General features: G+C 35.5%; 2 protein-coding genes and 1 long non-coding RNA gene across 3 annotated transcripts; 2 read left to right on the forward strand and 1 right to left on the reverse strand.

The window, feature by feature from the left end:
* Positions 1-19,049: 19,049 nt before the first annotated feature.
* On the forward strand, positions 19,050-24,685 carry LOC114269604 ((-)-germacrene D synthase). Its single transcript, XM_082875190.1, has 7 exons — positions 19,050-19,263; positions 20,454-20,733; positions 20,865-21,237; positions 21,485-21,703; positions 21,798-21,936; positions 22,048-22,296; positions 24,119-24,685. The coding sequence occupies exons 1-7, from the start codon at positions 19,129-19,131 to the stop codon at positions 24,425-24,427; spliced, it is 1,704 nt and encodes a 567-aa protein (XP_082731316.1). The 5' UTR covers positions 19,050-19,128; the 3' UTR covers positions 24,428-24,685.
* Positions 24,686-38,922: 14,237 nt separating this feature from the next.
* LOC114269575 (uncharacterized) lies at positions 38,923-39,728 on the forward strand. Its single transcript, XM_028210900.2, is given in 1 exon segment — positions 38,923-39,728. A coding segment is annotated over 1 exon segment (507 nt). The 5' UTR covers positions 38,923-39,023; the 3' UTR covers positions 39,531-39,728.
* A 237-nt stretch (positions 39,729-39,965) lies between these two features.
* Positions 39,966-42,680, reverse strand: LOC114269601 (uncharacterized). The gene is made up of 3 exons (XR_003631674.2): positions 42,328-42,680; positions 41,151-41,274; positions 39,966-40,256 (listed from the first exon to the last, which is right to left on the reverse strand). It is a non-coding gene; the product is annotated as an uncharacterized LOC114269601 (long non-coding RNA).
* Between the last annotated feature and the right edge of the window lie 29,409 nt (positions 42,681-72,089).

Here is a 72,089-nt window from a genome sequence, read left to right on the forward strand (position 1 = left end):
GCTGGCTGGGGATGATGACTCCATCATGCCTACAGAAAACTCCATGCCCTTTCCCATTGTAGCTTTTACTGAGTGCGGACTCCGGCTCCGACTTAACATCCTTTTTCGCAAGATTCTTCACTATTATAAGTTGAACCCCATGCAACTGGCAATCAACTCCTATCGAGTGGTCTTTGGTGCCATAGCCTTAGCTAAACAGGAAAACGCTAGGATCACCCTAGCCGATATCCAGTATTGCTATACCATGTGTGCCCTTAATTTGAAAGAAAAAGGCTACATTTATTACCTTAAGCCGAGGTCTACAAAATTCAAAATCGTAGCCGACTTCCCAGACTCCAACAAGGGGGCTGGAGATAATTATCTCATTACCTCGGGAAATTGGGAGTTTGCTCCAGACGAGGACATCCATCTCTACCCTCTTCCCCGATCAGTTTTAGAGGGCAAGGGTAAGAGCCCAGTATTCAGCTTTGCCTGTTTTCTATCAAAGTTTTAAATACTTTGTCTGTTTCTGACGTCTGTTCTTCTTGCAGCTGTTCGTCAGCCACCAAAAAAATTTCGCCAATCTTTTGTCCCTAGCAAGGACTTGAAGAAACTTCTGGACTTGCCAGTCCATAAAAGGAAAGCCCCTGTGCTTGTCAATTTTATTCCATCATACAAGTCAACTTTGCCCGACGTTCCCAAAAGGAAGAAGAAAAGCCTTTCTCCGCCATCTGCTACAACTCTGTTGACCGCATCCACATCACGAACAGATCAAGGATCAACATCTGATCCGGCTAATCAGCCATCAACTTCGGCTCCATACCTGGTCCCAATATTAGAACGAAAACGTCGGTGACGACTTGTCCTTTCTGCCAAGATGGGTCGCCCTAAGCCTGTTGCAAAAGATCTTCTGGCCAGTATTCCATCATCTGTTGATGAGCAACCAACACAAACCCTTCTTCCACCGAAGCCAAAAAGAATAAAAAAGGCTCAACCAAAAGCCAAGGTATCTCAGGTTGAGTCTGAAGACACTCTGTCTGTTTCAAAGTTGGCTGAGAGTGATAAATCTCAGCCTTCTGCTGGGAAGAGGCGCTCTGAGTCTCAACCACCAGAATTCCAATAACCAAAAAAGCCGAGGTCTTCTTCTGCAACAACTTCGGGATCAAAAAAGCCCGATGCCCCCTGGGCCCCCACAATTACTTTGGAAGACAAGCCTGTCATGGCAAGCGATAGTGCCAATGATATAAACGTCGGCGTTGCACTCAGTACCGCTCTGCTTCTTCCAGGCGATCTGGAGCGAAACGCCCAGTATAGTGAGTATGAGAACTATGCTCTAATGCTTCAGCACTTCGTTCAGGTAAATGTTTTCTATTTGGTATTTTTCTTATTTCCTTCCCTTTATTTTATACTTTGAGTATTCTCTAACAACTCTGTTTTCTTTCAGGCCATCCAGCATGCCCACTCTTTCTCAATGCAGTCTTTTGAGAATCGGGAAAGGCTTGTTGAGATGAAGAGGGAGTTCTCTTCCCTCCAAAAGACCAACAAAGGTCTTCAATCGAAGATGAAAAAACTAGAGGACCAAGCCGAGGCTACAATAAAAGCCCAGACCAATGCCGAAGAGAAGGCTGAGGCTGCTGAAGCCATCAGGAAAATGGCTGAGTCTCAGAAGAGAGAAGCAGAGGAAAAAATGGCCCAGGCCGAAAAGGAGCTTTAGGAGGCTCTGGCCACCAAGGACGCCGAAATCAAAGAGGCTGACAAAAAGGCGTACACTCAAGGTATGGCCAATGTCACTGAGGCCTATGAACTTCAAGTGAAGCAGGCATGCAACAAGGGTTTCACCCTTGGTTGGATGTCTCTTCTGAAAAAACTCAATATCCTTGATGATTCGCCTCTGAGGAATGCCGATGATATTCTTCTTCCATTCCCTTCACCTCATCCACCAACTCAGTTCGATGAAGACTCAGAATCTGGAGATGAGGAAGATGATGATGCCTTGGTGAGAAAAGCAAAGGAGGTTACTGCGTCCAAGTCCCTTCCTTCAACTAAGCAAGTCCTGGGCTTGACTCAAGATGAAGAGGACGATGTGGTTGTCAAGGAAACTACCCCTGAGTAGGCATCCTCCGACGTTCCTGTAGCTGACAAAAGTATTGATGAATCCCTTGCCTAGATTGATGCAGAACTTGCAATGGAAAAGGCGACCAAGATAGCTCTTCCAGGACCTTCCGAGGTCCAAACCCAAGTTGTTGTTGATACTGATGAACCTTAATTTTCATGTTTTTCCTGTCTTGTCTTTTGTACTGTTTTTTTTTTTTTTTTACACAATATAAGCTCTTGTATGGCCGATGTGCCCCTTTCTTGGTGAATGTTAATGCAACTTTTCTTTTCTAAGTGCTTGTACTCTTGTCTTCTCTTCATTCCTTCTGTATGATTATATACTTTAGAATATTTTGCATGTCTTATGTACTCTTCCTTCTTTGTGCAATCTCCTCGGGGTGACACATCTCGGTTATGCCACCTGATGATTTACTTCAGCAAGTACTTGTCCTCATTTGCCTCTGCTACCACTGCCAGCTTTAGTCCTGCAATCAATGCTTCGTACTCTGCCTCATTGTTCGAAGCCTTGAACCTTAATTGAATAGACTGTTCCAATATTTTCCCATCAGGAGATATTAACACTACTCCTGCCCCCGCTCCTTGCCGGTTTGAGCTCCCATCGACAAACAGGCGAAATGAGTCGCCGATGTAAATGCTGCAGGGTCTGAGTTTTTCCTTTCCTTGTTCTTTTGCCTTTGGCTGGGCTTCTCCTTGTTTGCTTGGACATCGTTCATCTTGGCTCAACGGAGCCCGATGTTCGATGGATTCTGGCGTGAATTCAGCCACGAAGTCGGCCAAAACTTGACCTTTAATTGCTGTTCTCGGCCTAAACTCCAGGTCATACTAGCCCAAGGCCACTGCCCATCTTGCTATTCTTCCAGTTAAGTCTCCTTGTTGTAACAAGGACTTCAGTGGGTGCTCTGTTAGTACTATAATCTTGTGCACTTGAAAGTAATGGTTCAGCTTCTTTGAAGCCATTATTAAGGCCAGCATTAATTTCTCTAGTGGTAGGTACCATGTTTCTGCATCGGCCAAGGTTTTGCTTACATAATAAACAGCCTTTTGCTTCCCCTTTTCCTCTCGGATTAGCACTGCACTTACTGCGTGTTCTGAAACTGCCAAATACGAAAACATTTCTTCTCCAGGTTTAGGTGTTGAGAGGACTGGAGCCGTGGTCAGATACTTTTTTAGGTCAGCCAAAGCGGCCTCACATTTCTCAGTCTATAGGAAGTCCGTAGCCTTCTTCACCAGGTTGAAAAAAGGTTTACATTTGTCTGAGCTTCTGCTGATGAATCTGTTTAGGGCTGCGGCCCTTCCAGTTAGCATCTGCACCTGTTTTGCCGACGTCGGGCTCTTCAACTCTAGGATGGTCTCAATTTGATCTAGGCTAGCTTCAATGCCCTTTCTTGTTACCAGGTACTCCAGAAACTTACCTGATCCAACTCCAAACGCGCACTTCGATGCGTTGAGTCGGAGCCGGTATGTTTTGAGTATATCAAAGACCTCTTTTAGGTCGACAAGATGACCCTGAGGTTCCTTGGTCTTCACGACCATGTCATCGATGTAGACCTCTACTGTTCGGCCAATCAGGTGTTTGAACATTTTGGTTACCAGCCTTTGGTAAGTTGCTCCTGCGTTTTTCAACCCGAAAGGCATTACTCTATAACAGTACAGGCCTTTTGGGGTGATGAATGCGGTTTTTTCTTCATCTGGGGGGTACATGGCGATCTGGTGGTACCTCCTGTAGGCGTCTAGAAAACTCATTCTTCTATGCTGTGAAGTGGCATCTACTAGCTGGTCAATTTTGGACAGGGGAAAGCTGTCTTTGGGACAGGATTTGTTGAGGCTGATAAAGTCTACACAAACCCTCCATTTACTGTTCTTCTTCTTTACCACCACTGTATTGGATAGCCATGTTGGGTAGTGTACTTCTCTAATGGCCCTGGCCTCCAAAAGTTTATCTACTTCTTCTTCTACTGCTTCGACGTGTATCAGCATCGGTCTTCTGGCTCGCTGAATTACGGGTTTGGCCGACCTGTCGACATTCAGTTTGTGGCAAGTGACCTCGGGTTCAATGCCAGGCATTTTATAAGGTGTCCAAGCGAATACCTCAATATTTGCTCTCAAAAAAGTTTCCAACTCTTTTTCTTCTTCTTTGGCCAAGCTCGAGCCGAGAAGAAAGAAGCGCTCTTCATCCCCATCCTGGACGAGGATTTTCTTTAGCGCCTCTTTGCTCTTCTCGGCTAGTTCTTTGCCGACGTCTTCTAGGACTTCCAAGTCCTCATCTTCAATTTCAGCCTTCTCTGGCTCTCGCACGCTGCAGGTAGATTTCATTGCTGCCATGGAGCAACTCTTCGCCTATAGCTGATCGTCTCTAACTTCCTCTATCTCATGCTCTGTTGGGAATCACAGTAGTTGATGCAATATTAAGGGAACTGCCCCTATTGTATGCAACCATGGCCTTCCCAAGATGATGTTGTATGGCGAAGGCGTGTCAATCACCATGAATTCTGTCTTGACCTTCTTAGTGCCGGCTTGTACTTCCAAGCTTATTGCGCCCAGTGGCCACGTCGACGTTCCATTAAAGCCGACCATCGGGCCATTGGATTGCTCCAAGTCATCAAGATGAAGGCCCAGCTCCTTGTAACATCTAACATACATGATGTCGCAAGAGCTACCTTGATCAATCAGGATACGTTTCACTTGGCACTCCCCAGCCTGGAGGGATACTACCAAGGCATCATTATGTGGATGCTGGACCATCTCTAGGTCGGCTTCAGTAAAGGCTATCGTCGGTCCCTGGTATTCTTCAGGCCGAGGTCTTTTATATCCGACCTGGTTTACGTGTTGTAAGTGTTTTACCTTCTGGGTCTCCCCTCGTATGTCGTTTTCGTTCACTTTTGAGTGAATTACATTAACCACCCGTGGTCCTCCTACCTGTGGTTGCTGTGCTAGGGGAGGCGGAGCTGCTGGTACTTGAGGTAATCTTGCTTGTTCTTTCCTTGTCCTGGCTTCATTGACAAGGTCCCTCAGATGGCCTTGCCTCACCAAGTCTTCTAGGTGTGCTTTTAGGGCTCTGCAACCCTGAGTTGAGTGCCCTTCTTCTTTGCGGTAAGCACAACGCCTACCGACGTTTCTTCCCATAAATTCCCCTGGTGTTCTTGTCGGTCCTCTGAAATAGGGTTGGTTTCGTATTTGATCTAGGACTTTGTGGATCGGGACTCAGAATACAGTCGTTACTGCCTGTTTAGCCCTCAATTCTGTTTCTTGTTTGATCGGTCCATTGTTACCTCGGCTTCGCTTCGGCAAGCCGTTTCCTTTCTCCTGCTTTGTCTCTTTGTTTCCCGACGTATCCTCTTCGGCTCTGGCGTACTTCTCGATTCTCGCCATGAGTTCTTCCATACTTTTTGGTAATGTCTTTGCCAAAGACTTCCGTAGTGGGCAGTCATCTTTCAGGCCGTTCTTGAAAGACACGACTGCGATCTCTTGGTTGCATTCGGGTATTCGATTGAATACCTCGTAGTACCTTTTTGCGTAGGCCCTAAGGCCTTCATCCTTAGTGATTTTTAAAGCCATCAGTGCGTCGACCCTCAAGGGCTGTAGTTTATTTGTCACAAACTTGGCCACAAACATCTCGGCCAGGCCTTCCCAAGTCTTTACACTTCCCTTCAGTAGTTTATGAAACCAATCTGATGTAATTTTCCCAAAAGATGAGGGGAATACTTTGCAGAGCAACGGCTCGTTCCCACTATATAATACCATTGAATTCAGGAATAGTCCAACATGAAAGTTGGGATCTGACTTACAATCATATATTTGGAACCTCAGCATATTGAATCTCTTTGGTGTTTCAAATTTGTCCAGTTCCACCGAGAATGGTGTCTTCGGTTTGACCGGGGAAGTTACCTCGGCTTCAGCCTTCTGTTGCTTCCTCTTGAGGTAATCTCTCAAGTCTTCTTTACTCCTTCCTGGAGCTCGGCTATCTTTGGACTTCAATCTTTTCGGCACACTACTTTCGGTCTCGTGGTGAGCCTGTTTTGATCTTTCTCCATAGGTTGTGTCAAAGTAGAGCGCCTGCCCTTGAACATGCCGATGTTCTTTGGGCTCTGGGTTCTTCGTGTGGTACGTCCTTCGGGACTCCTCTCGTCTCGGCTCCTCTCGCCCGACTTCCCTGGAAGGTCGGTGAGAGTGCCTTCCGCTTTTGGTGTGCTGAGGGGCTTCGGGGATTGTTTTCCTTCCTCCCTTCTGGGTATTAGTTGCTGGAATCGGCGTGTCGTGCAGCGGGTATGGTGGCTGCATGACATTGTTTTGCATCATGAAGTTGACGATCGACTGCAGGTCTGCCAACTTGTTTGCCAATTCTTTTACTTTCTCATCCTTCCGAAGGCACCTATCCCTCCATACCTGGAGGTTATCTTCGTTATAGTACTTGCTTTGGTCTGTCTTCTTCGAAGTGTCACCCTCCTGGCTGACGTCTTTCTCTCTGTGGCCCTGGTCATGAGTTTCTGCATTGTGGTTGTCTCCTTCAACGTCAAGGTCAATTGGTCTGCCACTCCCAGCAGGAGTGTCATCCACAATCTTTTCCTTCTATCCGTTACTGGCCATTTATTCTTCTAAGTTCCCACAGACGGCGCCAAATTGTGTGAGTAATTTTCTGACCACACTGCCCGTTTAGTAATCAACTAGAGAGCACTGGCAGAATAGATGGCTTCAGTTAACTTGTAACAGAAAGAAAAGGCTCCGGCGGTGGCTCTTCCACCCGGGGGCATTTCGACGATCAAGTCAGTACATCTCTCAAAGATAATCAAGTGCTAAACCCACTACTCAAAGCATAAATGCGTACCTTAGACCCACGGGGGTGCCTCTCTTTTATAGTTTACTTAATCCTAGTCCCACTAGAAGCCTCACTTCTATGGACTCCGATTCAGTACTTACTTTGGACTCCTCATGAGATAAAGATAAACTCTCCAAAAGCTTTATCCTTATCTTGGCTAAATCTCTTGTTTATTCTAGGACTCTTGTCCCTTATCCGTTTATCTCAGATTCCGATATCTTTGGAGATAACCTCGGCAACGCCGAGATCACCTCAGCATCACGACCAGGACACGTGACACCTCGGCTGACATGTCGGCGTCACCTTGCCATGTGTTGGTACTCAGAAAATATATCCCCACACTCTACTTTTGTTTCCTGTGACTAGGATGGGAGTATGCACAACAGTACAGTTTTGCATTACATTATAAGTAATGACGTGTATCGATTCCCATATCCTGAACTAGATAAAAGTTGATTGTTAATAAAATTGTATGCAATAATTATTTCATATATATGCACTAGTTTTTGTAAATTTCTTTACTTTATATAAATGTTACGTGATATATGATAATTGTTTATGTGCAGATAAATACTACTTGGTTGACGGTGGGTATAATAATTAGAAAGGGTTCTTGGCACCATTCAAGGGCTACCGATATCACCAACCGGCTTATCCCAACCGACGGCCATGGGATGACTACGAACGCTTTAATAGGGCACACTCGTTGTTACATAGTTGCATCAAGAGAACGTTTGGGGCATGGAAATCAAGGTGGCGCATCATGAGGAACATGATGAAATACGATTTTCAAACAGTACAAGTTTCCTTAGCTACAACATCAATGACCTTACATAATTTTATAAGATGAAATAGCCTCATTGATGAAGTAACGCAAAATATCCAAAATGCTAAGGAAGCATTGAACCTTCCTGACCACCTAACAATGACAATAATTGGAGAAATAATGATGCCAGGAAATGAAGACATTGAAATGGCCAATGTAAGGGCGGCTACTGCATGTGCGTTGGTAGCGTGAGCGCAAGCGTAGTAGCTTTGTTGGTGGGGGCAATGGGAAGTAGATTACAAGATTGTTTGTGTGTATACGAGAAATGTAAATTATGTTATTTAAAACACTCTGTTTTTGTCTGTCAAAGGAAAAAAAAAAATCATGTCATGAAACGTTGAGGGTAAAAAAAAGATTAAATTTTTTTTAACAAGTTATTTTTATTTACAGATTACTAAATAAAATCTACTTTCTTTTAGATCATCATGTTATATTTTCCTATTAAACTTGGCAGTTGTTAATTTTTATTATGCAAAATCGTGATGCCAACATAATAAAACGAAACGGTACAAATTCATGAGAAATAGATTTGTACAATTATTGACAAATGTGGTCAAATAGATTGGAGCAAGAGTGTTGTTTTGCAAATACATGAGTATTTCCACAACACATTTTTCTTTTTTAATCGAAACAAGAGTTTCGCAACAAATTGGCTGAAAAGAATTTCAATTTGACAAGTTTGGTTTGGGTTTGTCTTTTGAAAAACTTTGTGAAATTTTTTATTAGAATCGTCATGCAAAATGCAAAAAAATTAAATTAAAAAAATTAGCATATAAATTATGATTAAATTTTTTTTTTTTCAATTTGTATAAATTATTTGACAAAAACATATTTCAAACATTAAAAATATTCTTTTTTACAAAAATAAAGCATGCGTTTATAAAATTTTTGTTATCAACAATCCTAATCCCAAAATTAAAAAAAAAAAAAACATGGTACAAAAAAAATTGAAACAGTAAAACCAAAAAAAAAAATTAAATCCAAACGTACTATCTTTTGACACAGATTTGTAACCGCAAATGAACAAAAGTGTGACTATTACACCTCATTTCTTGTGTGTTGAACTTGTATGAAATAATGGCCATACAAGTTATCACTTGTCGGTGCAGGAGCAAGGACTAAAAAACAAAAATTTGTTTAGTTTTGATTTTTAAAAAATATTTTTTAGAATATTTTATTTTTTTATTTTTTGTTTTTAATGAATTTTTTTAATATTTTAAGTAATTTTTTTTTAATTTTTTGACACACCTAATATAAATACACTTAAAAAGTATAATATTTATAAAAAAAATTTAAAAAATTCAATAAATATCAAAAATAAAAATATATATATATATATATAAATTCAATATATTTTTCATATTTTTGTGTATTTATTGATTTTCTAAAAGCCTTTTTCACAAATATTTCGTTATTTAGATACATCTACGTAAGGTGCATCTAAAAAAGTTTAAAAATTTACTTAAAATTTTAAAAATATTCACTAAAAATAAAAAATAAAATAAAAAGCTCAATTTAAAAAAAAAAAACTAAATTTTAAAAATTGAAACCAAAATAAATCGACAATGCTACGTAGCTCAAATTTTGTGGCTCAAAAGTGGCTCAAATGGCCAAAACGACGTCGTTTTGAGTACAGAACAACATAAAAATGGCCAAAACGACGTCGTTTTGGCCATTTGAGCCACTTTTGAGCCACAAAACTTGAGCTACGAGACATTTTCCAAAATAAATTTCTTTACACGTCTCATCAAGCTGCATTTGTCACAGGAACAAGGACCAAAAAAAAAAAAAATTAGCTACCCTCCAGTTGTGATTGGATTGGAGAATGCTATTGGCCCGTGAGGGTCCACTACGGGTCTCGATTAGATAATCCGAACTGTTAAATGTGTAGAATTTACAGAGTACTATATGCCTATAAACAATTACGTTAATCGGATATCAATAACTACATGATCAAATTCGTTTTGTATAACAAAAAATGGATGGTGAAAAAATAAATGGTTGACAAAAATTTTATTTGATGAAATAGTTATCGATATTTGATCAATGTAATTTTTTATAGACATATAGTACTCAACAAATTCTACACATTGAATTATTCAAATTATCAAAACGGGACTTGTGGTAGACTCTCACGGGCACAACAGCATCTTCCAGTCTGTGATCGGACTAGAGGGAAGCCAAATCTAAAAAAAAATTTCTTTACGTCTCGTCAGGCCACATTTGTTGCATTTTGGGGGGGGTTTAAAAAAGGAGGGGTAAAATATAAATTTACATTACTAACTATTATTTTATATTACGTTTTTTTTTTTACAAAAAAAAAAAAAAAACACTCAAAAGTTATCTCATACATCTATTTTTTTTTACCTACTTTTCTAATAAAAAAATCAAAAAGTATATTTATTTAAGTTATGTCAAATAACTAATTTTTAAATTAAAGTGATAATTAATTAGAATTTTTAGGATAACTTTCTCTCTTGTATCTTCTTTAATTAGTAGTCAATCAACTTTCTTGCACATCATTTAATTTAGAAAGTGAGTTTAAAAAGAAAACTTGTATATCATCACTTTCCCTTTTTCTCAGTTGTTCGGTAAATAAAAACGTCGCATAGAAATCTTAAGTTTTTTGAAAAGAAATTTAGAATTGAAAAAGGAATTGAAGAAAAAAATTAGTTTATATTTTATTAACATATACCTAGGACTGAGCAAGGAATCCGTGAAATCCGTAATTCGATCCAGTCCAGTCCAATGCGATAGGTTTGGATTGGTTTTTTGAATCCGTGGTTCGGTTCTGGATTGAAAAATTAAAAATCCATAGTACACGGATTGGTTCCGGATTGAACCCCACGGTTCCGGATTGGAACCGATCCGGACCGTATACAAATAGTATATATTTTTTATTATACATCCTCCCTCATAGTATCTTCTCTTATTCTATATAAAATTTAAACTCAGACCTAAAACCGTATAATATCTTATTTTATTACTTTTGTTTGTTAGTTTTTAGTTTTAATTTGTAATGGTCTAAATACTTATGGTAAAACCAGTTTTCTTATGGTTATTTAAATTCTAGCACAGTATGTCGCTATTATAGAAATAGATGTTGCTATGTGGAACTAATATAGCGCTATGTTTATATTTTTATGAAATTAAAGTGTTATATATATTTTTTTGTTATTTAATTATGTGAATCTGTGGTCCTAAACCGATCCAATCCGTATTTAAATGGATTGGTTCGGATTGGTTCCATGATTTAAACGGATTGGATTGGTTCCAATTTTTCAGGAACCGTAGATAACGGATTGGTCCTGGTTTTACCCCAATCCGGTCTAATCCGAACCATGCTCACCCCTACATATACCTCGCTTTTTTTCTCTTCCCCTTGCAAATACTTAACTAAACAAGGTGTGCATCTGGGCATTTTTCATAGATTTACTTTTGTGTGTTTCTTGATTTCATCTTTTCTTTGCTTGGTGATAACTTGTGCGGCTATTATTGCAGTCTGTGACTTTGATTTATACTCTACTTTTGTTTCCGGTGACTAGGATGGGGGTATGCACAACAGTACATTTTTGCATTACATTATAAGTAATGACGTGTATCGATTCCCGTATCCTGAACTAGATAAAAGTTGATTGTTAATAAAATTGTATGCAATAATTATTTCATATATATGCACTAGTTTTTGTAAATTTCTTTACTTTATATAAATGCTACGTGATGTATGATAATTGTTTATGTGCAGATAAATACTACTTGGTTGACGGTGGCTATAATATTTAGAAAGGGTTCTTGGCACCATTCAAGGGCTACCGGTATCACCAACCAGCTTATCGCAACCAACGGCCATGGGATGACTACGAACGCTTTAATAGGGCACACTCGTTGTTACATAGTTGCATCAAGAGAACGTTTGGGGCGTGGAAACCAAGGTGGCGCATCATGAGGAACATGATGAAATACGATTTTCAAACAGTACAAGTTTCCTTAGCTGCAACATCAATGACCTTACATAATTTTATAAGGTGAAATAGCCTCATTGATGAAGTAACCCAAAATATCCAAAATGCTTAGGACTACGAAGCGTTGAACCTTCCTGACCACATAACAATGACAATAATTGGAGAAATAATGATGACAGGAAATGAAGACGTTGAAATGGCCAACGTGAGGGCGGCTATTGCATGCGCGTTGGTAGCGTGAGCGCAAGCGTAGTAGCTTTGTTGGTGGGGGCAATGGGAAGTAGATTACAAGATTGTTTGTGTGTACATGAGAAATGTAAATTATATTATTTAAAACATTCTGTTTTTGTCTGTTAAAGGGAAAAAAAAAAAAATCATGTTATGAAACGTTGAGGGTAAAAAAAGATTAATTTTTTTTAACAGGTTATTTTTTATTTACAGATTACTAAATAAAATCTTCTTTCTTTTAAATCATCCTGTTATATTTTCCTATTAAACTTGGCAATTGCTAATTTTTATTATGCAAAATAGTGATGCAACATAATAAAACGAAATGATACAAATTCACGATAAACAAATTTGTACAATTGTTAACAAATGTGGTCAAATAGATTGGAGCAATGGTGTTATTTTGCAAATACATGCGTATTTCCACAACACACTTTTGTTTTATATTAGTATTTTTCATCGAAATAAGAGTTTTGCAACAAATTGGGCGAAAAGAGTTTTAATTTGACAAGTTTAGTTTCATTATGACTTTCGAAAAACTTTGTGAAATTTTTAATCCGAATCGTTGTGCAAAACGCAAAAAAAAATTTAAACATACAAATTATGATCAAAAAAAATTGTTACAATTTGTATAAATTATTTCACAAAAACATATTTCAAACATTACGAATATCATTTTTTACAAAAATAAAGCTTGCGCTTATAAAAATTTTGTTATCAACAATCCTAATTCCAAAATAAAAAGAGTTATGTTAGGGATTCCAAATAAATTATCAAACTTCTCACATGGGTGTGGGACCCGTACAAATTACATGTGTGTGAGTCCTACACCCATGTAAGAGGTTTGATAATTTATTTGGTAATTTACTTGGGATCCATAGCATTTTTCAAATAAAAACATGGTAAAAAAAAAAATTGAAACAGTAAAATGAAAAAATATTTAGGACTGGTTTGGTATGTTGAGAAAAAGTCAAAAAGTCAAAAAATTTATCACTATTCACAAATTCAAAATATAAAAAAATTTAATTTCCACAATATTAGTACAATCCAAAAAGCTAAGTGATGAGAAATTTACGCAGTGATGGTACAAAAAATATATATATATATATATATATTCATTAAGTTGAAGGGTACTGTTGGGCCCGTGAGGCCCACCACGGATCCTATTTTGATAACCTAAAACATTCAATGTGTAGAATTTGTCAAGTATTATATGCCTGAAAAAAATCACATTGATCAGATATTGATAGCTATGTGATCAAATCAGATTTTTTTCAACCGTTTATTTTTCACCGTCCATTTTTTTCATACAAAACTGTTTTGATCACATAACTATCGATATCTAATCAAAGTGACTTTTTACAAACATACAGTACTCAACGAGTTCTACACATTCAACAGTTTGGATTATCAAAACGGGACCCGTGGTGGACCCCCACGGGTCCAACAGTACCCGTGAAGCCTCATGTTATATATGCATATGGTTCAAATTCTTCTCACCATCCTAACCATTCTGTACGGTTCTTTTGCAGCACTGTCACTGATAAGTCTAGAACGTAAGGGTAAAAACATAATTTTGCTATTTTATATAATATTTTAATACATATTTTTTTTCATAAAAAGACAAAAAATTATCCCAAACAATCTCTTTTTTTTCCCCTCTACTTCTTAGTCCAAAAAATCAAAACGTGCACTTATTTAGGACACTTCAAACAACTTCTTAATCAAAAGGTACTATATTTTGACGGAAATTTCTAAGTGCAAATGGACAAACAATCGCGATTGGTAGCTCGAAATCAACACGACTCGAATGGCCCGAGACCAAACGACGTCGTTTTCGAACTTTTTGAGGAGAGTAATAGAAAAGTATAAAGAAAAGAAAAGAGACATTCATATGGTGTTTATCGACAGAGTGCCCCGAGATATAATATGGTGGGTGTTAGAGAAGAAATGGGTGACAAAAGGCTACATTGACGTGATTAGGGACATATATGAAGGGGTGATGACCACTTTTAGATCGCCAGCTGGAGAGACAAATGAATTTCCTATCACTGTAGGGTTACACCAAGGATCTACCTTAAGTCCTTATCTTTTTGCTTTAGTTATAGATGAGTTGACGATAAATATTCAAGATGACGTGCCATGGTGTATGCTTTTTGCAGACGATATTGTGTTAGTGGATGAGACTAGAGAAGGAGTTAACACAAAGTTGGAGATTTGGAGAAAAGCTCTTGAATCTAAAGGATTTCGGATAAGCAGAACTAAGACAGAGTACATGGAGTGTAAATTTAGTAACAGTAACAATGAAAGCAGAGGAGAAGTGAAGATTGAGAATCAAGAACTGCCTAAGAGTGAACATTTTCGTTATTTAGAGTCGATTATCACAACAGCTAGACAGATTGATGCAGATGTGGCCCATAGGATTAAGGCGGGATGGTGTAAGTGGAGAAGTGCGTCTGGGGTATTGTGCGATAAACGAATACCCACTAGACTAATAGACAAGTTTTATAGAACGGCTATTAGACCAGCTATGTTGTATGGGACGGAGTGTTAGGCAACCAAGAAACAACATGTGGATAAGATGAGTGTGGTTGAGATGAGGATGGTAAGGTGGATGTATGGTAGGACTAGACAGGACATGATTAGGAATGAGTGTATTCGGAAATGGATAGGAGTAGCACTGATAGAAGATAAGTTGAGAGAGAATCGTTTGAAATGGTTTGGTCATATTCAACGGAGACCAACAGAAGCAGTAGTGATGAGATGCGATATTGTAATGGTAGATGGAAGTGTTAGGGGACGGGGTAGGCCTAGATTAACGTTGACTAGCGTTATAAATAGAGATATGAATCTACTTAATTTGACTAATGCAATGGCCTTTGATAGGGCCGCGTGAAGAAGAAGGATTCATGTAGCCGACCCCATTTGATGGGACTTAACGCTTGGTTTGGTTTGGTTTGGTTTGGAAGATAAAGAAAAAAGATGAAGAACAAAGAGAGAAAGAGGAAGCTGGGTTCATCTTTATCAACAACAACACAGAGAGAGGAAGCTGGGTTCATCTTCATCATCAACAACATAGAGATCTTCATCAATATCAACAGATCTTCATTATTTTCAGTTAATTTACGAGTTCGTCAAAGTAGAGGGGCTTGCGTTTTTCTGGTTTGGTTTTTTTGTAATGAACAATATTGGGTTTTTCTGGTTTGGGCTTGCGTGTTTCATTATTTTTCTGTAAAATCTTCAGACAAAATTAAAATTAGTAAACTCTTTATAAACACGCAAGCCCACAAATTAACGCTTTATTTTTTTTTTTCGTTGTTTTTCTGAAGACGAAGAAGAAGAAGGGAGAAGAAGAAGAAGGGTCTGTTGCGCTGGGTCTGCAGATCTTGTTCATCATCTTCATCAACATCAACATCATCTTCATCATCTTCAATATCATCATCATCTTCAACATCTTCAACATCATCATCATCTTCATCAACAAAAAAAAAAAAATTCCCATGGTCTTCAAATCCGGATCAACATTATCATCATCAATAATTTTTTTTTTTTTTTTTTTTTGAGATCCAGATTTACTTAGAAAAAAAAAAGTTTGAAAGAGGAGATCAGGCCGTCGATCGTCGCTCCCATCACTGACCGCCACCATCGGGCCGTCTTCTCTCCTCTCTTTTCTCTCTCTCTCTCTCTCTCTCTCTCTCTCTCTCTCTCCTCTTCTCTTCCCTCTCTGTCTGTGTTCGAAGGAATGAAAAGGGAAGAAAGAAAAAGAAAAAAAAAAAAAAAAACACTACTCAAAACGATATCATTTTGAACAATTCAAACCATTCAAGCCGGACAAAATTTGAGCCACGAGTCATTTTTCATAGACAAAAGTGTGAATTACATCACCTCATTTCTTGCTTGTTGAACATGTATGCAATAATGGCCACACAAGTTATCATTAGCCGCTGCAGGAGCCTGAACCAAAACAAAATTAGTTTGTTTGGTTTTGATTTTTAAAAATATTTTTAAAAATTTTACTTTTTTATTTTTTGATATTTTTTTATTTTCAATGATTTTTTTGATATTTTCAGTAATTTTTTTAAAAATTTTTAGACACACTTAATATAAATATATTTAAACAGTATAATATTTATAAAAAACAATCTTTAAGAAATTCACTAAATATCAAAATCACAAAAAATAAAAATTCAATATATTTTTCATATTTTTGTGTATTTATTAATTTTTTAAAATATTTTTTCACAAATATTTTGTTATTTAGATACATCTAAGTAAAGCATATCTAAAAAAATTTTAAAAAAAATTACTTAAAATTTGAAAAATATTTACTAAAATAAAAAAATATAAAAAATAAAAAATTCAATTTTTAAAAAACTAAATTCAAAAAACTGAAGCTAAACATATTTTACGTCTCAACAAGTTGCATTTGTTGCAGGAGCAAGGACCAAAAAAAATTCCTTACGTCTCATCAAGCTGCATTTTTTTTGAACTGTATTTTTTTTTTTTTTTTGTGTCAAAAGGGGGTAAAAATATAAATTTACATTACTAAGGGGGCATTTTGGAAAGCTGATAAAAAATCATCTTTTTGATTTTTTAGTTTTTTGAGTTATATCATGTCTTTACTGTTTTATATCAAAAAAAGTCAAAAAATTATAAAAAGTTAAAAAGATAATTTTTTTATCATCTTTCCAAAACACCACTAACTATTATTTTATATTACATTTTTTTTTGGGATAAAAGTCAAAAGTTATCTCATACATCTATCTTTTTTTAGGTACTTTTTTAATAAATAAAAAAAAGGTGGAAAAGTATATTTAAGTTATTCCAAATAACTAATTTTTAAATTTAAGTGATAATTGATTAGAATATTTTAAGACAACTTTCTCTCTTGTATCTTTTTTAATTAGTAGTCAATCAACTTTCTTACACATCATTTAATTTGGAAAATGAGTCTTAAAAAAAAATAAATAAACAAACAAACAAACAAACTTGTATATATCACTGTTCCTTTTTCTAAGTTGTTTGGTAAATAAAAATTTAGCGTCACACAGGAATCTTAAGCTTTTTTGAAAAGAAATTTAAATTTGAAAATGGAATTGAAGAAAAAAAAATTAATTTATATTTTATTAACATATACCTCGTTTTTTTTCTCTCTCTCTCTCTTCCCTTGCAAATACTAACCTAAATGAGTTTGCATCTAAGTATTTTCAAAGATTTACTTCCGTGTATTTCTTGATTTCATCTTTTCTTTGCTTAGTGTAAGTTTATCTGTTGGATGGATTCCCTTCATTAATGGAAATTTCTTTCTAATTAAAAAAAATACATTTTTAATATTGATCACATAGTTTGAGTTTTTTTAATTTTTTGATTTTATAATGTAAATGTAAGGTTATTTATAAAAGATTTTGAGGGTTTTATAAAATGATGGGTGATTTTACTTAGGCCGAAAAATTAGACTTACGTTTCAAATCAAATGATGTGGCATTGTCTTACAATATCAAAGGAATTACACATCAGTGGTAGTTAGAAAAAATATTTACAAAAAAATGATAAATATTATAAATATTAATAATTAAAATTATAAACTTTTTCACCTTTGTGTAATAATTTTTCAAAAGGAAAATGCGATAGATTCCAAATTTTCGACCAAACAAATGACCAAATGTTTTACATGAGTGTGGGGTGTACAAAATTGCGGACCTCACACCTATGTGAGACATTTAGTCATTTGTTTGGTAAAAAAATTGGTGTCTCTAGCATTACTCTTTTCAAAATTTACTCTAAATAGTAATTTCTTGTAGTATATCGAAGGCAACTTCATCTCTCATGTCTTTTCAAATTATCAACAAATCATTTTATTTACACATTATTGGGTCTAGTCTAAAAAATGGACTTGTAGGTGATGCCATTAAAAACATTAAACTCACATTTTAAACCCAATAATATGGCATTGCCTTAGAAAGGCAATTCTCTCTTATATTATTTATATTATTTTTAATTGTCAACCAATCATGTTAATTACATGAAAAATGATATACAAACTCCCTTTTCAAACCGTTCAATCAATTTTTTTTTTTTTTTGTTTTTTGGGTAATTATTCGGTAGTCTCGGAGTATGGCCACGTGATATTCTATAATAGTATGATTGATGAAGAAGTGGAGTATTGATTATTTGTATTGGATAATTAAGAAATATAAAAGAGTATAATGAATGATAATTGGTGAGAGAGCATAGTCACATAGTACTCTAGGACGATAGATATGCATATCCATACACAAATAAATATTATAGACCTTTTTATATGATTATGTTGTGTATGTATAAATAATGATACTATTATAAACCATTAGAGGGTGGGTGTGGTTTGCATGTGTAGAAAAAACTAGATTTGGGACCACGAATATAAATCGTGTTGGATCAAGATTTGAATAAGAATTTTTTAGAAGAAAGGAAAAATGAAAGAAAATTGACAACAATTTAATTGATATTTCATTCATGTCTTCATTTTTTCTTTTTATTTCCCATTACAAATTTCTTCTCAATTCTTTGAACCACAGACGACAACTCTCTTCTGGTAGGTATACATGAGTGGTGGAAATCAATATTTTATTTTATTTTTGTGGCCCTTGCATCATGTATTTTTTTGTCGGTGACACAATGTAGCATTATACTTGATATATGTTCATTCTCTTATGTTGTGTTTGGTTTATGAATTTGGAGAGAGATTTGAAAAGAGAAAAAGAAAAAGTGTGTAAAATTAAGTAAATATAAATATATTTTATTTGCATTTTACTTATTTATTTATTTATTTATTGTTTTTCAAATTTTTTCCAAATTTAAGAATCAAACACATCCTTAGGAGGCCAACAATTTTTGCATTGAATCGCTATTTTCCAACCTTTAGAGGCTGATCGCCATCCACCCCTTCACACACTGGGACCGTGCATTCACAACCTTAAATATACAAGAACTGTACTAGGATTCTTGAGATCCACATTTGTTTTTTGGTTTAGTAGAAATTGAAACATAACTTTCACATGCACGAACTCGGATTCTTCCTTAATGTTTTGCCTCCAAATACATGGGATTGCAGTATAAATAGCAAAGCACTAAGAGCTCCTCAGTCCATATCAGCCACAAGCAAGAAGTGAAAAAAAAAAGAGTAGCCACTCCCATTTTCTCGTCACACAACCAAAAATAAAAACATGGAATTATCTACTCATGCTTTACCTATTCCTGATTCAACCAAAAATATGCTACCTACGATCACTCGACGCTCAGCCAATTATCATCCTACCATTTGGGGAGATCATTTCCTCGCATACGCTTCTCATGCTGTGGTAAAATTAGATTTGCTGGCAATGCACATATTTAATGTTTGTCTTTAATTTTGTGCATGGTTTTAAATACACTACAAAAAATTAAGGATTTAGAGATCAAAATTTAGGAACAAAATTATTTTTTAGGAATCAAATATTTTTGTTGTGAAAAGTGTCGTTATTATATTTTTGGTAACAAAAATTAGACATTATTGATAAGTTATTATTTTTTTGAGACTAAATTTTTTGTCTCAAAAAATAAACTATTTTAAGACCAAATTATTTTGTCCTTAAAAGTCTATTTATTAGTGACATTTTCAAAATTTTGTTGCTAAAAGCCTTGTTTTTGACTTTTTGAGACGACCTATTAGCGATTATCCTTATGACGATAGAAATTGGTTCCTAAATGTCTTTTGTAACAAAATTTTCACTTTTAGAGACCAAAGCATTTGGTCTCTAAAACTCTTATATGTTATAATGATAATAGTATTAAAAGAGGTATTAGTAAGGATACGGTTATATATCAATCGATATCAAATAGTATTGACCAATATATCTATAAATATTAGTATCAAAAGTCTAAAATCTTATTACATATCAACTGATATTTAAAATTTGACAACATGGACACAAAAGAAGCTACATGGAATTTTGTTGAACTACCATGTTTATTATCATGGAATTTTGTTGGGCACATGAATTTATATATATATATATATATAAATTAAGAGTTCTAATTTTAGAACTCTAAAGAGAGTTCTAATGACGTGGCAAGGAGTAGTGCCCACATATGATATGATGTGTGTGCCTATGTTTTTGTTTTATTTTATTTTTATTTTATTTTTTTATTTTTTCTCTTGCCACATCACTAGAGCTCTCTTTAGAGTTTTAAAATTAGAGTTCTCTATCAATGTTGATATATGTATATGTTTTCATGTTGCCGGAAGTGGATGTTAACATGGAACAACAACTCTGTTTTCATATTTAATATCTTTGTTTCATATAGAAAGACTTGATAATAGCTAATTTGGTTATTATTTTTCAAATTCACAATATTCCATTTGAAAAATAACATTAATTATGAACAGTGAAGTTTGATTTCAATTACAAAAATAACATTATCAAATTATTCTTGCTTTATTTTATGTATAAATTTTGAGTTAGAATATAATTTTCTTTGTATATATCCTATATTCACATTGTTTATGTAGGAAGTGGATGTTAAAATGGGCCAACAACTTCAGCAGCAGAAAGAAGAAGTGAGAAAGATGCTAGTGGCAGCTAATGATCAGCCTTCACAGAAACTGAACTTCATCGATGCAATCCAACGCCTAGGCGTGTCTTACCATTTTGAAAGTGAGATTGAGACAGCTTTACAACACATACATGAAACCGATTATGATCATCATGATGACAAAGCCAACGATGATCTTTATACTGTTGCTCTCTTGTTTCGATTACTTAGACAACAAGGATATCCCATCTCTTGTGGTAAGTCTCATTTGCCATGCATTTGATGTTTTGGTATCTGAACAAGGCTAAAAGAAGTCAAACACAACCATACAAGTCCATATGTTATTTTGTGTCACACTAATATATCATGTGTCGGATGGGTTACGCAGATGTGTTCAACAAATTCAAGGACGACAATGGCAAATTTCGTGAATCCTTAATTGGTGATGTGAGAGGAATGTTAAGCTTGCATGAGGCTGCACATCTTAGGGTGCGAGGAGAAGATATACTGGATGAAGCACTGTCTTTTACCATCACTCACCTTGAGTCTGTGGTACCCAACTTGAGCAATCTTGTTCAAGAACAAGTAATTCATGCTCTGAATCAGCCCATACACAAGGGCTTGACAAGGCTAGAGGCAACCCATTACTTCTTCTTCTATGAGCAAGATGATTCTCACAATAAAGTTCTACTGAATTTTGCAAAATTAGATTTCAACCTATTGCAAAAAATGCACCAATGGGAGCTAAGCGAAATCACAAGGTGACTTACATAAATTTAGTGACTTACAAAAATTTAAGCCCAGAAAAAAAAAAAGGAAAATTCTCAGAATTTAAATGTATAGTATAAATTTAAATTGTGTACTTTTTTCATCCATCTATTTTAAATTTTAAGCTCTTTTTTCAATATTTTTTTATGGATATGTAAGGTTGTTAATTAAGTCAAACTTTTTCAGTCATATTGAGGTGGTTTAAAAATTGACTAACATAGATCCTATTACATATTTCAGGTGGTGGAAAGAATTGGACTTTGCAAAGAAAATGCCTTTTGCAAGAGACAGAATAGTGGAGTGCTATTTTTGGATATTGGGAGTTTATTTTGAGCCCCAATACCTACTTGCTAGAAGGATGCTAACCAAAGTGATTGCCTTGACTTCCATTATTGATGACATCTATGATGTCTATGGTACTTTAGAAGAACTTGTGCTCTTCACTGATGCAATTGAGAGGTTCAAACTGATTCATTCCCTTAATGAACTTTGCATTTGATCTCATGGAAGTATCAAAATCTCTTCAATTGTTCATTATCTATTTGTATTTCAGGTGGGAAATCAGTGCCATAGATCAACTTCCAGAGTACATGAAACCGTGTTATCAAGCACTTCTAGATGTTTACAACATGATTGATGAAGAGATGACCAGGAAAGGAAGATCATATCGCGTCCACTACGCAAAATTTGCAGTAAGCCTCGTACTGATTGGTTACAAACTAACAATTTGTGATTAGCAATAAGATTATATGTGAAATTTGATTAAAAAACAATAATACTGATCGATTTTGTTCAAATCTCAGATGAAAAATTTAGTTAGAGCATACTTTGAAGAAGCCAAATGGTTTCACCAAGGCTATGTTCCAAGTATCGAAGAGTATATGCGAGTTGCACTAGTAACCTGTGGTTACACAATGCTAACAACCACTTCCTTTGTTGGGATGGGAGAGGTGGTGTCCAAAGAGGCTTTTGATTGGGTGTCGAGTGATCCTTTAATTGTTCAAGCGTCATCAGTGGTTTGCAGACTCATGGATGACATAGTTAGCCACAAGGTAATTAATAAGATTAATCAGAAGTCTTGCAAAATTTTGTCTTATGATGTAATCCCGATAATCACGCGGTATTGTTAATGTGGTGAGCTTTGTTCATCTTTACTGAATTTTTATTAAAAAAAAAAAAAAAAAAAACATTTAAAGCAAAATTAATTTATTTTAGAAGAATTGAAGTAAGATTATATATATTCTGGGAATCAAAATATTAATTTAGTTTACAAAAACTCAAAATAACATTAAAGTAATGCAATTTTTCAAAGGTTTGAGGTGACTAAGATACTAATTTATTCTATAATTATTAAAAATTGCATGAAAATAATGAAATTTTTAATAATTTAGGATAGTAAAAGTAAAATTATTTAAATTTTGAAAGGGTTAGAGTAAAATTATTTAAATTTTGAAAGGGTTAGAGTAAAATTATATTTATTTTGAAGGAGTCAAAATGCAAACTTCTTTCATAAATATTCAAAATTTTATGACAAAACTGAAAATTTTCAAAAGTTTGGGAGGGCAGTGGCCCCTGCCCATCACCCACTGTGTCCGTCACTGGTTGGATCCTATATAAATTTAAGAGTCTTAGATATTTTTCTAAAACAACTGTAATATGAGGTGGTGGTTGGCCTCTCATGTCAAGGTGTTTTTTTTTTTTTTTTTTTTTTTTTTTTAATAGCTTGTAAAATCCAAAAAAAAAAAAAATAAGGCAAACCCGTCGTCACCAACTTTGACTCTAAACGTGAGCAAAATATGGTTGTGGGTACTAATTAGTCTACACTGAGCCCTCATCATTGTGGCTAATCATCACCGACGAAGGCTTAATTTGGAACTGTCTTTATTTTTTTACATATTTTTTAAAAAAAATATAAAAAACAATCTAATTTTAACAAATTTTCCAAAACAACTTTAAATTAATTCCAATTTTTTGTTTGGTTTGATCTATATAGTTATCAGAATAAGTACTTCGGTTCAGTTGGTGTTCAGAAAAAATTTAATATTGATTCAAAAATTTTAATTTTGTTAATTGAGGAACTAAAACTAATCATGTATTATGGTCTGAGTTATTTAGTTTTGACAGACTTATGTGTAGGTCTTAATAGGTGGATTTACTATCCAATAGGTCTTATAATAATTGATTCCGTTTTTCATCAAACACTATTAAAAATATCACTAATTATTAGTTTTTTGCAACATGTTAAAATTGTCACAAAAAATATCACTAATTATAAGATTTAGTAATAGTTTAAAAAATCGTCACAAAAAAAATGTAATTAATTTTTAAATTTCAGCGATAGTTTGAAAAATTCGTCACAGAAAAACGTTACTAATTGTAAGTTTTAGCAACAATTTATAAAAATTTAACAAAAAAAGTCACTAATTATCAATTTTTATATGTAAAAAATCGTCACAAAATTATTTTTAACGATGACTTTACTAAGACTTATTTTCAATAAGACTTGATAAAAATTAAGTCCAACTATCCTTTGGTTTTTCAATTTAATGTAAATGAAGGATTATTTACTAGAGATTTTAAGGATTTTATAAAATTTTCAAGAACCCAATATTAGAAGTAAATGAAAAGAGATGGAAGAGAATGCTCTGTGAATGCTTCACCTAAATTTTAACGCAAAATTTGAACATAAAAATATTTAAATATATAATTTTGGTGGATTTGGTCGATGTTGGTGTAAAAAAAAATTATCTCTCAAAATTAAAATAGATAAATTAGAAGATAGATAAACTATAATACATTACAATATTTATGAAATTTGAAGAGATTCTTAATTTTATATCATATCCTCTAACTTCATGATAACACTAATTGTAGTTTGAGCAAAAAAGAGGTCACGTAGTCTCTGCTGTCGAATGTTACATGAAACAATATGGTGCATCAGAGGAAGAAGTGCTTGTTGAATTGCAAAAGCAGGTTACTAATGCATGGAAAGACATGAATCAAGAGTGCCTCCGCCCAACAGCTGTCCCAATGCCTCTCTTGTTGCGAGTAGTCAATCTTGCACGAGTGATAAATGTTTTATATAAGGACGAAGATGGATACACACATTCTGGAACCAAGCTCAAAGGTTTTGTTACCTCGGTGCTTATCGATTCAGTGCCAACATCAACACACAAAGAATAAAAGCCAATCACAAATTGGAGACATAATGTCTATGGATTGACAAGATTTTTCAAAAATTGATCCACTAATAAATTCTATAAAATCTTATTTATACATATGTATTGCGCGTTGTTGGTTTTTTTTTTTTTTTTGTAACCTGAACTAGCATTACTCTACAATAGTTCTCTTTTTAACAGGAAATCCAGATTAATCTCTTTCCTGATAGATTGTAATATGATATGAAATCATTTTTAATAAAGGAATTTTTTGTTAGCATCATCATATTTGTACACCTCAAACTCAAAGCAATATTTGAAAATAACAAAGTTAAATAGTCTAATTTGTGACTAGTGGAAAGCAATGAATGGAGGTCGGAATTATGTCCAAGTTGTGATATTCCTAGGACTGTAAGAAAAAATTGGTGAACCAAGCTTCGAGATCAACTGAATTTCAATTTTTAGTACCGGATTGAAAAGAAATTACTGTAGCAAAATGATTTTATATTTTGATTATATAAGTGTTAAAAAATAAGCAATTAATGCTAAAATAAAAAGAAGAAAAATAATACATTTATAAAGCAATCACCATTTTTATTTATTTATTTATTTATTTTTTTGGGGAAATTTTATGTTTTCATTAGATATTAAATTTTTCCCTCAATTGGAGCGAATCAAATCAATTTCTACCACTTTTCTCGGATCCATTGAAACTTCAGCCAAAGTAGAGAGCAAGACAATTTTCTGTGACTAAAAACTCGAGACAGGTCCAAATCAACTGCACTAAAGCCAATTGATTTGTTTTTAATTTAAATTATTTGTCCATTTTCATTAAGTAAAATCAGCAAAAAATTGATATTTTAATTATTAAACTTAATATTAGTGTACATAAAATATCTAAATATTTTTTTTCTTTGAGTTTAATAATTAAATACCCTTTTTTCCATCAGTTTTATTTAATGAAAATAAGAAAATGGTTTATATTAAAAATAAATAAAATTTTAAAAATAAAAAAACTAAAGATTAATTTTTTTAAATGGTCAAACTTTGAATTTTTTTTATTATTTATATTTATAAGGCTCTATTTGGTTAGAAAGCAAGAAATGATGAAAAGTGAAGTAAAAAAGAAGAAAATAAATTTTTTTGTATAAATTTGATTATGATGAAAATTTGCAAGAAAATAAGAATTCTGATTATAAGTAACTAGTTTTACAACAAATTTAAATTTTCTTGTATTTTTTTGTATTTTCTTTTTTGCAAGAATTACAAGCTTAGTTACTATGCTATTATGAGTTGTATAAGAAAATTAACTTTATTGTAATTTTTCACCACTATCATGCCAAACAAATTTAGAAAAAAATTAAATTTTTTCAATTTCCTTCGTTTTCTATCATTTTCATCCTAACCAATCTAAGCATTTACCTTTTTATTTAGAATAATGTTGGAAATTTAGTAGTGAATTGAAATAGACTCCATTTGAATGAAAGGGTGCAAACCTTTCATGGTATCTCTTTATTTTAAAGGAAGAGTTATGTCCCTTCTTCGTGCCTTTGTTGTTTACACTGAACAAATACCAATAAGCCTATATAAAGGCAACCCCCATTCCAATTTTTTTCATTCCTATCTAAGAGACATGACATCTATTATTCTCAAGCACCATTGGAGAGGACAAAATTCTATCTTAAAGACACAGTGTTCAAACATTGGCCTCAACCACAAATTTGTTCACAAACCATCTGTAGAAGTACTGTAAGATTTAATTTTGTTATTTACTTTATTTATTTTATTTGATTTAATTAATTATTGCCAAAATTATCTCCAACAAGAAATATCTGCCTTTATCAACCCAGAAATGATGTAAAAAATAATTTTCACCACACTTTACATGAATCCTACAAGAACCTTAAACTACAAATTAATCTCTACAGCATAATCACTTACTTAAAAAATTCTAGATAGATAAGTGTGGTGAGCAGAATTGCCCTTTTATTTAGGCCTCGTTTGTTTGGCCGCTGAATTGGAGTAGGATTGATGTGGGTTCCACTAACAACATGTTTGGTGTTATTTGGGATGGTCGGCTTCACAGTTTGCGCGGCTTAGTAATCATCCTCAATAAAGGGATTAGCTTGGTTGGGAAACAAATGGGATTAAAAAAATAATGAGTGGCTTCAGTCTATCCGGTTGTTCTCCCGAACTTCCAATACGGGTGCAATTTTTTTTTTTTTTTTTTTTTTTTTTACAAACATAGCCGGCCAGCCAAAAAAATATTCAGCCAAACAAAAAAAAAGCTGGCCAGCCAACTTTTTTTTTTAACAATCCTAAGTGCACCGTTTGTTTTAATATTTATTTTAATTTTTTAAATATAGAAATAATTTTTAAATTTATTTTATTTAAAAATAATTTAACAATCTCATCGTTAACTATCTCTCATACTATTATTAAAATAAACACACTTTTAATCAATTCCCTCACTAACAATCCATATATTAACAATCTCTTCACTAATTATTTTCTCATTAATAATCCCCTCCAACCTAATTCGCCAAACAAACATGACCTTATTGTCATGAACTGAGTAAGAGATATCCTAATATCTCGATCTCACTCACACGTGTGAATGGAAGTCAACAATAACTTTCGTTGCATGGATTGGACTAGGTTTTTAGATTCAAGCCCATAAAAGTCGAATTTGGGGATTCTATTTACACTCAAAAAATCATTAAGTACTCCCATTTTCTAAGTACAATTTATTTAATTATTTAAAATTTTATTTTACTCTCATTATACCTTATTATTTTTCCCAAATTACCCTTAAGGTAAACCCAAATAATAAATAATAAACAAAATAAAAAGACTAAATGATTTCAAATCTTTTCAATACAGAAAATAATTTTCAAATACAGAAAAAAAAGAGACCAAATTTATAAGCACATAAGCATTATAAATATATAAAAAATCAAACTTTTTCATAAGCATTATAAAACTTTTCAATACAGAAAAAAAAAATTACATTATAAATTATTCACAATAATGCTCGTGAAAAAGTAAAAACCAAACTTATTAGTACATAAGCATCAGGCACTAACAAAAAAGAGTAGTTCTCAAATAATGTACTATTTAAATGAAAAAATAAGAACAACTCCAATAATATGTTATTGTTAATTTAATTACAGGACCTTTTAATTTTTGTCATAAAACGATATAAAAAATAATTGATGGTGTTTTATAAAAATTGTGAAACCCCTTTGTATGAATATTTACATCCTTTTTATGGGTTGCTTCAAAAAACTATTTTTATTATTACTCTCATCCATTATTTGACTTTGTTCAAACTTTCTTTTAAGGTTTAGAATTTCAAAATAATAAAAGAAACAATGATGTTGATGATGATGGTGAATTTTGGTAGGGTGGGTTGGAGTTTTGGAGGGAGGATGAAGAAGAAGAAGAAGAAGAAGAAATAACTTTGATATCTTGGGGGAAAAAGATACAGCGATTTGAATAGGAATAACTAATTAGGATGTACCATGAGAAAAACAATATACTTTTTGAAATTTAATGTGTTATCGTTATTAGTAAACTCATATTAGGATATATTGGGAATTAAAATTATAAATTTAAATTGGGCGTACTGAGACATATTTTAGGTTCAAATAGAATCCCTCGCCGAATTTGAAGTTCATCTTGCTACATAAGTTTGGGCCAAACTCAATCGTTCAAGTCCATTGGGCAACAGATCTAGGTTGGTTTGGGCCTAGCTACATTACGAGCATTTTGCATCTGAACCATTCATCATAAATTTTGGGTTTAGACTTCTGATTTCTTAAAATATCTTTCATTTATTTCATTTAATTTATTTTAATCAGGTTGCAATTGTGCACTACAAATTTCCCAGTAGGATATAATCCACAATGTGTGGCTGAATGGTGTACTCATTTTTCTTATTTTGTTTTCCCAAGTTGCATTCTATTTATTTTATTTAGTTATTTTTTCTTTAGTCGCCTTCTATTCGTACACCATGGTTTGGTGGTCACCACATAAAAAGTAGGGCCAGGCGTAGGGTTATTCGACCGACCCAAACCACCATACTCGATCCAACCCGCACACATGTGAGCGGTTTCGCAAACACATTAGGGTCGGGTGCAGTTTGGATTTTATCTAATTTTCGGGTTGCAGGCGGGTTACGGGTTTGAACGACACCCGCCCAACCCAAACGCATTAATTTTTTTTTTTCTTCTTCTTCAAATCTGACCGTTCATCTCACTTCATCTATAGACTATAACCAAAAAAAAAAACCCCTAATCTATAGACTATCTCTCAAACTCAAAAACACAAATTCTCTCATCTCATCAGTCTTTCTCTCACTCTCGTTTTTCATCTGCACCAATCGACTCTCTCTTGTCACAAGATCGACCAATCAACCTCACTGGAAACTTTAAAAAAGAATCATAAATTTTCAATAAGTTAAGGATCACAAAGGAGAAACATTGGGTTGGAAAATTGAGTCGTGTTTGATTGAGTGGAACATTTATAGCATATTCACTTTAACAGTTGATAATGCTAGTTCTAATAATCTTACCATTCAATATTTGAAAACGATAACCAAAGATTGGAAGAGTACTATTTTGCAACATGAGTTTATTTATATGCGTTGTTGTGCACATATTCTTAATCTCATTGTAAGTGATGTGTTGAAAGAAATGGACGATTCTATTGCCAACATTAGACTTGCGGTGAGATATGTGAGGTTTTTTTCTCAAGGCATGATGTTTTTAAGAAGTGCGCAGCCACATTCAAACTTGATTCAAAAGCTCTTGTATGCCTAGATGTACCAACTAGGTGGAACTCTACCTATTTGATATTAGAGGCCGCCGAAAAGTATGAGAAGGCTTTTAACTGATTGAAGTTTGTGGATTCCAACTTTGAACCTGTAATAACCCGACCCTCGCATGTGCTTCTGTCATGTTTAAGTCCCTTATTTCGTGCTTTTAATTGCGTGATGACAACAATTTGTGATATTATCTGTTGGACAAGGAAAAAACATCTGTGCATTTAAAATGTTTGGAACAGAAATTGGAAGCCTTAGAGGTATGATAATCCGAAATTGATGTTATATTTGAGCTCAGCATAATTTTTAGGTAATATTAAGCATGGTGAAATTTCAATTCGGAATGTGTAAACTGATTCAATTTTGTCCTTATTCACATCTTATATTTATATATCTCCATGTATTATGTATAATGTCCCTAACAACACTTTGACTCGAGAAAAGCTTGGGTTAGAGAGGGAGTTGAGAGGTAGGGTGAAGAAGAGTGATAAAGGAGGTGAAGAATTTGAAGCTTTAACCCTCAAGGTATGTAAATTTAGGTATTGTCTTGGATAAAGATGGTTGGTGAGTAGAATTGTCTTTGATAGGGAGGATTCAGGGGATGTGTATGGAATAAATTGAGAGTTGTGTTGATGTTAGTTTGATTTAGTGGTTAATTTCATTCGACTCCTTATCTCTACATGATCATGCACAATTATGGACTTAGATGATCTTAGTGTATACAAGTCTCCATGTTTTTGTTCTACACTTCTCCATGTTTATGTTATGCTTATGAATGTAAGGGATAAGATTTGATTTGTTGAGATTAACATATGTTCCACCTCTTAAATCACATGATTTTTGAACCATATTTTAAGCATTTAAAGATCCATTTTAACCCTTGTTGATACTACCAAAGAATTGGATTTTTGAAGAATTTCGGACAGGTTTTGGGCAGAATCGCCGCATGTGCGGGAGTCACTGCCGCACGTGCAGCACTTGGGGCAAAATTTTGGGCTAAACACCGTCTAAAAGGCACGTGCGGGGCATCACTACCGCACGTGCGGGAGGATCTGCCGCACGTGTGGGGCTCACAGCCGCACGTGCGGCCCATGTTGAAAAACATGGTTTGCTTCTTTTGACCTGTTTGACCCTCTGGAATATGTGAAATGAGTATTTGAAATTGTTACAGTGTTCCTTTATTTACTGGAAGTTAATGACTGAAATGCGAATGTATGAAGATTTTAAACTAACTTGTGAGTTCTATGTGTGTATAGGGCACACTCAAGGAGGAAGTCGTGTCCCGCCACCACACAGTGAGTAATAGTGCAAGGAATATGTATTCATTTTCCATTAATGCTTACCGTTATCAATGTTTTGTTTCCGTATGTTTTCCGTAAGTTCCTACATTACATAATCTTGACTGAAACGTGATGAGAATGTAAATATGAAAGGAATTTGTGCACAACTGAAGCATTCTGGGCCGAGGGCCATTCTGTTATTTCTGGGCCAATGGTCATTCTGTTATTTCTGGGCCAATGGCCATTCTGTTAATTCTTGACTTACGAGCTCTGCAGTCACATACGCATAGTTATGAGTTATGATTTATCTTACGCATTGAATTATCTTGGTATGATTATTCACTGAGCTTCGCACACTCCGCATTTATCTATTTCTGTAGGTAATCAACCCGGGAGCCAGTCTTAACTCCTGAAGCTCGTTTACTTTTGTCAACCCGACATGTTCAGGCACTTAAGTGGATCCGTCCCATTTTTGTAGACTTTTGTCAAGTTTTGTAGTCTAACTACCTGTCTTGGGTTGTCTGTAATTAATTAATATTTTTGTCTTATGCCCAATGCTAGGGCTAGATCTGTATGTATATATGTATGTAATCGATGCTCAGATGCATGTTTTGGTAAAGTATTATCTGTGGTGATGTCTATGATCCTGGCATGATAGTCATGGCTCAATGGAGTTTGTTTTCTGTCATGTTTTTTTTTTTATGCTTCCGTTCAGGCCCCTATATATTGCGTATATCAGGTTTAATGCCCATGTCTGCATAGGTCGTGCCCGAACTTTTGGGGGCGGGTTTAGAGTGTGACAGAACCTTATTTCAAGGATGTTGACGGTGGCATAAGGAGAAGTCCAAATGAGTTGGATTGGAAAAAATGTAGAATTTTTTTTGAGGTTTTCTAAAATTATTTTATCTTGCAACTAAGAAATTTTTGGGGTCTCTCTTTGTTACTTGCAATACTTTTTACAAAGAAATGTTTGTTATTGAAAGCAAAATTAACCAATTAATTTTGGAGGAGGATGATACTTTGAGCACAATGGCAAAGACTATGAAACAAAAGTTTAGCAAGTATTGGGGGATGGAAGTAAGATCAATTTGTTATTGTATGTTGCGGTTGTTCTTAATCCTACCAAAAAATTGACATACTTGGAGTTTTGTTTTTCAAATTTATTTCTTGGAGATAATAAAAAGATAGAAGATATGGTAGAGAATGTTAAAAGTTGTTTTAGTCATTTGTATAGCCATTATGTCACACTTTATCCTTCAAATGAGAAACTTCCAAATGTGAGTGACGTTGTGAATATGGTGGAAGATGATGATGATGATAATCTCTATTCTTTAGTTGACTCCCAATTTAATTCCTATTTAGAGGGGCGATGCACTAGTGGATCTAAGTCGGAATTGGAACAATATTTATTCGAGGTTGAACATTTTGCAAAGAATCAAATATTTGAGATTTTGGATTATTGGAAGGTGAATGCAACCAATATAGGGTATTATCGCAACTTGCAAGGGATGTGTTGGCCATGCCTATTTCTACCGTTGCATCGGAGTCGGCTTTTGATACAGGGGGGCGTATTCTTGACCCATTTTGTAGTTCACTCTCGCCTTCTATGGTTGAAGCTCTTGTATGTGCTCAAAAATGGTTTCGAAGTAACCTTCCAATTTCTCTTCGAAAGGCGATGAATGATGTGAAGGAATTTGAGCAAAATGACTCGAGTAATATGAGAATTTATTTATCTTCATTTTTATTTGTATTGTTCATTTTCTAATGTAAGTTTTATTAATCTTCTCTTATTGACTCCTAATTAGGTACTTTGGAGTCAAACTCATCTTCAAGTTCAACCTATAATGTTGATGCTATAATTGAACTCTAATATCCATTTGCACATAGGTAATTTTTTCATATATTCAACACATTTTCTTACTATATTGAGATGCAATATATAGACATTTGTTTATCTTTTTATTACTTTATTCTTTTACACTTTTTGTCTCAAAGGAATTATGAAGATTGAAAATTAAAGTTTATATTTTTTCAGTTTGTTTTTGTTCAGGGTTCATCAACCAAATGCATGGAATTGGAATTTTTGAAATTGAAGTTTGATATCTTAGAAATGTTTTTATTTTTTTTCATGGGTTTAAATCGAATGAAGTTTGACAACAAATTTTTTTTTTTAATTGCATTTTGGTTTTGGATGAATGTAAGTTAATGAATTTTTATTGTTTAATTTATTATTATTATTATTATTATTATTATTATTATTATTATTATTTTGCAATTTGGATGAATATAAGTTAATGAAGAATTACTTTTTTTTATTTGGATTAGGAATGATGAATGTAGGATGAATGCAAGTTAATCATGAATGTAGATTTTAAATGATTTGTTTAGATTACGAATTGATTTTGTTGTGTTTTTTTATTTTATAAGTTTTAATTTATTAATTATTAATGTTGGAGCATTTTAGAAAATGGAGGGAAATGGTCCAAAATAAATATTGACAAAATGGAAAAAAGAAAAAAAAAAAAAGTTCAAAAATAAATTTTTGAAAAAAAGTCCAATCTGCAAACCGCCCGTAACTGCTTGCACATCCGCACAAACTGTAAACGGCACTACAGGCGATTGCAGGTTAACTTTTTCCCAAACCGCATAGACGTAGGCAGGTCCAAACCAAATCACAAACTGTCCCAAACTGAACTACAAACATCCCTAATAAAAAGGGTCTTTCTCTTTATACTTTCTCTTTAAGCTTTTCAAGCGGAGGCATTTTCCATTCATTTTTATTTTTTTTTATTAGTGTTACATATGCAATAATAAAACATTAGACTTTGTTACTTGGTGACATAGATAGACGTGAGATTTCAATATAGAGGGGGTAAACAGATATATTAATTAATTTTTTTTTTTTTTAAAAGCTACAACATTAATTTCTACATTTAGATCTCCAAGTTTCATATTATAAAAAGCCAACCATTTGGCTCCGTTTGGCAAGAGCTAAACGAGGTTTTTTTGGCTATTTTAGTCACAAAAGACAAAATAGGTTATTTTAGCCACAAAAAACAAAACATCACATCCAACCCATAATCATTACATTCTTCTCTCACAAAAAAAGTTAAAAAAGCCAAAAAGTCATTCCCAAATCAAACTTTTTAGCCCAGGCTAAAATAGCCAAAAAAGCCAAAAAACCAAAAAGCCAACCTACTTCCCAAACGGAGGCTAAAACTTTCAAAAATTCAAATGAACGGACCATTTAAAGTTTTTAAAAAACTTAAATGAAACAAATTTATATAATTTAGAGATAATTAAAAAATAATATTATTATAATATAGTATAGGTTTTTTATTTTATTTTTAATCTATATAATTTAGAGATAATTAAAAAATAATAATATTATAATATAGTATAGGTTTTTTTTTTTTTTTTTTTTTTTTTTTAATGGTAGGTTCCATCCTTGTTGTTTGGCTCAAACCATAAGAAAAAGAATAATGCTAAACACTCAAAAAAATTCTACTAAAAGTTATTTTAAGGCCTCGTTTGGGAACAGGCTAATTTAGTAATTTTTTGACTATTTGGCTAAAATATGAGCTAAAAAAAACTAGTATATTTGGGATGACTTTTTGGCTTTTTACGAAAAGATGTGCAAAAAGTAGAGAGAAAAGAGAATCTTTGACTTTTTGGTATAGGTTGTTGGCTTTTTGGCTAATTTAGTAATATTTTGATTTTTTGGATAAAAATGAGGGTTCCCAAACGAGGCCTAAATATCTCACATGAGTGCGGGACTCACACTCGTGTGAGACATATGACGATCCACATTCACGTGAGATATTTAGTTGAATTTTTAATAACATTTTTGAAATATCTAACATTTTTATAAGAAAAATGGTCCATTTGCAACGAAACATCTACGTTTTTCTTTTTTTCTTTTTTTTTTTGGAACAAAAAAAAAATATATCCACACTGATAGTCATGTTTTGGTTGGTCCCATGACCGACAATTACCTTCCATGTGTTTGGTTTCGACTTTATTCATACGGTTAGGTTTTTTCATTTTATTTTATTTATTTATTTAAAGTATTGCCATTTAAGTTTAAAAATTAGAGATAATTTTTAAATTTAAGTGGTAATTAATTTGAATATTTAAGACAAATTTCTAATTATTAGTCAATCATCTTTCTTACACAACATTAGGTTTAGAAAATGAGTCTAAAAAGTAAGAGTAATGTTAGAGACCCCAAAAGTTCTCTCAAAATTTTTATCAAATGTCTCACATGGGTGTATGGGTTTGGGACCTACACCCATGTGAGACATTTGATAGCAATATAGTATGGGTCCCACTCCCATTTGGTAGAAATTTTGGAATAATTTTTGAAATCTCTAACATTTTTAAAAAAGTAAACTTCTATATCATTTTCCGTTTTTCGAAGTTGTTTGGTAAATAAAAAATTTACTGTTGAACCAAAATCTTAAGTTTTTTTTGAAAAGAAATTTAGAATTGAAAAAAAAAAATAGTTTATATTTTATTAACATATACATCGTGTTTTTTTTCTTCGCCCTTGCAAATACTTAGCTAAATTCATCATTCAAATGCAATTTTAAAACTGATCACATAGTTTAAGTTTTTAATTTTTTTTCTTTAATAATGTAATGAAAGTTAATTTATAAGAGATTTTAAGGATTTTATAAAACGAAGGGTGATGCTACTTAGACCAAAAATTTAAACCTCAGTTTCAACTCGGATGATGTGGCATTGCCTTAGAATATCAAGAGAATTACATATTAGTTGTAGTTAAAAAATATATATATTTATAAAAAAGTGATAAACATTATAAATATTAATAATTAAAATTGTAAACTTTTTCACTGCAATGTAATAATTTTTCAAAATTGACTCTGAATAGTAATTTCCTATAGAATATCTAAGCTAACTCTATCTCTCATATCTTCTCTAATTATCAACCAATTATTTTACTTTCACATCATTGGGTTTAGTCTAAAAAATAAACTTGTAGGTGATGCTATTTAGACGAAAAAATTAGACCTACTTTTTAAACCCAATAATGTGGTATTGCCTTAGAATATCTAAGGTAATTTTCTCTCATATCATTTCTAATTGTCAACTAAACATGCTAATTACATGAAAAATGATATACAAAGTCCCTTTTCAAACCGTTCGATGATTATTCAGTAATTCAGGAGTAGAGACACATAATGCTCTATAATATTATGATTGACGGAAAGGTAAAGTATTGATTATTTGTGTTGTATGATTGAGAAATATGGGGAGATATAATAAATAATATTTGGTGAGGGAGTATGGCTACGTGATATTCTAAGAGGATAGATAGATATGTATATATATACACAAATAAATACTATAGACCTTTTTATATGATTATGTTGTGTATTAGAAACCATAAGAGGGTGGGTGGTTTGCATCTGTAGAAAAAACTGGGTTTGGGACCACAAATATAAATTGTGTTGGATCTAGAATTGAATAAGAATTTTTCAGAAGGAAAAATGAAAGAAAAGTGACAAAAATTTAATTGATATTTTCTTCATGTCTTCATTTTTTTTTTTTAATCATTATAAAGGGAAAATATCATTTCGCCTCCTAAACTTTCATGCATTTTTAATATGATCCCCAAACTTCGAATCATATCAATTTTACACCCAATCTTTCAAAATTTTGATCAATTTGACCCCTAACATTATATTCCCTTTATAATTGGACAAAATGTGCTGATGTGGGACAAATTGAATTTTAAGGTATATTATGGGTCAAATTGATCAAAATTTTGAAAGTTTGGATGTAAAATTAATATTAATCGAAGTGTGGGGATCAAATTAAAAAATGCGTGAAAGTTTAGAAGGCAAAATGATATTTCTTCCATTATAAATTTCTTCTCAAGTCTTTGAACTTAAGACAACTTCTCTCTCTTTCCTGGTATACACGAGTGACGAAGATCGTTTTTTTTTTTTTTTTTTTCATCCTCGAATCATTTATTTTTTTAGCCGGTGACACAAGGTAGCATTATACTCGATATTTGTTCATTCTCTTACTCTCTTATGTTGTGTTTAATTTATGGGTTTAGAAAGATATTTAAAAGGAGAAAGGGAAAATGAATGTAAAAGTAAATACGGTGTAAGTATTTTTTTTTTTTACATTTCACTTATCTTTCTTTTCCTCAAATCTTTTTTCAAATTCAAGAACGAAACACATCCTTAGGAAACCAACAATTTTTACGTGGAGCCGCTATTTTACAACCTTTAGAGGCTAATCGCCATCCACCCCATTCACACACAGGGACCGTGCATTTACAACCTTAAATATACAAGAACTGGGATTTGGCTGGGATTTGGTTCGGTTTGGTATGTTTGCTATTTAGGTAAAAAGCTTTTACCTAATCAATAATATCTATTTTATTATTTTGAATATTGATACAAGCTGTTTTTCCTATCAAATCGCATCGAACCGCACCAATTGAAGCAGTTCAGTTTGGTGCGATTTGATTGGTTTAGTATCATTCAAATTTAAGCCATTTTTTAGTCTAGTCATTTGTCAACCATTTCAAACATATCCTATCAATCCATTTAATAAATATTTTATAATTTCTAAATTAACAAAACAAACAAAAACTAATAATAAATATTATGCATTGGAGAGACAGTTTAACATTTAGTACCGAAGCAATTTATGGCCAAGTTTGGCTATCTTAAATAAGTACACACTTTTTATCTTTTTATCTTTTTTCCATCACATCATCTCTCTACTTTTCTGCACATCTTTTCGTAAAAAGACAAAAAGTGCACTTATTTAGGTTATCCCAAACAAGCCCTATAAAGCACAGGCTCCGAATGTTATTTTCTTCTCTTATATTTTTTTTTAATTCATTTATGTCTCTCCCCTTTTTCTTTATTTTTTAATTTTTTCTTAATATTCTGTTTTATCTTTGGGATTTTTATTGATAAATTCTATTTAGAAATGTTCTAACCCAAAAAGTCGAAATTTTTTAACCCACTTAATCCCATGTATTTATATTTTTATTCCATAAAGTCTTTTTTCTTAATTTATATTATTTTCTTAGACTCTTATGCCTTTACATTTAATATTGATATTTAATGTTGGGGGAGGAGAGAGAAGGGAAAGGACAAAAACATAGAAAATTTCATACACAAATTAAATAACATTGATGTTATTATTTTATATTATTATATAATGTGAATATATTTTTAATTGATAACACATTAAAAGTAATGTGAACATTCTCCCTCTGATGTGAACATTCACAACACCTTCTCTAAAAAATTCTTTCTCATCTAATATATTGATGTGAACTTCACAACATGTGAATCTTCTTATTTTTAATTGATAACACATTCTTATTCACAACATGTAATGATGTGAACGTTCACAATATGTGAACATTCTCTCTCATCTAATGTAGTGATGAGTAAGGATCCTTGGCCACACTTTCATGTGGCCCTCTCTACCACCCTTGTCAAAACGACGTCGTTTTGTTAAGTCCCCCCCAAAATTTGATTTTCCCACTTGTTTATTTCACTTTCATCTTCGTCACTGTGTTTAGCCCTAACCATTACGACATACAGAGCTGGACAAAGAGAGAGAAGAGAGGTGCAGCTGGACAAAGAGAGAGAGAGAGAGAGACGATTGGCGAAGACCGCAAGATGATCGGCGACCGGAGAGACGATCTGCGGGATCTGCGAAGACGGAGAGAGAAACGAACTGTGAGAGATGGTGGAGGAAGGCGACGGTGATGGACAGAGGATGGCGAAGGGACGCGAGTCCGGCGGCGACGTGACGGCGGCAAGTCGATATTGCAGCCATGACAAGATCCATTTCATCTCTGTTTCATTTTTGGGCCGCTATATATATATATATATATATATACGTACATATACCAGGGATTTTTGTTCCATTTAATCTCTGTTTCATTTCGACATTATTTTATACATATATACGTATTCAGCCTAGGTAGGCTCTGTGCACCCACTTAGTTGTGTAAACTGCCAATGTAGAAGCTGCCCCTTAAGCTTATTGATTTAAGTGAATTGATTTATTGGGTATTATTGGTTTATATAAAATTGAAGTTTTGAAGCAAAAATATGTTATGGTTTGGTCAATTTGAAGCAAAAAACTGTTTTGATGTAATAGAAAAAGCCAAAAAGGAGGTAGAGAGTTGGTAGATCATTTTTTATTATTACTAGTGGTGTTTGCCCAACTGATGTGTTTGCCCAGCCGCTAGTGTGTGCTAGTGTGTGTTCTACTTCTGTATTGAAAATCTGAACTTTCATTGATGCTCTTATTTTGTCTTTTACAGATTTTGGATGTAGAAGGGGAAAAATGAGAGGTAAAATGAAGATAGAAAGATAAAGGGTTTGTTATTTAATCTGACTTATTTATTTAGGTCATGGGAGATTGCCCTTTTTGCAATTCCTTAAGTTTCATCCGCAGACTCTGGTCTTGTTTAACCAATTTGAACTGACTAGTGGAAAATGTGAATGCAGAGGAACTCAGTGACCATGAAAGTAAGCAGCGACATGATCAAGGAAATGTATGAAGAAGCAGAGAAGGTTTGGGTTCTTGAAATGGTTAAACTCATGAAAGAAACAAAGGAACCATTCATAAATGTCATATATGATTGTGATCCTTTAGAACAAATAGTTTGGGACAATGTTGTATTAGTTGGGGATGCTGCTCATCCAATAACCCCGCATAGCTCAAGGAGCACAAACATGGCAATATTAGACGCAGCAGTTTTAGGCAAGAGCCTTGAGAAGCAGGGAGCAGAAAATCTGCATTCAGCACTCGGAGAATTTCAATCCATACGGCTTCCAGTTGTTTCGAAGCAAGTACTGCATTCTCGGTATGTGGGTCGCATCAAACAAGGTTTAGTTCTTTCTGATCGCAACCCATTTGATCCAATGATAGCAAAGCCAGAGGAATGACAAATACTTCTGCAGAGAAGCGTGCCCTTCCTTGGCGATGCTCCTTCAATATTACTTTAGACAATATGTTCCATTTGCTTGAGAAGCATTGCCCTTGAACTTCTTATCATCCGCTGCTTTCATTGTGTTGTAACCAATAATGAACATGAGTTGTATGTATTCATGTATTATAAATTGTACTTATATAGATGCATGTATAATGATGGACTGGAATTGAAGAATTTACTTGAGAGAATATGATTGGTTTTTGTAGATTAACTTATCACTGTAATAGATTTTTCTGATGTGGGTGATTTGTGATGCCCTCTTGACTTGAGATTATTTGAATTCTTTCCACACATCCTTCAAACACAATTTTTTTTTTTTTTTTTTTTTTTTGTGGAGGCATGGGGTGGTGTAGCATGAAAATATACAAGTCAGATTAAATAAATAAGCCATGACCTCTTTTCTTCTTCTTTCTTCTTGCGCATCCACATTGAAAAATATGATAATCAATTGTACGAAATGATTTGTATATAATAAGAATTATGTGAAACAAGACTTCCAACGTACATTTATAAATCTATGTATGTAGACTCATACTATAAAAAGACTTCCAATGTACATTTATAAATCTATTCCCTTCAAAGTCACAATTTTGGACAGTAATAAATCTTGAAATCCTTTCACTCAAATTCCTTTACTTGCACCTTTTCCAATTCAGTCTTTCTAACATCATGAAATTATTGATAATGACCTGTCTTGCAATCTTTCATCCCAAGCAGCAGTGGTGGGAAAGCATGCCACCTAAATGTAAGAGCATTTTATGAAACAATCAGTTTATTACAACTAAACACAAAATTGAAACAAATATCTAATTTTGTTTATTCTATCATACTTATATAAGAGAGATGCTTCCAATATTTTAGACCTTTCTAACCAGAAACAGATAACTCCAGAATAACAATGCTATTGAAATTGTTAACTAGAGTTGGCATCCTATCAGAAAATAACTTATTTAAAAATCTGGGGAGGTGTTTGGTAGAGTTTTGTAATTATGATTTGAGAGTATGAGTTGTATTTTGAGTTTGTGAGGTTTGGAATTATGATTTGAGTGTAGAAAATTTGTTTGGTAAAGAGTTTTGAAAATAGTTTTGAAAAGAGTTTTGATTTGAGTGGGAAATTGTTGATGTGACATTTGATATTTGATACAAAAATTTACAACTCATAACTAAACATACAACTCAAAATTATTTTAAAGCACAAAAAATTTTAAAAGTCTCAAAAAATGCTTTTTTCGATTATATAAAAATTAACATATCAAAAAAAAAAAAAATTACTATTCCGGTCAACTGGCCGGACGACCGGTTAGGCAAAATTTGCAAAAAAAAAATTCTGAAAAGCACGGCTGGTACAGACTTCTCTGCAGAGTTTTGGAAACGTGTTTCCAAAACACGTTCTAAACACCGTATTCAAAACTCAGTGTTGAATCACCTTTTGAAAACATAACCAAACAGAACCTGAAATTCTCTAATGAGATTCTACTTGAATAAGGGCTCTTTCATAGCCCTAAAAGGCTCTTTCCTCATTTCTTTTTTCTTCATATCAAAAGCAGACTCATGCAGTCTTGCAGGTGAGACACAGAATAATGCAGGCACATTACAATTTTCACCATTTAATCCAACAGAATGAACCACATACCAATATTAACATAAACATAATCATTGACCTTAGCATAGAACTCAGCATCCCAGTGCTCCACCACATGAATAAAAAACAACTTTGTCTTTTTTGGTTGCTCTTCATGAGCCTCTATGTGATTGTTCTGAACAAAGAAAAGAGAGAGGTCATATATTTTCTCCATGGACCATTCCAACTAACTGCCAACTAGTGTATCATCAATGAGATATAAATTTATAGCATGGCATTTCAATTATTATTATTATTTTTTTTTTGGCATTTCAATTTTATTCATATATAAATGCAAGCATGCACATGCATGTGAGTGCGTGAGAGCACACAATAGGGACGAAAGGGACTTCATTGGTCGCCGCCACCCCCTTGCCTCGCCGCTGCCTCCCCTCGCCTCGCTGCCAGAGTCGTCTACCGGAGTCGCATCAGAGCATACTGATCATGAGAGCTTGTTGAGAAGAGACTCATTAGGTAGGAGTTAAAAAACAGAATGTGTATTATTTTCAAAGTGTTTTTGGGAATTAAAAATCACAGAAGCAACTAAACTGGACAAAGAAGAATAAGCAGCAGCAGCAGCAATGGCTGCCTACTTTTCGATTTACACCCAACAGTAAAAGAGGAACTAAAATCAATCCGGAATTGGGTCTTGCCATTGATGACAAAAAGTAAAAATTAGCTAACACTAATGTGTTTCACTCCACATTTAAGACAATGAAAGGGTTAAATGGCCATTGGAAACAAATCATTTCCCCCAATTCCATCCAACTGCAAGACAAAATTTTTAAGAACAATTGAGGATTATCACCATCCAAAATGATAATTCTAGCATTGAATCTCAAAACCCAGATCAAAATCTTCAAGAATTGTCAGAACACATCAAAATGAATCATACCCATCATATAAAAATCACAAATTTCAACAAATCATATACCGTTCAATTGACATAAATATATAAATTTATATACATGAGCGTTATACCACACCTAAACCACCTCTACCAGTGATAGCAAACAAACAAAAACCCACAAATTCAAAATCAATTCAAAACAGATAAATTAGGAACAGGAAAGGAAAAAAAAAAAAAAAAAAAAAAACCTACAAACTCGATTAGTCATTAACAAAGATGAAGAAGAGAAAAATTAAGAAAGCCCAAGAAAGAATGTGAGGGAAAATAGAAAAAAATCACCTGGGATTTGGGTTGGAGAGACAAGTGTGGGAATCGGCTCAGCCTCTCGCCGCCTCTCTCTGTTCGTCTGTCGCCGCCTCCAGTCGCCTCACCGCCGCCTCTCCTCGCCTAGCCTCGCCTCCGTCGTCTCGCTGGGAAATCGGCTCAGCCCTCTCCGTTTGTCGCCTCTGTCGTCCAGATCGTCGCCTCTCTGTTCATCTGTCTCAGAGGCTAGGGTTCAAAAACAGAAAAAGGGGCTGAAAACCAAATAAGGGGACAAAAAAAAAGATTAAAAAAAAAAATTAGTGAAAACGACTTCATTTTGGCGGGCGGTCAAGAGGGCCCTAGGAAATGACGTCAGATGATCCGGACTCATGTAGTGATGTGAACATTCATATTTATGTATTTTAGTATGAATATTTATATCATGTAATTGATAACATAATGATAAAAATTTATTTCAAATTAATGTGAATATTCATTTCAATTACATGATGTGAATATGTACATTATATAATTGACAAAACAATGACAAAATTTCATTTAAAATTAATATGAGTATAATGACAGTCAACATCTTGATGCATGGGAATTATCAAAATATAATGACAATCAACATTAAATATCAATATTAATAGGGGACATGAGAGATTGAGTATATTTTGGTCTTCTTACCTCAAATAGGATCTAATAGAATAATTAAAAAAAATATAGACTCGATAAAATAAAACTCTTAAAAAGAAGACTTATCAAAAAAGCTCCCTTTATCTTTTGTCTCTCACAATTGTAAAGAAATTCTCTTATCTATATATAAAAATATATTATATTTGTGGGGATATATTTTTGAGTACCGACACGTGGCAAGGTGACGCCGACGTGTCAGCCAAGGTGCCACGTGTCAGGGTCATGACGCCGAGGTGATCTCGGGTAAGCCGAGGTTATCTCCGAAGATATCGGAATCCGAGATAATCGGATAAAGGATAAGGGACAAGAGTCCTAGAATGAAGAGGAGACTTAGCCAAGATAAGGATAAAACTCTTAAAGAGTTTATCTTTATCTCTTGAGGAGTCCAAAGTAAGTACTGAATACGAATCCATAGAAGTCAGGCATCTAAATGGGATTTGGATGGAGGTAACTATAAAAGAGAGGCACCCCCATGGGTCTAAGGTATACAATTTATGCTTTGAGCATTAAGTTTAGCATTATTGATTATCTCTGAGAGATATACTGACTTGATCGTTGGAGTGCCCCCTGGTGGAAGAACCACCACCGGAGCCTTCTCTTTCTGTTACAGGTTAGCTGAAGCCATCTATTCTACCAGCGCTCTCTAGCTGATTACTAAACGGGCAGTGTGATCAGAAAATCACTCACACAATTTGGCGCCGTCTGTGGGAACTTAGTAGAATAGATGGCCAATAACGGACAGAAGGAAAAGATTGGGGACGACACTCCTGCTGGGAGTGGCAGATCAATCGACCTTGATATTGAAGGAGACAACCACAATGCAGAAACCCGTGACTAGGGCCACAAAGAGAAAGACGTCGGCCAGGAGGGCGACACTTCGAAGAAGACAGACCAAAGCAAGTACTATAACGAAGATAACCTCCAAGTATGGAGGGATAGGTGCCTGTGGAGGGATGAAGAAGTAAAAGAATTGGCAAACAAGTTGGCAGACCTGCAGTCGGTCGTCAACTTTATGATGCAAAACAATGTCATGCAGCCACCGTACCCGCTGCACGACACGCCGATTCCAGCAACTAATACCCAGAAGGGAGGAAGGAAAACAATCCCCGAAGCCCCTCAGCACACCAGAAGCGGAAGGCACTCTCACCGACCTTCCAGGGAAGTCGGACGAGAGGAGCCTGTAGACGTCCCCGAACGTCCCGGGAGGAAATCCCCCCCGTTTTGTTCATTGGGCTCACTACAGTTCAGGACTCAAAGTCACGGTCCTATATCTAATCTCGCAGAGTGCAATGCAAGACCGATGAATCATCAAAGAGTCCAAATCCGGCAAATCGTTTTTTAAAACAGATTTTTTTGAAAGAAATACCAAACATGGATTGCTTTGCCAGATACAGAGTCGCCACCTAAATATTTTATTTTGGAAAATTTAGGAAACCCTGACTCATTGCCTAAGGCCACGTGTCCATCATCACCAAAGTTGCCTCGGCTCGGGAACTTGGGTACGATTGGGAAAGGTCACTTCGTGAGCACCCTCGCTCGCCCGATCAAAGATCGGCCTCTACTAACCATGATATCGGGTTTTGAAAACACTATGCGTTCTTATTCCAGTTATTAGCCTAGATTTACTATGTGGTACGCACAACATACAAATATAGACCGGATCGCCTGAATTTGAACAACACATCTCGTGTTTGTTTTGAAAATGGTTTGCTACTCGCAAGTAGGCTTAAAATGCATATTTTGCCACCCTCAGGTGCGCTTAGAAAAACATGGTTTTGCCACTATCTAGTGGGCTTAAAACTCACATTTTAATGAATTATTCCAATTCAAATAACCCAACCTTCACCCACAGGCATTCAGACAGTTATATCACATAAGCACATAGCCTCATGGTAAGCATGCAATCATGGCAGTCACTCACACGCATGCAAGGATGCTAAAGCATAAAACTTACCGAGTACTCCAAGCCAAAACAGAAGCTAATTAGAAATCCATGCATGATCCTAACTATACAGAAATGCCTAATGCAACACATGCAAAAATGCAACTACAATAGGCTTGGCTATTCTAAACATGGCATATGATGATGCTACAGCTAACAAGTATTCAACTCGGAATTGAAATACAAATGCAGTTAGTATGGTGCGCCGAGCCCGGTGCAGGCAAGACAGATGAATGATGCCAACATGCAAGCATAAGTATGCTAATTGAAACATGCCCTAATCTAACCATCATAAGCTGGTAAATAAAAGGGAGAAAGACGTGGGGTTGGAAGACATATATCACACTCACGCACACTTATTACAACATTGCCCTCGCTCGGAGGGTCCGAAAGAATAATACAGTCTGAATAAATAGTACAGCCCGAATAAATACAAAATCTTAATTAATTAACAAATTAATCTAGGAAAGCAGGTAAATTAGCATGCAAATCCATGGACTGCCTCAACTCTGTTCCAAATGATGAATGATGCATGCTCAAGTTGCCTTGCGCAGAAATCCATTATGATGCCCCGGTTTGCCTCTGTTTGCAATTATTTTCGGAATATTGCGCAACGCTCCAGAAGGCCGCTGATTTCTGATTTACTGCAACAGAGAACAACAAAGGGGCATGGCAAAGTATTTCACATATGTATGCATGACTACTCTTCAGGGAGTGTAGTCATCGATCCTCGTGCCACCAATCACGCATATCGATGCATGATGGCCGAGGAGTCGAATTGCACGACTCAATATGAAATGAATGCACATGAAAACACAACAAGACCTAAACTCCATCATGGGTAATCCGGAGTGTCGGCGACAGGGAATTGAGACACGTTCCGTCACTCGGAGTACGAAACGTCCCTCGTTTCCCGTGCTTGGCCTAACTCCTATCCCAAACACAATGCAAATGAGATGGCATACACAATGCGACTAACATACAACCTAGCATACGCGATGCTATGAGATGGCATATACAATGCTCGATGTAACATGGCATACACAATGCACTAACACGCAACCTAGCATACGTAATGCTATGAATTGAAAAGGCATATACAATGCATAATGGACTTACACCAACATGAGTGGACTTCAGCCACACTCACATCAGTAGCCATTAGATGAAAATGAGACAACCGAAATATGTGCACACATGCACGCAAATCGAGGACCGAACCTAAGGCACAACATGCAACTCTAACAAGGCATGGCAAGGGATGAAAGATGGTATACAAACATGTAATTTTCAGCACTGAAACATGATGCCAAATGGTCCCGAAACATGGAAATATGGCACCCGATGCATGAAACAAACCCCGAAACCCAAAGCTAGGCACATGTATTGACTTATGACTATGAAAAGCAAGCGTTATTTGATCATGAAGCACAAAGACAGAGCCAAGGTAGTCCCAAAACATGCACATTTCTAGTTTAGAGCATGGCCAAAAGGTGCTAACATGATGGACAAAAATAGCATGCAAATTCGACTAGCAAGCATGGTTTACATGGCGTGTATATGAAGCGTATGAGAACTCATCAAACCAGCCAAAAACAGCGAATAAAACATGACAAAAGATGCCCAAATAATCACTGAAATGCAGCCAATACATGCAAAAATGATGAGCTCCTTTAGAGGGCCATACAAGGGGTTATTAAGCACATACAAGATAGACACGTAACATGAAAAACCACCTTTGGAAATGAGTTATGACAGCCCTAAAACTCACCAAAAATGCCTTGAAATTAACCTAGGAAGCATGCAAATGAAAGACCCTTTGAAAGGCCTTCAGTGGGATTGTTCTACACATGCATCATAGACATAAAATATGACAAAATGGGCTCCGAACAGAGCTTATGCAGACCATAAAAATCACAAAATGAGGCCTGAAACATGACTTCAATGCATGCAAAATAGAGTCCCTTTGGAAGGCCAACAATGCTAGTAAAGAGAATGAGGGGTGAGAGGGTCACCCCTCTATGATTTTGGAGCTCAAAGACACATCAAGGCCACTGAAAATCCACTGGATTTCAGTGGCTAAGAGGCCAAAACAAGGCCAATGCAAATGCTCACATGCATGGCTCAAAACATGGGGAAATGAAGCATGCAAGGAAGAAAATGACTCCAAACAGAAAAATAACCTCAATCAAACTTAAAGAGGAGATCAAAAATTTTTTTTTCCAGTTTATAAAAAATCTCGAAAATGCTCACAAGTAAGGCTAAAATAGGATGCAAAAATAGCCCTAAAAGAGAGATAGAGGATAAGGGGAAGTGAATGACCTCAAACAGCAAAGTGCCCTTAAACAAAATTGAGGAGGGGGTCAAAATAAGACACTTTACAGTTTGGGTCGAAGCGCAAAAATGCTTGCAAATAAGGCTAACCAATCATGCAAAAAAATGTGAGTTTAGGGGAAATAGGCACTTACCCTTGAAGAGCAGGTTTCCAGCAGCTTCTGGACCAAGTTGGTGAACCTTCAACCTCTAAGAATCAGCTTCAAGGGGCTGGAATGGATGGTGGAGGTGGTAGGCTAGGAGTTGTAGTGTAAAATGGCCAAGAACAAGGATGTTTGGAGGCTTGAAGTGGAAAGATGGAGGTTTGTATATATATATCTCAGCCCAAAGCCTCTAACCCTTGCAAATGGAGGTGGAGTGTGTGTTATATAGAGGGAGAAGGGTGAGGCTTCTTGGAGAAGCCAAGAAGCTTGACCAAAGGGGCCAATTCCTCTTACCAACCAAGCAAAGGGGTCAAAACCCCCTTTTAAGGACCAAAACAGGGACAAAACCCTCGGACAATGGGTCAAGTGCAAAACAGCTAGCTGTGTTGCACTTGAGAAGAGCAAAAAGCAGACAGCTGGCCGACCAGCTAAGGTGGCCGGCCGGCCACTCCCCCTGGTCAGCCGACCAGGGGTCAAAAGGGTCAAGCAAAATTGCTGGTCGGCCTACCTAGAAAGGCGGCCTCCCAGATGAGTAGAACACAGCCCTGTGGTGAAAAAACCAGAAAAAATGACTCAAGAGAGAGAAAAGCTAGCTTTTAAGCAAGATTCAAAAGGGTCAAGATGAATTTCTGGCCGGCCTACCCATATTGGTGGCCTCCCAGATAAGCACAACACAATGATGGTGCAAAAAACCAGAAATTATGGCTCAAAAGTGGGAAAAACTAACTTTTTGCTAGAAAAACTGGCTTTTGGAGAGAGAAAATGAGAAAACTGGTTTTTCAAGGGAAAAGGTGGCCGGCAACCACACTACCCCCTCCCTAATAGTGAAAATAGGGTCCCCACCAAAAACGGACCAAGGTGGATGCAAAACGAAGGTTCGAGGGCCAAAACGCGCAGTCCGAGGCCCCGAAAACAGGCTGCTAGGCACCGAAAGTGGCGTATGACCATGAAGGTGGTCTCCCGGGCCACAGTGTCCCTCAAAAGGGAGGAAGTAAGGTGTGCGCCAAAAACCGGAGCAGACGGAGGTAGTTAAGCGGTCCCGAACTGAGGCACACGGTCGACGGCTCCGAAAATCGAAAACCGGCCTCCAAACAGGAAAAATGGCCTACAACCGCGAAACGTAGCCTACAGTTACTAAGAGATGGTCTACGGGACCTCTCCCTCCCTTCAGAAAGAGAAAACAGAGAAAACAGGACTTGGTTCGCAAACCGAGACAAAGCACAAAAGAGCCCCGAAGTCCGAGGCAAGGCTCGCAGCCGAGACTCTGAAACCTCAGAACGAACACAATATACAACATCACCGAGCGCTCAACTGGTGACGTCTGAGTCTTAAGGTCGGTAAAAAATGGGGTGTCTACAGAGCCGAGACGAGAGGAGTCCCGAAGGACGTATCACACGAAGTACCCAGAGCCCAAAGAACATTGGCATGTTCAAAGGCAGGGGCTCTGCTTTGACCCAACCCATGGAGAAAGATCAAAACGGGCCCACCACGAGGCCGAAAGTAGTGTGCCGAAAAAATTGAAGTCCAAAGATAGCCGAGCTCCAGGGACGAGTAAAGAAGACTTGAGAGATTACCTCAAGAGGAAGCAACAAAATGCTGAAGTCGATGTCACTTTCCTGGTTAAGCCGAGGACACCATTCTCGGTGGAACTGGACAAATTTGAAGCACGAAAGAGATTCAGTATGCCGAGGTTCCAAATATATGATGGTAAGTCAGATCCCAACTTTCACGTTGGACTATACCTGAATTCAATGGCATTATATAGTGGGAACGAGCCGTTGCTCTGCAAAGTATTTCCCTCATCCTTCAGGAAGATTGCATCAGATTGGTTCCATAAACTACCGAAGGAAAGCGTAAAGACTTTGGAAGGCCTGGTCGAGATGTTTGTAGCCAGGTTTGTGACGAACAAACTACAGCCCTTGAGGGTCGACGCACTGATGGCTTTAAAAATCACAAAGGATGAAGGCCTTAGGGCCTACGCAAAAAGGTACTACAAGGTGTTCAATCGAATACCCGAATGCAACCAAGAGGTGGCGGTCGTGTCTTTCAAGAACGGCCTGAAAGATGACTGCCCACTATGGAAGTCTTTGGCAAAGACATTGCCAAAAAGCATGGAAGAACACATGGCGAGAATCGAGAAGTACGCCAGAGCCGAGGAGGATACGTCGGGAAACAAAGAGACAAAGTAGGAGAAAGGAAATGGCTCGCCGAAGCGAAGCCATGGTAACAATGGATCGATCAAACAAGAAACGGAATTGAGGGCTAAACAGGCAGTGACGGCTGTGTTCTGAATCCCGATCTACAAAGTCCTGGGTCAAATACGAAACCAACCCTATTTTAGAGCACCGACAAGAACACTAGGGGAATTTATGGGAAGAAACGTCGGTAGGCGTTGTGCTCACCACAATGAAGAAGGGCACCCAACTTAGGGTTGCAGAGCCCTAAAAGCACACTTAGAAGACTTGGTGAGGCAAGGCCATCTGAGGGACCTTGTCGATGAGGCCAGGACAAGGGGAAGAATAGGCAAGATTGCCTCAAGCACCAGCAGCTCCTCCTCTCCCAACACAGCAACCACAGGCAAGAGGCCACGGGTGGTTAATGTAATTCACTCAAAGGTGAACGAAAACGACATACGAAGGGAGACCCAGAAGGTAAAACACCTACAGCACGTGAACCAGGTCGGACATAAAAGACCTCGGCCTGAAGAATGCCAGGGACTGACGATAGCCTTTACTGAAGCCGACCTAGAGATGGTCCAGTATCCACATAATGATGCTTTAGTAGTATCCCTCCAGGTTGGGGAGTGCCAAGTGAAACGCACCCTGATTGATCAAGGCAGCTCTTGCGACATCATGTATGTTAGATGGTACAAGGAGCTGGGCCTTTATCCTGATGACTTGGAGCAATCCAATGGCCCGATGGTCGGCTTCAATGGAACACCGACGTGGCCACTGGGCGCAACAAGCTTGGAAGTACAAACTGGCACTAAAAAGATCAAGACAGAATTCATGGTGATTGACACGCCCTCGCCATACAACATCATCTTGGGAAGGCCATGGTTGCATGCAATGGGGGCTGTTCCCTCAACGTTGCATCAACTACTACGGTTCCCAACAGAGCTTGGGATTGAAAAAGTCAGAGGAGATCAACTGCAGGCAAAGAATTGCTCCATGACAGCAATGAAATCCACCTGCAACATTCGAGAACCGGAGAATGCAGAGATTGAAGATGAGGACATGAAGGTCCTAGAGGATGTCGGCAATGAGCCAGCCGAGAAAAGTGAAGAAGCACTGAAGAAAGTCCTCGTCCAGGAGGATGATGAAGAACGCTTCTTTCTTGTCGGCTCGGGCTTAGCCGAAGAAGAAGAAAGAGAACTGGAAACTTTTCTGAGAGCAAACATAGAGGTGTTCGCTTGGACGCCTTATGAAATGCCAGGCATTGACCCCGAGGTCATATGCCACAAATTGAACGTTGACAGGACAGCCAAACCAGTAATACAACGAGCCAGAAGACCGACGTTGATGCACGTCGAAGCAGTGGAGGAGGAAGTAGACAAACTTCTGGAGGCTAGGGCCATCAGAGAAGTCAATTATCCGACATGGCTGTCAAACACTATGGTAGTAAAGAAAAAGAATGGTAAATGGAGGGTCTGTGTAGATTTTACAAGCCTAAACAAAGCTTGTCCCAAAGACAGCTTTCCTCTACCCATGATTGACCAGTTGGTAGACGCCACATCTGCACATGGAAGGATGAGCTTCCTGGATGCTTACAGGGGATACCACCAGATAGCCATGTACCCCCCAGATGAGGAGAAGATAGCGTTTATCACCCCAAAAGGGCTATACTGTTACAAGGTAATGCCTTTTGGGTTGAAAAACGCAGGAGCAACTTACCAAAGGTTGGTAACTAAGATGTTCAAACACCTGATTGGCCAAATAGTGGAGGTCTACATCGATGACATAGTCGTGAAGACCAAGGAACCTAAGGGTCATCTTGCCGACCTAAAAGAGGTCTTTGATATACTCAAAACATACCGGCTCCGACTCAACGCATCGAAGTGCGTGTTTGGAGTTGGATCAGGTAAGTTTTTGGGGTACCTGGTAACAAGAAAGAGCATTGAGGCCAGCCCAGATCAAATCAAGGCCATCCTAGAGCTGAAAAGCCTGACGTCGGCAAAACAGGTTCAGATGCTTACTGGAAGGGCCGCGGCCCTAAACAGGTTCATAAGCCGAAGCTCAGACGAATGTAAACCTTTCTTCAACCTGGTGAAGAAGGCCACGGACTTCCTATGGACTGAGGAATGTGAGGCCGCTTTGGCCGACCTAAAGAAATATCTGACCACGGCCCCAGTCCTCTCAACACCTAAACTTGGGGAAGAACTGTTTTTGTTTTTAGCAGTTTCAGAACACGCAGTAAGTGCAGTGCTAATCCGAGAGGAAAAAGGGAAGCAAAAGGTTGTTTATTATGTAAGCAAAACCTTGGCCGATGCAGAAACAAGGTACCTACCACTAGAGAAATTAATGATGGCCTTAGTAATGGCTTCAAAGAAGCTGAACCATTACTTTCAAGCGCACAAGATTATAGTGCTAACAGAGCACCCACTGAAGTCCTTGTTACAACAAGGAGACTTAATTGGAAGAATAGCAAGATGGGCAATGGCCTTGGGCCAGTACGACCTGGAGTTCAGGCCGAGAACAGCAATTAAGGGCCAAGTTTTGGCCAACTTTGTGGCCGAATTCACGCTAGAATCCATCAAACATCGGGCTCCATTGAGCCAAGATGAACGATGTCCAAGAAAACAAGGAGAAGCCCAGCCAAAGGCAAAAGAACAAAGAAAGGAGCGGGGGGCATTTACATCGGCGACTCCTTTCGCCTGTTTGTCGATGGGAGCTCAAACTGGTAAGGAGCGGGGGGCAGGAGTAGTGTTAATATCTCCTGATGGGGAGATATTGGAACAGTCTATTCGATTAGGGTTTAAGGCCTCGAACAATGAGGCAGAATATGAAGTATTGATTGTAGGACTAAAGCTGGCAGTGGCAGCAGAAGCAGATGAGGTAATAATTTTTTGTGATTCACAACTTATAGAGAATCAGACAACAGGAGAGTTTGCAACTCGGGATGAGAGAATGTCGGCATACGCAAAGGAAGTCATCAGGCTGGCAGCCTTGTTTCACAACTGCCGACTTCTTCAAGTTAGCCGAGATGATAACAGCCACGCCGACGCATTGGCCAACTTGGCAAGTTCAATACAAACTGGAAAAATAAGGACAATAATGATTGACTATTTGTCAGGCCCGAGCATAGAACCACCGATTACAGAACAAGAAGCAATTTGTGTGGACTTGGGACCAAGCTGGATGGATGCAATTGTTGCATTCCTAAAAGAGGGAAAGCTGCCAGAAGACCATAAGGAAGCACACAAGGTCAGATTGAAGTTGGCAAGATTCAATCTGACAGCAGACGGACATCTCTACAGAAGGTCCTTCATTGGACCCCTTTTAAGGTGCGTACACCCTTTGCAGGTTGAAGATCTTCTATATGAAATTCATGAAGGGATTTGTGGAAGCCACGCTAAGGGCAGATCACTAGCTCACAGGGCCATTACCCAGGGGTATTGGTGGCCCTACATGCAAAAAGATGCAGAAGCCTACGTGAAGAAGTGTGAACAATGCCAAAGGTACACACCTTTGATACACCAGCTAGCTGCTGACCTGAAACCTGTATCCAGTCCATGGCCATTTGTCCAATGGGGCATGGATCTCATTGGGTAGTTGCCCGAAGCAACTGGGCAAAGGAAGTACTTGCTGGTAGTAACAGATTACTTCACGAAGTGGATAGAAGCAGAACCTCTTGCCAAAATCTGAGATGTGGACGTCAAGAACTTCATATGGAGAAACATCATCACCAGATTTGGCATTCCAAGAGCAATAGTTGCTGACAACGGAACCCAGTTTGACAGCAAACTCATCAAGAACTTCTGTACGAAATTCAAGATAAAGAATTACTTTTCAACACCAAGTTTTTCCCAAAGCAATGGGCAAGCAGAAGCATCCAACAAAGTAATTTTGGATAAGATAAAGAAGAGGCTACAGGCAGCAAAAGGAAAGTGGGTAGACGAGTTGCCTAATATACTCTGGGCATACCGGACTACGCCGAGAAGATCAACAGGGGAAACCCCCTTTGCCATGGCTTACGGCACAGAAGCAGTCATCCCACTGGAGATCGGTATCCCAGGGATTAGAACCCAGGGAGTAGAGAATGGGACTAATGATATGCTTCTAGCCCGAGATCTGGATCTCTTAGAAAAAAGAAGGGAGAAAGCTGCAATTCAGCTCGCAGCATACCAGTAGCAGCTTGCTAGAGCTTACAATAAGAAGGTCAACCCAAGGAATTTTCAGGTCGGCGACCTAGTCCTAAGAAAAGTTGTTGGCAACAAGAAGCATCCTAGAGAGGGCAAGCTTGGCCCAAACTGGGAAGGACCCTACAGAATTACTTCGGTATTGGGCAATGGAGCATACCGGCTTGAAGATAATGAGGGCAAAGCATTGCCAAGACCCTGGAACATTTGTAATTTGAAATTTTTTTATCATTAGATGTTCCTTGTTATTTTTTGCCAACGTCATCAATAAAATCTTAGCAAAATTCTCCAAGACTTGTGAATTGATAAAAGATGCATAATGTTGTTTCTAAATAATGAGAACCCAAGTGGAACTCAGGTTCACATTGGGGGCAGAGAGGAGACAAAATTGTTTATCTTCACTTGTTGAAATTTGTAGCAATTTACAAGTTGAAGTTAAACCGAAGTAATGCTTAACGCTTGTTGAAATTTGTAGCAATTTACAAGTTGAAGTTAAGCTGAGATTATTGTTTATCTTTACTTGTTGAAATTTGTAGCAATTTACAAGTTGAAGTTAAGCCGAGATTATTGTTTATCTTCACTTGTTGAAATTTGTAGCAATTTACAAGTTGAAGTTAAACCGAAGTAATGCTTAACGCTTGTTGAAATTTGTAGCAATTTAAGTTAAAGTTAAGCCGAGATTATTGTTTATCTTCACTTGTTGAAATTTGTAGCAATTTCCAAGTTGAAGTTAAACCGAAATAATGCTTAACGCTTGTTGAAATTTGTAGCAATTTACAAGTTGAAGTTAAGCCGAGATTATTGTTTATCTTCACTTATTGAAATTTGTAGTAATTTACAAGTTGAAGTTAAACCGAAGTAATGCTTAACGCTTGTTGAAATTTATAGCAATTTACAAGTTGAAGTTAAGCCGAGATTATTGTTTATCTTCACTTGTTGAAATTTGTAGCAATTTACAAGATGAAGTTAAACCGAAGTAATGCTTAATGCTTGTTGAAATTTGTAGCAATTTACAAGTTGAAGTTAAGTTGAGATTATTGTTTATCTTCACTTGTTGAAATTTGTGGACAATTTACAAGTTGTAGTTAAGCTGAAATCATTACTTAACACTTGTTAAAATTTGTGGACAATTTACAAGTTGAAGTCAAGCCGAAGTCATTGTTCAACACTTGTTGAAATCTGTGGACAATTTACAAGTTAAGTTAAACCAGTATGATGTTCAACACTTGTTAAAAGTTTACAAGAAGTTTGTCTATCCGAGGTGTGTCACCCCGAGAAGATTGTACAAAGAAGGAAAAGTGTGTGAAAGACATGCAGAATATTCTAAGTATAGAATCATGCAGAAGCAATGAAGAGAAGACAAGAGTACAAGCACTTAGAAAAGAAAAGTTGCATTAGCATTCATCAAGAAAAGGGCACATCGGCCATACAAAAGGCTTATATTGTTCCAAAAGATAAAGAAGAAACAAAATACAACTAAGCAAAAGAAAAACATGAAGCTAAGACTCCTCTCCACCAGTTGGTTGAATTTGAAGATCAGATGATTGTTGAGAAAACATCTCAACAGCCTTATCTGCCGCGACCTCAGCGTCAATTTCTGCAAGAGTGTCATCAAGGTTCTTATCAGCAAGGATGGCATCGGCTGATTCCTTCTCATCAGCAGCATCTTTGTTAACCTCATCGTCTTCTTCATCTTGAGTCAAGTCTACGACTTGCTCATTTTGAAGAGGGGACTTGGCCCCATCAACATCTTTGGATTTTCTTACCAAAGCTTCATCCTCTTCCTCATCACCATCCTCAGACTCAGATTCGTCGACGTCTTGACTTGGAGGTTGAGCTAGAGGGAATGAAAGAGGAATGGCATCAACTTTCCTCAATGGTGAGTCCTCTAGGACATTAAGTTTCTTTAGAAAGGACATCCAACCAAGGGGGAAACCCTTGTTGCATGCCTCCTTTACCTGCTGTTCGTAGGCATCTGTGACGTCAGCTATGCCTTGGGCATACGCCTTCTCGTCGGCATCTTTTATTTCGGCTTCTTTGGTGGCCAGTGCCTCCTGAAGCTCCTTTTCGGCTTGAACCATTTTCTCTTCGGCTTCTCTCTTCTGAGACTCAGCCACTTTCCTGATAGCCTCAGCCTTCTCTTTGGCATTGGTCTGAGCCTTGATTGCAGCCTCGGCTTGGTCCTCCAATTTTTTCATCTTTAATTGAAGACCTTTGTTGGTCTTCTGGAAGGAAGAGCACTCCTTCTTCATCTCAACCAGCTTCTGCTGATTTTTGAAAGACTGAACAGAAAAAGAGTGGGCATGCTGGATGGCCTGAAGAAAACACAAGGTAAAAGTTATTGCAAAAATTTCTAAGTATGAAAAAGAAAAGAAAAAAGTGCCAGATGAAAGACACTTACTTGAACGGAGCGTTGAAGCATCAACGCATAATTTTCATATTCGCTCAACTCGGCGTTTCGCTCCAAGTCGCTTGGTAGCAGCAGAGCAGTGCTAAGCGCAACGCCGACATTAATATCCTCGGCACTATCGTTCACCATGACTGGCTTATCCTCCAAAGTAATTTCGGGTGCCCAGGGGACAGCGGGCTTTTTAGACCCCGAAGTTGTAGCAGAGGATGACTTTGGCTTTTTGGATTTTGGGGATTCTGATGGTTGGGCTTCAGAGCGCCTCTTTCCAGCAGAAGGTTGAGACTTGTCACTCTCAGCCAACTTGGAGATTGGCAGAGCATCCTCAGACTCAACTTGAGTAACTTTAGCTTTTGGCTGAGCTTTTTTTACTCTTTTCGGCTTTGGTGAAAGAAGGGTTTGTGCTGGTTGATCGTCAACAGATGAAGGAATGCTGGCCAGAAGATCTTTTGCAACTGGTTTTGCACGACCCATCTCGGCAGTAGGAACTGTTCGGCGTCGGCGGTGGCGCTGTGAAATTGGAACCAAGTATGGAACTGAAGTTGACGGTTGCTCGGCTGGATCAAAAGTTGACCCCTGATCTGTCCGAGATGTGGATGTGGTCTGTGGAGTTGTGGCAGAAGGTGGAGAGGGGCTTTTCTTCTTCCTCTTAGGGACATCGGGCAAGGCTGACTTATAAGTTGGGATAAAGTTGAGGAGCAGAGGTGCCTTTCGTTTGTGAATCGACAAGTTCAGAAGTTTTTTCAAATCCTTGCTGGGATAGAAGGATTGGCGAAAATTCTTTGGTGGCTGAGGAAGAACTGCAAAGATAAAAACAGTACAGACATTAGAACAAGAGTATTGAACAATTTATGCAAGAAGATAAAGAGAAACTTATGAAGGGTGGCCCTTACCAGCTCCTTCCCCCAAAACAATTCGGCTTAAAGGATAAAGATGGAGGTCGTCGTTTGGCTGAAACTCCCAATTGCCCGAGACAATGAAGTAATCGTCTCCAGCTCCCTTGTTGGAGTCTGGGAGGTCGGCTACAATTTTATATTCAGTGGATCTCGGCTTAAGATAATAGACATAGTCTGTGTCTTTTCTAAGACGATACATGGTGTAACAGTACTGGAAATTGGCAAGTGTAATTCTGGCATTCTCTTGTTTAACTAAGGCTATGGTGCCAGTAATAACTCGGTAAGAATTGATGGCAAGTTGCATTGGGTTCAACTTATAGAAGTGAAAGATTTGACGGAAAAATGGGTCAAGTGGAAACCGGAGTCCACATTCGATAAAGGCAACCACAGGGAAGGGCATGGAGTTTTTTGTAGGCATGATGGAGTCATCATCCCCAGCCAACCTCAGATTGATATCAGTTGGGATTTCAAACTCTTGCCTAAAAAATTCCAGCTTAGAGGGGGTGTTTACCCGATGTTCCCACATACCCATGATGTTAGGATAACTAAAGGTATTGGGTTTCAATAAGAAGATGGTTCAAATAGGGTTATTGGGACCTCGGCAAAAAACCTAGGTTTTAGTTGGTGTAGAGATTTGTAAGGGATGTTTCAGTTTTGCCCTAAAATGTCGGTTCTACAAACAAATCCCAAACCTAAAACTATGGAGATGAAGATCAAAGGCACAGATCTGGAAAAGACACAAAAAACAAAAGCGGAGTTTCAGAATCAAGAACAGAGATGGACTATCAAGAACATGAAGAATACAAAGGGTTGAAGGCCAAGAACAGTGGCAAGACGTGCAAGAAAACTATGAACAGTACATATATTTAAGGCATAAGCAAAAAGCGAAATCAACGCATTCAAATGTATGATTCACAAATTAATTGTTTGAGCAAGGCAATAGTAAACAAGAAATTCCAGAAAAACTCAAGAAACTGGAATAAGAAGAAACAGATTGCTTACCAGAAAATATGAAGCTGATGTAAAGATCGCCGAAATCAGATGACGGTCGTGAAGGCAACAAAATGGTGCAAAACACGTCGGAAGGGGTGAACGGAATAAGTTTCAGAGCAAAAAAGCTTGAACAATGGCGGACTCAAAAAAAGAAAAGCTAGAGAAAGAAAAAGTTTTCCAGAAATAAGAATAAGGTGAAAGGGAGAGATCGAAGAAAATGTTTTGTTAAAAGTGAAAACGGCGGCAAAAAGTAATCAAAACGCCTAGAAGAACGTATGTGTCAGACGGCACACGACGGCTTATGGGCGCGTCACAGGTATGAACTAGTAAGAAAGAAACGCGTGGCTAAAAACGGTTGAATTATGGTGTATGACAGCTCATACGCGTGAAAGGATTCATGAAGTTCTTGTTCTTCAGCAAAGACATGTCGACTGAAATAATGATCTCGGCTGAGATACTAAAGACCGACGTACTGAGAAAATGGAATGATATAGGTTCCATCACCTCAGAATACCGAGATAATAGAACCTAGGGGGCAGTTGTGGGAATATATTTTTGAGTACCGACACGTGGCAAGGTGACGCCGACGTGTCAGCCGAGGTGCCACGTGTCAAGGTCATGACGCCGAGGTGATCTCGGGTAAGCCGAGGTTATCTCCGAAGATATCGGAATCCGAGATAATCAGATAAAAGATAAGGGACAAGAGTCCTAGAATAAAGAGGAGACTTAGCCAAGATAAGGATAAAACTCTTAGAGAGTTTATCTTTATCTCTTGAGGAGTCCAAAGTAAGTACTGAATAGGAATCTATAGAAGTCAGGCTTCTAAATGGGATTTTGATGGAGGTAACTATAAAAAAGAGGCACCCCCGTGGCTCTAAGGTACGCAATTTATGCTTTGAGCATTAAGTTTAGCATTATTGATTATCTCTGAGAGATATACTGACTAGATCGTCGGAGTGCCCCCGGGTGGAAGAACCACCGCCGGAGCCTTCTCTTTCTGTTACAGGTTAGCTGAAGCCATCTATTCTGCCGGTACTCTCTAGTTGATTACCAAACGAGCAGTATGATTAGAAAATCACTCACACAATATTATATTCAGTTGTTGTTTTATTTTTTAAATCGATTATCAATGGTCTACAATTCATTTATTTATCATAAATAAATTATAACAAATATCACAAAAGTTGTAACTCCACATATAATACATCTTGTATTTACAAATAAAAGTCATTGTATTGGTAATGACTAGAATTATGGCGCTACTACACTTATATGAATATATGAGTTCAACTGGACTTTGGCATGGAGAGGAAAAGAGAGAAATTTCTCATCAGTAACTATTAATTTTTATTTTTAAAATAATTAATTTTGAATTTAGAGATAGGTAAAATAAAATGAAGTGAAAGAAATTAAATTTATTTATTTTGTGGTTGAATTAGGAAAATGATAATGAAATTTTATTTTTGGTTTAGTTATCCACTAATAGGTGATCCGTGCGATGCACAAGAATTTATTTTTAAATGAAAATTAATTTTGAGTCTTAATCCTTTACATTTAGAAAATTTTGACGGTTAAAAGCCAAATACAAATAGATTTTCTAATAGTTGATGAAAACTTTTGTTACCGTGTGTGTGATCCTATGTAAAAGGTTCATAAAAACAATTTCTTTCAAAGTTTTTTTTTTTTTTATTTTTTTTTTTAAATGTACTCTCAACTTGAAATCAAATCCTCATTTGTATTAATCAAAATTATCAAAAATCATAAATTCCACTTGTATCAAAAAAAAAATTGAAAAGAAAACAAAAAAAAATTCTATAATATACAAATTATGACTTAGTTATAACTCATGGTGTATTATTTTAGTTATTAATCAAAAAACTCTTTGCTATTTTTTATATTTTTGGTTATATCTGAAGTGGTCCATCGGGTCTTTAATTATATTTCAAGTGGTGTTTGGTTAGGATTTATTATAATACTTTTATATGACAATATTTAAGTATTTTATTACATGAAAGAAAATGTTTAAGGTGGGTTGACTCAAAGGTAAGATTTATGTTTATATTAGTAAGATTATAAGAATTATTCACATTGATGCATAAAAAAATTATAAATTCAAATCATAAATAGTGTCCTCAAAGAAAATCAGGATTAAAATCTCTATAACCTTAATAATTTCAATTCTCAAAGGGTTGTGATTAATTATGTGACATAGCAAAACAACCACAAATTTTTTATTCTAGTCAAAATTATTTTTGCATATATTTTCTGACAGAGTCCATGAAAGTGTATTATTAGTAATATTATAAATTCAAAATTCTTATTTAAAAAATTATTCAAGAAACATTAATAAGTGCCTTAAATATACACATTCATTTTCAATAAATCATTATTCTTTAAAATAATACTCCACACTATTTAACATTTGGTATTTCTCAATTTATCTTCTAAGACCTTAACAAAAAAAAAATTGAGTTCCATTATTTTAATCAATGAATATCAAATTGGACGTTACATACGTATGTAAATCACTTCTAGAAATATGATGTCTGACATAAAATCACAATGAAATTAACTTTAATTAATGTAATGATATTTTATATCATGATATATGATACAATAGAATAATTTTAACTTTAATTTTAATTATTTATTTTAATAATCTTAATATTATCGTTCTATAAAAATATTACTTGAATACTTATATATAATAAATTTTGTTAAATTATTTGTTGATTTTGATAATTTTAGTTCTATAACACTATAAAACTGTAATTATCATATAATAATTTTATATGATTTATATTAAATTATAAGATATAAAATAAACACTCATTTTGACATTAAAAATAATAATTAGAGTAGAAATAAATTAGTAATATAAAACTAAAAGTGATTCTAATTATTTATTTTTATATTTATTTGGATAATAAAAAATGTGTAGAAATAAAACTGCACAAAATTTATTTAAAAGATTAAATATAAATATGTTGTGATTGGATTAAAAAGAAAATACATGAATTAAATATGTAGAGTATTAGTTTTTTTTTTAATATTCTTTTTAAATTATTCATACATATTTTATATAGGTATATAAAATTTTAATTAAATATAAATTTTTTGTAATAAATAATTTAGTGTTAAATAAAAAATTAAATATAAATTAATATTGAGACATCAATAAGATAGACAAAAAATAAAAAAATATATAAAAAAATTAATTTGATCTGTGCAATGCACATAATTAAGCACATTTTTGTCTTATTTATTTATTTATTTATTTATTTGTATATAGAAATAATTTTTTTTTCAAAAATCATACTAATTAAATTAAAATATAAATTATATAAAAAAAATTTGACAACAACAAACTAAATACACGATGAAAAATATATAAAAAATAAGTATTTTTCAAATAGAGACCCATATAAAATTGATTGTTATAATTGAAATTGAGTTTGTGTACAATTCTATATGTAAATGGTAAATGCATGGTGATGTGGCTTTATAAAACTAAAAAATGTGCTAAGCCTTTAGAATATGTCACCTAAAAGCATCTCTAATGGCAAATGCTATAATAGCATTATCAAAGTTACAATTTGACAATGAATAGTAACAAATTATCAAATCATAGTAATGGTACTCCAATAGTTACATGTCATTTTGACAAATCTCAATCAACTTTCCTTTTTTTTTTTTGGATATAGATTTTTTAGTGATTTTTTTTTTTTATTGTTTATTGTTTATTTTATTTTATTTTTTGTCTTTTATGACCTTTTTCAAACTTTTTTTTAATAAAAAAAACAAATATTTACATTACCTTTCTAGACAAATATAAAAAAAATTCAAAAATTTCAAAAGATTGAAAAAAAAAAGAAAAAGGAAAAGAAAAACTTAATACAATTCACACCATTTGTCAAAGCAACCAACAAGTTCTCACTCTCTCTCTCTCGATCCATGCCTCTATATCTAAGAAATCTTAAATCCTAAATATTCAATTGAAATCTGAAAGGCACAAAACCCAAGAAACCCATCTTCACCGATCATCCATGCACTTATATCCCCTCAAATCCTAAACCCTAAATTGTTTGAGAAACCCGAAACCTATGAAATCGAAGATGAAGACAAAAATGATGAGGCACAAACAAACCCTAAATCATCCATGCCCCTTTATTGCTTCATCGGATCTATCAGTCTGACGAAGATCAGTCCAACGAAGATCAAGATCAGTCCAACGAAACCCTCTACTAATCAGTCTATCTCTCTCTCACAATCTGAGCACCTTTCACTTCTTGGGGTTCGGCGACCCCTCCAAGTTTTTTTTTTCTTTATTTATTTTTAATTTTTTTTTCTACAACCATTTTATTTATTCCCCTCATTTTCTGATCTATTTTTTCCCTAAAAATATTTGTTATATCATTTATTTTTGAAAATATGTGTAAAAATTTGTTGTAGAAATTTGAAGGGAATTTAAATTTTTGTTGTTATCCTTTTGTTGTTGGTGGGAAATCCAAAATCAGTTGGTTGTTGAGGTGGCAAGTTTGACAATTGTCAAAACTCCTGTCAAATTTAAAATTAAAGATGGCATTGCTATAATTTGGCAAAAGGTATAGCAAACCATTGGAGAGCAAATTTTGTGCACACCTACTATAATTTGGCTTTGGCAACTCCAATGACAAACCATTGGAGATGCTCTAAATAAGAGAAAAACACCATTTATATATATATATATATATATGATATATGATAAGCTTTTCCATGACAAATCCAGTATCCAAAAATAATAGCCTATTTGCATATTTTCTTTTTTAAAAGGCATTTTTTGGAATATTGATTTTATTTTGATGTGGGCCGATCGAACACATTAATGATAAAACTGAAGTTAACAGAGGCCCAATAGGCAAGCTGGGGGCTACTTTGGATTCTACTTTACACATACTGGTTTTATTTGTACATTAGATTAATTCATGGGTAAATTACCCACAAGTCCTTTTTGAAAAGTGTGTGTTCTATTTAATTCCAAAACCTTTTAGATAGACCCAAAAGTCCTGTACTGTCACGACCTAAACCCGCCTCTATGGGTTTAGCATCGCAACCGGCCAGTAATCCGTGATTACCGAAGGCCTGCTTAACAGTAATAACAGTAATACAGAGTAAGGGGCTGGCGGAAGCCAAACAGTAAGTAAAAGATGTTCAATGAGCTGTGACAGTCTGAATGCAAAAAGACTTTTTGTAAACATGCGACATATACACAACAAACATGCCAGGGACCAAATCCCTAACTAAAACTGTACAGTTAAGTCTTAAACATTTATTACAAGACAGAAACAAAAGGGTGAAACTGAACACCCCAAAACAGCTATGGCTTGAATGCACTTGGAACCTCGAGGTGAGGCACACTGGTTGGCTTTGACAAAACAAGAGCTAACCCGACGCTCCTAGCCCCGGTCCGGTGCCTGGACACCTACATATATATATATATATATATATATAAACAGTAAGCTAAAGCCCAGTGAATAACAGTTGAGTAAAGAGGTTAAGAATGAATGTCCTTTCAGTATTTAAACAGTCTTATCAATCACTTAGAAACCATAGCAGTCATTTGTGGTACATCCAATAGCAAAACAGTACAACAGATCTTAACAGACTGAACAGTCAGTTGATGGCCATCATAACAGTATACAGTAGTGGTCCCAAACATGGGAACCGACAGAGATCTCTGTGACAGTAGCAGTAACAGTATAGTAACAGTAAATTGCTATGGATGCCACGAATACAGTTTACAATAGGACAAATATTCATTCATTAAACAATAACGTTTCAGTAAGCAGAACAGTTGATCATTTAGAAAATAATCATAATTGAACATATCTTTACAACATTGTTACTCACAGAGTACTGGGCTATAGATGAGCTAACGAGCGTCCTCGGATGCCAACCCTACAGTTGTAGAACGAACACACACTCAGGATTAATAACTTAGCCCCTAACTATACTGGTGTGGTTCTATAACATTATCCTCATTAAGATGCCTTAAGCTAGGCCTAGGAATGCCTAGGATGGAATGAGGATGCAAGGATGTACTTTAAAACACTTTTCAAAATTTGCTGGAATAGGGGTCTACGCTCGAGCGTGGCATTCTACGCTCGAGCAGACATGCAGACAAGGAGCTCCTCTCGAGCATGGCTTTCCCCGCTTGAGCGAACTGCAAACTCATGAAAAGTATTGGATGCACGAAATTCACGCTCGATAGACGTTCGACACGCTCAAGCATAAGACTCAGATCCTCGCTCGAGCGTGAAGTCCCTCGCTCGAGCGGACATGCAAAACACATGAACTTCTGGGCATATGCATTTCACGCTCGAGCGTGAATTTCTACGCTCGAGCGGAAGTACATGTACTCAGAGGGTATGCTCGAGCGTGAAGTTCTCCGCTCGAGCGTGGATCCAAAATCTGAAATTTCCAGATTGATCCCCAAGCACAAAACTCAAGCATTTAAGCCTCAAATTCGATTTTCTTGGGCTAATTTTCTGGAAAACATTTAGAAACCCATAATATAACGTGTTTCAAAGATCATTTTGTAAAATCAAGCCCAAGGTAAGCCAATAGAACACAAAAATTAAGTGTAAACATGAAAAACAATGCAAAATCATACATGCATGAGTTCCCATGAACTCTAATGTTCCAAAACATGACCAAATGCAAGATTTAGCTCAAAATCATGGTGAATGCATGGGCTACAACTAAAATATGGACATGCATGTTGAAATTCTCATGAAAACAACCTCAAATTCAAGTATATGTACATGCATGCATGAATTAGCTACTCAAATCAACTCTTTAAGTCAATTCTTGACTTAGATCACCAATTCACCATGAACCATGCAAGATACAACTTAAACTCACAATTGAGAGGATGAATTCCTTACCTAGGTCTTGAGTCTCAAGTGTGCTAGCTCAATTTTGCAAATCCCTTACAATTCTTCTAATTCTCTAAGCCAAATTATTGATGAAACCAATTTTCCTCCAAGTCTCTTTCTCTCTCTCACGTTGGTCTCTAGAGGATGGAGAATGATAGTGCCAAACAAATATGAATCAAGACTAAACAATGGCCTAGAATTAGCCACTCAATGGCAATCTTGTAATAAATCCAAACTATTGTAATTTAACATTATTTGATATAATTTAATCGTTCTAAATCAAATTTCAATTAAATCTACCATAAAATCACATAAATCCTAATTAGCACATAACACTAATCACTTTTTGATTCGGCCGCCGATAAGGCCTTCAATTCGCCGTTCGAAACTAAAATACGAACAGATCATTTAATGACAAACAGATAGAAACGCAATTAAAAGCAACATACACATGCATTCAGTTCAGAATTTCAGTCTGATCAATTACTTATCATGCTCAGTCACAGTTTAACACTAATCGGAGGTGAGGGTTGTCACATGTACCCATTTATCTTCTTCTCTTTTCCTACACCTTATTTCTTCTCTTTATCTCTTTCTCTGATATCAGCGATGACCACGACTACGGCTATGACCACGCCTTCCTTCTTTTCTTTCTCTTTTAAATCTACAATCACCGGCAACCGATAACCACCATTGATTGGGGTTCACCGGCAACTACCGAGCACCAACTCTTTGCTTTGCGCTCACCAACAACGAAGGAGATGAGTTTCTGACGAAGAAAATGAGCAGATCTACTCAAATATGATGTAGATCTATTCAGATCTACATTAGAATCTACATTAGATCTTAGTAGATTTATGTCAGATCCGACTAGATCTAAATTAAAAATAGTTGTCGGAATACAAGCCTCTCTTTATATCTATTTCTTTCCTTCGATCTCTTGTTTTTTTTTTTTTTAGTACTACACACTTCTATTTTCCTATTATAATGAAGAAAAATTTTAAATTCTAAACAAGTTGTTTTCGAATTTTAGTTACAGGCAGTGAAAATTGAAAATTTTTACAGTTTCAATTTTTTTGGTACTAAAATGAATCATTCTTTAGAACTGTAAAATTTTACAGTTTCATAACATATTTTTCAGTTTGATTAATAAGGATAAATGCTTAATAGAAGCATACTTCGAAACTGTAATATTTTACAGTTTCAAAGCTTGCTTTTCAATTTGATCAAAATTGGAGAATATTTGCTTAAACCCTACAAAAATTGAAAATAACATATATATGTTTTTTTTCTATTGTTATTAGTTGTTGTTCTTAGGTTTTTTTTCTTCTTTCAATTTATCAATATTTAGCACATTTTACTATGTTTTTTCGTTTTAATTTATCAGTTTATTCTTTTCTCTTTTTTTTTTCCCAATATTCTAGACATTCTAGTGAGTCTCCAACGATATTCTTAACATCCAATGAATATTCTAGATATGCCGGTGACTTTCGGTGAAATTCAGAATATTCCGACGATACTCCGACGAATTTTCAGCAATCTTCCAGGACTTCGAGGTGATGTTGAACATTCTGGTGAGTCTCCGGTGACCGTTTGATGGAAATCTGGTGGTGGTGGGATATAGCAGTGTTTTAAAAAAAATTTAAAATATATTGGATTTTTTTAGTAACAATTAAAAATATGTAGAACTAATTAGTACAAATATTTTGTTTTGAGATTAAATGAATTTTAAACTTTGTGTGTAAAATTTATCAATAAGTTCCTTATATTTGGCTCCCTATCATCATGCAGAGACTGTCTATATTTGGATTCCATTTAATTCAAATTGATGGAAACTTTTTTTTTAATTATTGATTGTTTGGACAACCTTGCATATGCTGATTAAATTTAAAATTTTGAAGTTAACTAATAGACAAATCTCTAATTGCCTTGATGGCAACTTAGTGTACCGATACAATTAGTTTGCATGTGAATTTTGGATTTGTGGAGAAATTTGAAGGAAAAAAAAAATCTTTTTTTTTTGCACAAAAATTAATTATAAAATCGAAAATAACTCTCTCGCATAAGTGTGGAATTGACAAAAATGTATGACTCACCAAATGTGAGAAGTTAACTAATAGACAAATCTCTAATTGCCTTGATGACAACTTGGTGTATCAATACTGTCATGATCCAAACCCGTCCCTATAGGTTTAGTATCGTAACCGGCCAGTAATCTTAAGATTACCGAAGGCCTCTAAGACAGATTAACATAATATTAGGGGCTAGCGGAAGCAAATAACAAATATACAACATCCATTGAGTTGTGCAAACTTATATTAGACACAAAAAAAAAAATCAAACTTTTTATATACATATTTACACATCATCCTTACGTCATTATATATATACAGAGTAGACAAAAAAAGATTTAGCGCTACTTACAAAATAAACAAAGACTTCGTTTAACCAAACAAGAAAACAAAACTTGAATTTTATGCACTTAGCCATAACCACTAAACATATCCAGAACCCCCACGGGAGACACATAGGTTGCCTGACAAAACAGAGTCCAAGCAGAAGCTCTAGACCTGGTCACGTGCCTGATCACCTACATACATAAATAATACAGTGAGCTGGAGCCCAATGAATAATATTAGAGTAAAGATTTTAATGAATGATATCCATAACAGATTCAGAAATCCGATTTCATATTCAAATTCCTTATCAAATCAAAAATATAGTCATGTTCGTATTCATATCATAAAAAAGTCATATTCATGTTCAAATCATGTGTGGTACATTCATTAGCATTAACATATCACGTTGGTCAAGTATATCAAGTTCCATAATGGAACCTCTGGTACCGGGTAACATATCTCATACGTAGGCCACAGTATTGTTTCCTCTAAGTAATGGCCTATGCCACGGTATTATCTCTCCCGGGCAAGGGCCTCATGATCATAAGCCACAGCATTATGTCCCCTGGGCGAGGGTCTCTGCTAAGGATACCACAATTACATTTCAAAGAAATTAGACAATCATTCATTCATACAAAACATAGCATTTCAGAAAATTGATCATTTCATATCATCATAAAATAATTAAAGTCAAACATAACTTTACAGAGTTATTATTCACAGATAGTTGCAGAAGCAGATCAAACAGATCAGACAGACAATAGCTCGTGACCTACACAAACATATAACATATACACATTGAAACACAATATTACTTCCATGATCAAACATGACTTTTCTTGTCTTCTGTCTAAATAATCTGAAGGTCTACTACGCTTATTCTTTCTTTGGTCAAATGAATCAGGTTCTCATTTCACATGCTCTTTCATTACTAAATCATCATTTTTCTGAATAAACAAATTTCTTACTTAGCTTCTTAATCAATTACTACTAAGTTAATGACTTATTCTTTAATCAACTAATTTATGTTAATTGTTAGCTCATTAACCTTCATTGAGTCATAAATCATGTCTAGAATGCTTTGGGAGGAGATGAGATGAAAATATAAACAAAGTGTGATTAAAAATAGCCTGGCCGCTTAAGCCACCACTTGGTCGCTTGAGCGGACTATACTGTCTGTAAAAGTACTAGAAGCTCAAAATGTTCGCTCGAGCCACCATTTCTGAGTTCCAAAATTAAAGATTATCTTTCAAATTTCATTTCAAAACTTAGATTCATGCATTTTTCAACATGTACTGTCATTAATAAATATGAACATATAACTAATTTCCAAATCTTAATGCAAAAACCTCCTTAATTTGTCAAGATTAAAGCTATAACTTCATGAATATAATGATTCAAAACTTTTCTTCCTTTTTCTTACAAAATATGAAATTAAAGCTATAAGGCTCTTAGAAAAAAATATCTACATATATATGAAATTTAAATTAAGATCAAACTAGTTCTTGATTGTCAAATTCAAATTATAATTTATTTCTTAATTTGTCGAATTTTAGATTTAATTCATTTTCTTCATATCAAACTCATAAATTCTAAAACATAAATTAAGCTTTTCAAAACCCAATTTCATGTTCAAAACTCATGCAAAATTTTATCAAAGCATGAACATAATTATGAGTCATGATCAATTTTCAATAAATCTTTGTTGCATGTAATTTATGGAGCTTAATTTAACAATAAGTTTCCAAATTAAATGCAAAATAATTAATTTCTAATTAAACTTCATAAACTTGATCTTAGCTCAAATTGTTCATTTTCTTGTCAATTTTCCTAGCAAACATTGCATATATGTAATTCAAATAAAACTAACTAATTTAATATATTCCAAAACATGTTTAAATTGAATAAAACTCTTAAATTACATTACATGCATGGATTAGGGATTGAAATCAAATTAATTTTTAGGTTTCAAATCAAAATCAAAACCCAATCTAACTCCATGATTAAACCCTTTTTCATGAATTTCATAGTACAAATTTGAATGACTTAAATTCCTTCAAAATTCATGATACATGTAAATATAAAACTCTAATACTTCATAGTGTTCAAAATCAAAGTCAATTTGCTGATATTATGAGATCAATTACCATATTAGTTAACCTAACTCATTTATCTTCTTATCAAATCCAAATTCAAACTCTCTTCTCTTTGTTCTTCAAAACATAACCTTGAGTGATCAAATTCTTAAAAAATCATTAATGCATGTAAAGATGAAATCCAAATTCATGAAAATAACACAAATTAAACTCAATTAGTAAATTTCCTAAATTAACTTCTTAATTCTTGAACCTAATTAATTTTTTTTTCTTTTCATTATATTCAAATTTACATACAATGAGATTCTATTTCTTCTTGATTTGAGATGTAGAAAAGGATTTACTACAAGATTGGAGTTAGAAATCTTACCTAGAGTTGTTGAATGATTGAATCTTTTCACAAATTCTTGAGTCTCCTTTCTTTTCTCTATTTCTTTCTAACTTTTCCTTAATTTTTCTTCTCCATTTCCAGCTATTAGGAGCCAACTTCAACACTCTCTCTCTCCCCGTAGAGTTTCTTCTTCCTCTCTTTCGAGTTCTTGAACTCAATGACAAACTATTCCCTTCAATACACCACATTACATACATTACTCTCATCCCCTATTATCCTCATTACACGTGCACACACTCATTCTTGTAGGACTTCCAACACAACAATTAACATGCACACACATACACAGATTTCTCAGCGCGCGCGCACACACAAAAATTCTCTGCACACCCACACCGACACCGACACCCACATACATCCTCAAATTCTAAATCATTCTACAATTTAATTTATGGTTAAGATTAACTTAATTAAATAACACTTATTCTTAATACATCTTGATTAACACATTACTTAATTAATCATAACTAATCATAAATCAATCCCACATAATTTAATTTGTCTAATTTGACTTCCATTAGAGCCCAATTAATTATATTTAAATTTATCATTCTAAATAAGACTTTTAATCAAACTCCCAAAAGGCTCCAAATATTAAATTAAACTTATTTCCATCCTCAATTTTGATTTCTTAAATCATTAAGGCTTTCAATTTCAGACTAAACTTCAAAATCTTTGTCAACAAATTACATATTCAATTGAACATCTCATAAATAAATTTAATTCATAATAATCTGAATTCTCAATTCTCATAACTTAATTAACTCCAATTTGGACCCAATTAATCAAGTCTCAATTTCACAAATCTGAATCGAATATTTAAGTAAACTCTCATATGGTCTGATACGCGAAATTAAAATAATTCAATTCACCAATTATACTTTCTTGAGCCATTTAGGCTTTCAATTTCAAAATAAATCCTCAATAGAATCTATGGGTGCTGATTTCCGACAACACTGCCAAACAGGAACTCAGTAGGAGAGCACAGGCAGAATAGATCATGCCCGAACAACTTGTCACAGAAAGATAAGACTTCGGTGGTGGTTCGTCCACCCGGGGGCATTCCGATGATCAAGTCAGTACTCAATTATCTCTCAAAGATAGCAAATAGCGCTTAACTCACAAGCCAGAATACAAAAAGCGAACCTAAAACCCACGAGGGTGCCTTATTTTTATAGCCAGCACTAACCTATTCCCTGTAGAAGCCTAACTTTAATGGACTCTGGCTCAATGCTCATTCTAGACTCCCAACCAAATAGAGATAAACTCCCTAAGAGCCTTATCTTTATCCAGACTGAGGTCTTCCCCCATTCTAGGATTCTTGTCCCTTATCTACTCATCTCGGATTCCGGTATCTCCGCAAATAACCTCGGCTTAGCCGAGATCACCTCGGCGTCAGGACCAGGCCACGTGGCATCTCGGCTGACACTTCCCCATCACTTTAGCCACATACTGTCATTCACAAAATATGCCCCCTATATTTTATTACCTCGGCATCTTGAGGTGATGAAACCTATGTCGTTTGTCCATATAGCACGTCGGCTAAGACTTACTCTATCATTCATGACCGAGATCATCATACGTCGGCGTGACATGACCAAGAACCAAGAACTAAGTTATTTAAGTTCCTTAACTAGGACCGTTCCTTTAGCCGAGGTTCTCGCTCCATTAAATCAAGAACTCCAAGAGTTCTATCTGCGCATGAGCTATCATGCACAGTTTCCTTAACCGTTTTCGCCACGCGTCCTACTCTTATTAATTCGTACCTAACACACGCTATCAGGTCGCATCGTTTCTACACGTGCCGCCTGACAGGCACATCGTCCAAGGCACATTCATTGTAGTTTTGCCGCCTTTTCGTGTTTTAACAAAACATCTCCCTTTCTCTCTGTCTCTTCACTTTACATTCTCACATTCTTTCTACGTTTCAAGATTTTCTCTCTCTTAACAAATCCTCTACCTCCATTGCTATTTTCATCGAGCTCTCTACAACTGTACTTTGTTCATCTCCTCCGGCGAAGCTTTCATCGTTCTGCTCCACATATTTCCACCATCTGACTCTGGCGAACCTCAACCTCGGACCTAACTGGTGAGTTCTTTGTTCTTTTTCAATTTTCAGTTTTAATCTTCCATGATTTTGAATATGTTTCCCCCTTTATCATCTGTCTATTTTTTGCTACTGAATCACTTGGGTGTAAAACATGTTTGCTTGCGATTTTGTGT

This window comes from Camellia sinensis, chromosome 1, assembly GCF_055761805.1.
Source record: "Camellia sinensis isolate YWXY chromosome 1, ASM5576180v1, whole genome shotgun sequence".
NCBI lineage: Eukaryota > Viridiplantae > Streptophyta > Magnoliopsida > Ericales > Theaceae > Camellia > Camellia sinensis.

What these genes read in the sequence shown, in the direction of transcription:
- LOC114269604 (XM_082875190.1), top strand. Translation starts at nt 19,129, where the DNA reads ATGGAATTATCTACTCATGCTTTACCTATTCCTGATTCAACCAAAAAT. An exon ending in AGGATATCCCATCTCTTGTG is followed by an intron (nt 20,734 to 20,864) that starts GTAAGTCTCATT and finishes TGGGTTACGCAG; the next exon opens with ATGTGTTCAACAAATTCAAG. An exon ending in GAGCTAAGCGAAATCACAAG is followed by an intron (nt 21,238 to 21,484) that starts GTGACTTACATA and finishes TACATATTTCAG; the next exon opens with GTGGTGGAAAGAATTGGACT.